At 41.6% G+C, this 62,445-nt stretch overlaps 1 protein-coding gene and 1 long non-coding RNA gene across 2 annotated transcripts; one reads left to right on the top strand and one right to left on the bottom strand.

The window, feature by feature from the left end:
• Positions 1-1,956: 1,956 nt before the first annotated feature.
• Positions 1,957-31,766, bottom strand: LOC128775298 (uncharacterized). The gene is made up of 3 exons (XR_008419923.1): positions 31,656-31,766; positions 30,891-30,950; positions 1,957-3,487 (listed from the first exon to the last, which is right to left on the bottom strand). It is a non-coding gene; the product is annotated as an uncharacterized LOC128775298 (long non-coding RNA).
• Positions 31,767-31,782: 16 nt separating this feature from the next.
• MSC (musculin) lies at positions 31,783-34,415 on the top strand. Its single transcript, XM_019453264.2, has 2 exons — positions 31,783-32,292; positions 33,210-34,415. Exons 1-2 carry the CDS (start codon positions 31,783-31,785, stop codon positions 33,294-33,296), a joined length of 597 nt encoding a protein of 198 aa, XP_019308809.1. The 3' UTR covers positions 33,297-34,415.
• Positions 34,416-62,445: the final 28,030 nt, after the last annotated feature.

Raw genomic sequence — 62,445 nt, 5'->3', positions numbered from 1 at the left:
CCATTAATGATATCTCTTATTTTCTTCTTGATATTGGTAATTTCTGTCTTCTCTTTTTCTTGATTAAGCCTGACTAGAAGCATATCAATTCTAGGATCTCTTCGAAGAATCAGCTTTAAGCTCCATTGATTTTCTTTAGCTTCTTCTGTTTCCAGTTTAATTGCCGCTCTAAGTTCTGAGGAGGAAGACCATAGGATAAAGTAAAAATTTCACTACATCTTCTCAAGGGTATATAGTGTGAACATGACTTATCATTGTTGATATTAATCTTGGTCACCTGGCTGAGGTAGTGTTTGTGATGTGTCTCCACAGAAGACTCACTCTTTTACTCTTCTCTCCCCTCTCCATACTGTATATTTGGGAAGAAAGTTTACAAAGTTTACAAAGTCCACCCTTAAGGAGTGGAAAGTCATGTACCATCTCCTTGAGAGTGGAATACCTGTATACATTATTTAGAATTCTTCTGTATGAGGATTTGTCTATTCTACCTCATTTATTTCTTCACTTATTCACTAATTCATTGATCAGTGTGACTCATGAATATTCATTTTATGTTTTGGGTTATAATCCAATACAATTTATTCTGTTGCTCAACTTGCTCTAGTTCTGGCCACTGGAAGCTCTTTTGGTTGACTTTTGTGTCTCTTTCACACATCCCATCATTGTTGGTTTTATTTATGTTTTTTAGCTTATGCCACTATAAGATGCTCCAGACTCATCTTCTATATTTCCTGCCCAATCCTAGAATCAGCCATTTCTCTAAGAAGCCCTGTTCCTTTTACTAGAAAACAATTTTACAAGCCCAGATCTGGGTAGTTATACTTGTTGCTACTAGGGTTTTCATTGTTTCAGGCCCTCAGCTAACAGAGCAAGAAAATGTGTGTGTGTATCCTAAGCTGTATGTGTGCATTTCTATACGTCACCATCTGTATCTACACTACGCTAAATGTAAGTTCATACTGATGTCCCCAACTCTAATATAAATTAGACCCCATGGATCATTTTAGTCTATTCCTCTTGCTCGTCTCTAAACTCCTTTGTCAGCAGTGAAAAACCTATCTCCCACCATTGCCATCCATTTGCTTAGTTGTTTAATCCCAGGATACATTATAGTGGTATCAGAATTATTAAACTACACTCCTATGGTCAACAACTTTATCAACTCAAGTACAGTCTTACATATTCCACTCATTTCCAAAATTACATAGTTCAGTATCTTTCCCCCCTACACACCTTTCCCCCTTCATACATTTGTAAAGCAGTTGGACTGTCTTGTCCCATTCTGTATTCCATCCTGGGTTCCCCCAACCTCCTATAAGATTTTTTTTTCTAACTTTGCGTACATTTAACTTCACTTTTTGTGCCGTAAAGTTCTGTGAATTTGACAGATGCATAATGTCTCACATCTATCACAAGATCCCCAGTGGAATGCAGAATAATTTTGATGCCCTAAAAATTCCCAGTGCTTCAACCATTCATTCCTTTCTCCTTACCCTTGAACTCCTGGAAAACACTAATCATTTTATGGTTTCTATACTTTGGACTTTTCCAGAATGTCATATAATTGTAATCATGCAATATAGAGCCTTTTCAAAGTGGCTTCTTTCACTTACCAATATCCATTTAAGACTTTTTGTGGGGCAATTATAAGCAAAGCTGCTACAAACATTCATGTGTAAGCTTTTGTGTGGACATGTTTTAAAATCAATTGGATAAATATGTAGGAGTGTGATTTTGGAATTGAAAGATAAGACTATGTTTAGCTTTGTAGGAAATTGCCAAATTGTCTTTTAAAGTAGCTGTATCATTTTTCATTTCCACAAGCGATGAGAGTTCCTGTTGTTAAACATCCTTGCCAGCAATTAGCATTGTCAGATTTTTATTTTATTTTATTTTATTATTGTTATTATTATTATTATTATTATCTCCACTCTAATAGGTGGATAGTGGTGTGAAATTTCCCAGTTACAAATGATGTTGAGTATCTTTCATGTGCTTGTTTGCAGCTGTCTATTTCTTTGGTGAGGTCTCTGTTAAGATCATTTGTCCTGTTTTAATTGGGTTGCTTGCTTTCCTATTGTTGAGGGTTCAAAATATTTTAGAATTCCCCTGAGGCTTACTTCCTTTTGGCCTCATGGATTATTTAGAAATATACATTGTTTAATTTCCAAATATTTAGAGATCTTCCAGATATCTTTCTTTTTTTGATTTCTAATATAATTCTGTAATAATCTGAGAACACACTTGGTATCATGTCTGTTCTTTTAAATGTATTTGTTTTGTGACCCAGAATATGGTCTATGTTGGTGAATGTTCTATGTGCACTTAACAAGAACGTGTATTCTGAAGTTCTTTGGTGTAGTGATGCCACTTAAGTCAAGTTGATTGATAGTGCTGTTCAGATCATTTATATCCTTACTGATTTTTTGACTATTTATTTTGTGAGCAAGTATAAAAAAAGTGCTGCAGTCCCCAGTGATAATTATGGATTTGTCTGTATGTCCTCTCAGATTCACCAGTTTTTGCCTCGTGTATTGTGAAACGCTGCTATTACATACGTTCACCTTCAGGACTGTTAGGTGCATTCGGAGAGCTTATCCTTTTATCATTACGTAATGGTCTACTTTATATCCGACAATGTTTCTTGCTCTGAAGTCTGCTTTGACTAAATTTAACACAGCTACTCCAGGTTTGTTTTTTTTTTTCTTTTTTCTTTCCTTCTTTTCTTTCTTTTTTTCTTTTTTTTTTTTGTTTTGTTTTGTGGGAGAGAGGAGTAACACTGTTAGCATGGTATATGCTTTTACTTTTAACCTGTTTACGTCTATATTTAAAGTAAGTCTCCTGTAGCAACATGTAACTGAGTCTTACTTCTATACCCAATCTAACAATCTTTGCCTTTTAACTGATTATTGTGATGGTTGGATTAAAACCTATGATCTTGCTAGCTGTTTTCTATATGCTCTATTTTTTCTTGTTTTACTTATTTATTTATTTATTTGGTTCACTTTCTGCCTTCTCTAAATTAGTGAGATTTTCATTATTCCATTTTAATAGCTATTTATGCCTCTTAGTTATTTATGCCTCTTTTTTTTAACAGTGGATAATTATTAAAATAGTTGATTTAAGCATCTGCAATAATCACTTCAATCTCTACCCCCGGCTCAATGCCGATGGAAGTAATGTGGTTATCATTCTTGGAAGGACGGCGCAAGTCAATGACCTGCATCTAGAAATGCTGCCATATCTGGATCCTTCACCACCAAATTATCTCATGGTGATTCTCAGTCTTGGTAGGCATCCCAGCCAGTCCTTTCATTTGAAGGTTCTTTCCCTTTGCACCTCTGGTCCAGTCAGTGCACGCCTCCAGGGATTTTACATCGTGGATGGTTTGGGTGATTCTAACTCCGTGAACTGCCTCCCTCCGATTCCACCAGTCTTTCCGGCATCCTTGAGAGCCATGGCTGCCCCACGGCTGCAGCATGATTTCCTGAGCAAGAAGGAAAAGTGGTGAGTCAGGAGCTGGCCTCAGTGTCTTCTCCACAGAGGACTGATACCTCTTCTTTAACATTTAACTTTTTAATGGTCTGTGAGTCTATCTGCAAATAACATTATGCCACTTCATACACAATGTAACGATACATTCCCCAATTCTCCTCTCCTTGTACCACTGTTGTCATGCACTGCTCTTTTCTCACTAGGATAAACACATTAATACAACTTTTTGTTTTAAATAGTTAGCTTGTAGAGCAATTAAATATAAGAAAAAAATATTCCGTTGACCTCCACTCTGCATTCTTTGCATAAATCCAAGTATTTTTTTAATCATATCATACCTCGTCTATCTGAAGAACTTCTTTTAACATTCTTTATAGAGCAGATCTGTGGTTATTAAATTACATTAATTTTTCTTTGTCTTTGTCTGAGAAAGACTTGTTATTTGAAAGGTTTGTTTGACATTTTATTTGTCTGAGAAAAGTGTCTGCTTCACCTTTGAAATATATTTTTAAGTCAGTTTTTTTCCTCCTTTATAGCACTTTACAGACACTATTCCATCGTCTTCTTGTCTGCAGAGTTTCTACTGAGAGGTCCACTGTAATTACTATCCTTGTTACCCTGATGTAGTATCATTTTTTCCTCCAGTTGCCTTTAAGGTTTTCTGTCTTTGGCTTTCAGAAGTCTGAATATGATGTTCACCGGGGCTGGGTTTTTGGAAAATTCTTACTCATTATTTCTTCAAATATTTTTCATGCCCTCTTCTCTCTTTGTTCTCCTGGCATTTCCATTTATGCCTGGGTTGTATCACTTGATATTGTCCCACAGCTTTGGATGCTGTGTTCTATTTTTCTACATTTTTTTTTCTCTTTGTGTTTCACTTTGGGCAATTTCTATTGATCTACATGTTCAAGCTCACTTGCTCTTTCCTCAGCTATGTCAAAGCTATGTTTTTGATTTGTTGAAGGCATTCTTCATCTCTGTTACTGAATTATTCTTTTTTAGTTTCCGGGTCTCTGCTCAACGTTATCTACCTGACCATGCATGTTGTGTACCTTTTCCACTAGAGCCTTTAACATATTAACCATAGCTATTTTAAATTCCCCATCTGATAGCTTCAACAGGTAGGTCACATCTGAGTCTGGCTCTGTTAACTTCTTCGCCATTTTAAGCTGTGGTTTGTCTTCCTTCTTTGTACGCCTCATACGTTTTTTTGTTGAAAGTTGGACTTATTATACAAGACGATATACGTGGAGATAAAGAATTGTTATGCTTGGAGATGAGCACACCTTTCCTTCCGCTGAATTGTTAGTGTAGGTGCTCATTTTAATCTAGTCAGAAGGTGGTCTGGGTTTGAAGCTTGCTTCCTTACTGGCTTTGGATCTCCCAGGGGCTTTGGCATTCTCCTTTGCGCAACAGAGACAGAATTTGGCTCTTCCAGCTCTCCTAGCTGTATTCCACTCTTAACTGTGTTGCCACTAGTCTCAACTGTGTTGAAGAAGGAGGACTGGCAGAAGAAGGCATTCTTAAGAAGCCTCAGATGTAGGCAGCCATTGTGGTCTTGCATCTGGGACATTCTCAAGTATTCTTGCTCCTTCTCCAGAGGTTATAATGGGCTGACACAGAGTCCCACCCCCCTCCCAAGGACCTCTGTCTACACTTTTGTTCCCTTTTCCCTGCATGTTAAGGATCTTGTTCCTCGGAGATGATAGCGAAGAGGAGTCTGGCTGCAAGTCGGTAGCAGCTTCTGTTCTTTCCCCTGCTTCAGCCAGTATCACGGGGGATGTTTTCTTGGGCTTCTCCCCAACTTTCCCTGTGAATTCCTAGAGGAAAATCCTTCAAGAGTGAGACTTCCTATATACACACATGTCTTCAGCCTCCAGGAACTTTACATTCCCACTCAGCCTTTAGCAATTCATTAAAAATACCTCGTTGGGTCTTCTTTTTGGCTTATTTGGACTTTGACAACATCTTTCTTTGCAAGCGCTTGTTTCTCCCCATATCTCAGGAGAGCTGTTGCCCTGCAATCTCAATTCTCTCATGGGTACAAGAAAAGTCATTAGTTTCCAGCTTCTCAACTTTTTTTTTTTTTCCTGTTGTGTGGGTAGGAGTGAGAGTTTGTTCAACACTCTTCCTCTGCAAGCTGAATTAACAAGCCTTTTTTTTTTTTGCAAAGAGGCAATTTGACCCACCTCGCATATTTCTCATAAAAGGGTAAGAATAGGGTAAAGAAACTACAAGTTTTTAAAAGGAAAACAAAAACAAAAACAAAAACTGGTTTCCAGTTCCTGCTATGAAATTAACCAGGAGTATGACTTCAAACAAGAGAAATGGACTGGGGCACCTGGTGGCTCAATAGGTTAAGCTGCAGACTCTTGATTTCGGCTTAGGTCACAATCTTCACAGTTCGTGAGTTCCAGCCCTGGGTCAGGCTCTGCACTGACAGTGTGGAGCCTGCTTGGGATTCTCTCTTCCTCTCTCTCTCTCAAAAATAAACTTAAAAAAAAGAAAAAAAGAAAAATGGACTAATTTCTTAGGCCCGCCACCCCAAAAGGTTCAAATGATATAACCATGTGAAAGTGATCTGAAAAGCCAAAAAAATTATATATATATACATTTAAAATAAGTGCAAAGTATGAGCTTATCTTTGATTCTTTAGTTCAAGATCATATATATATATATATATATATATATATATATATATGTATTCAATAGGGGTTATACAATAGGTGTTTACATCTGGCCACATAAAGGTTCATTCAGATCAGTTCAACATTATTGAGTGCCTACTATCCGCCAAACTCTGTCCTAGTCAACTATTCATCTGAGGAATGAACAGGACATAATCTGTGCCCTCAAGAGTTTTTAGTCCAGCAGAGAAGACAAATACATGTTTAATTTGATTCAATCACTTAATTATAAATATCTGAAACTAATATCAGTCTACTTCATTTTAGAGGAAAACTGAGTAGGGGCTCCTGAGTGGCTCAGTAGGTTGTGTCCGACTCTTGATTTTGGCTCAGGTCATGATCTCACTGTTGGTGATATCAAGCCCCATGTCAGCCTCTGTGCTGACAGTGCAGAGCCTGCTTGGAATATTCTCAATCTCTCTCTCTCTCTCTCTCTCTCTCTCTCTCTCTTTGCCCCTCCTCCACTCATTCTCTCTGTCTCTCCCCCTCTCTTTGTCTCTCTCTGTCTCTCTCTCTCTCTGTCTCTCTTTCTGTCTCTCTCAAAATAATAAAAAAAGAAAACTGAGTAACACAATAAATACATATCAAAATATTTTTTTACAATTAAATTATTCCACATTAGGATACTGTTTTAAATTAGAAGAAAATGACAACTACTTTTCTCTCAAAATATTGCCTTGATTACAACTTCATTAAATGCATAAAAATTCTTCTTACAATGAAAGAAATATTTTACTCTATAAACTATTTGTAACTCAGACATTGTAGTATTAAATTAAATTAAAATTAAACTCAGACATTAAAGAGTTAAAACTTGTCATCACCGGAAAATTACATTAATAATACTTTATCTTTAAACAGAAGCATTTTTATGTATTACTTAGGTAGCTCCTTAAATGATTTACTCTTTTTTTTTTTCAGTAGGTCATTTATAATTGAGGGATTCCTAAAGCTGAACAGTTAGATGCAAAAACATGTGTTCAGAGTTGAGACAGAAATGGCAAATGGCCACATTCTTAAGATCATGTAATTGAGTCAAATAGGGAATTCAATACCTCAGCAGATGACAAGTTCAAGGATGACCCTGTTTTAGCAAAAGCTAAGTTGGAACACATGAAACCATCTGATTTTGAATTTTCATGTGAATCGTTTTGGAGCACAAGGATTAATGAATGCATGAGAATGTGTCCTTGGATTAGAATGCATTCCTACAGAATGAGAATAAGAAATATGAGAAATATTAAAAAGAAAACAAATACAGCATTGTTAATTTCTTACTATGTGACTAAAAGACTTGAAGCAAAGGATTTGTGTGACTTCAGTGGTGGGTTACTTTCCCACAATGCACCTGCATCCAAAAGACAACTGTAAATAGTATATGATTCTGTTTAGAGTCAGAAATATTCACAAGCTACCACCGAACTCAACTCAGTCTTCTCTCTACACTGCTAGGTTTGTCTTCTGCAACTAACAAGATTAGAACTTCAAATCTGCTTTTTGGACCAAGAGTAGAATTACCTGAAACCATATACATGTATTTTTATATGTACACAGATATATTAAAAATGTTAACCGCACAATTTGGGAGTATTGTCAGTAGTTAAAAATGAGATTAAATTAACTATGTAATTTAAGACTCAAATGGCACATGGAAAACTCTGTCTTCAGTTCCTGTGTATGATGTCATCAAATGTAATAATAGACTATGAGCTAAATAAATAATACAAGTAACTTAGACCCTGCTTTGCCTTATAACAAGGGCAAGTGAAAGGTCTGCAAAAATTGTGAACTTTTCTACGGTTCAGGGTCAATGTGAACAAGAGTACCAGCTGTTCTATTAGATAATGTCTTGGATAAAGTCACTCTTGAATGAAATTTTTCACACTTCGTAGTAATAATGCATTGCTATTGAAATGAAAAAAAAAGATGACACATATCTGAGATGGTCTGAAAATGAATTCTTTTCCATGACTGAATTTATCTTCTAAGCCAGAAAAGAATTAGTTATCATTTTTCCAAACTCCCATGATTCTGCAGCAGTTTACAAATTGACGGTGTAGTATTCGTGCAATGAGAACATGTATCCAAAGTGTGAAAGCAGTTTACTACTGTGATCTTACCTCTCACTATAAGGAGGAATAAAAATAAATGAGCAGTTACTTTTAAGTTGCAGACCTACTTGACAATAACTTGGAAAAATTCGGGAGGTCATGCAAAACACAGACTGATACGAGAATTAATTGTTTCTCGTTCCTTCTTCCAAAAGAATTGTTTCTTGTTCCTTCTTCCAAAAGTGTTATTCTTTGATCTTCCAAACACTTATCAATTGGTACTGAGAAGAAAGGAAGGATACTCTTGCCCCTGATGAAAACACAGGTGGGAATGTTCATAAACTTATTCTGATGGCAGAGGTTTTTATGGGGGGGTAATGAGATTCTTAAAAAATATATTTTACTTGTGCAGCCAAAAGATGTTTACCAGTTGAAATGGTCAGCTATATAAATGAGAGGTTACTTTGAGATTTTCTTTTTATATGGCAGACTTTCTGTTTAGATGGCACAAAATCACAAAAGTTTGCTAAGTTTCCTTCCCCCAAGTCATAACGATCGCTGGGAACTAGGTAGCAGTGTTGAAGTTTTGCTAATAGTAAATCATGTTCTTTATTCGAACTATCGCTTTACATCGATTTGAATTATGCCAGAATTCTGGTCTAGACCATTTGAAATCAAACATGAAAATATTAATTTCTCACAACCAAGACATCTCATACCACAATATGATACGCATGGCTGCTGTACGGTCATAGCCGAGCAACATTTTTTAAGCAGAGAGCAGTTAGTGTTCTTTTCCAAGGCAGATGTTTTCCAGATTTGCTATTGTCACTCATTAAGAAAGTAAGAAGTCTGTGAGTTATGATAATGTGAGGTACGATATTGTATAGGCCATCTCATCCGTAAAGCACCACAGATTTTCTCGGCTAATTCTTTCCTTTGCTTGCTTTAATTGGTTCAGTATGACTGCTTTTCCACTAGTGGAGAGATACTTATTTTGTCTATATGATAAAATGTACTCAGACAGAGACAATAGGTAGGTCTTGGGAATGCTGCTAAAGTGAAAGGGAAGTAGATATTCTAGTTAACAGGCCTCATTATATATTCAAAAATTGTATTGTTTTAAAGTAATTATAGTGGGAAATGATTTTGTGTGTTTTATGAGACATTTAGCACATACAATTGAATTTAGGGAACAATGTGTATATTTTGAGGAATTCAAACCACTACACAAATATTACCCAATGAACACATCCATTTAAGAGAATAAAAGAGGTCTTGCTGTGTCCATAGTTTACTGGAGCAAACACAGCTCAAATGGCTTGATAGCATCAATGAAGTACTTAATGAGGAAGAACAAAACTCGGATTATTTTCCCTCCCATAAATTGAGTTTAATGCCTGAATTGTCAGAAAAATAATGTGGTAATACACCATTGGCTGACTGTAATTTTCAACCCAATATATATCCTCTTAAAATTATATCCTTAGCTAATGTGACCTTAAAATTTAAAGTAAGATAGATAAGATATATAATACCTTGTTTAAGAATCCATTGTTGGGGCACCTGGGTGGCTCAGTCAATTAAGCTTTCAACCTCAGCTCAGGTCACGATCTCACAGTCGGTGGGTTCGAGCCCCAGATGTCACGGCATGGAGCCTGCTTTGGATTCTGTGTCTCCCTCTCTCTCTGCCCCTCCCCCTCTTGTGCTCTGTTTCTCTCTCTCAAAAATAAATAAATACTAAAAAAAAAAAAAAAATCCATTGTTGACCTGGTTGACATTCCAATCAATTTAAAAAATATATAATAATTGATCATCTTTCTTTCAAATATTTGAGTTGAAATATCCTTATTAAAAAATAGAGATTTTTCAATAACCGCTATTTTAAAATATACTTAAAAAAATTATTGAATCTATAGGGGTCATTAAGTGATGAGCGAGGTTTCTATTTTCCCACAGCAGCGGAGCATATTATCTGTGTGGGGCTCCCAGCTGGCCTGCTCCTCAGAACAGAAACTGCAAACCCACGTTCCAGATTGCCTCAATGTTGCAACATGAGATGACTTAAAGAAGTGACAACACAAATATCTTGAGACAGTCAATGATAATCAAATCGCTATTTTACGAAACTTTAAAGGGGAGCCTCATTTAAAAGGCACTATTTTTCTCAACCCACTGAAAAATCATGGCAACATCCATATACTCATGACACTTCACTAATTTTATGCAAACACCGAATAAAATATTAAGCTTTATCATACAGAAGACTCCTCATTCATCAGTAACACCCTTCCACACATAACTTTCAGCAGTAGCCCTTAGGAATTTATATACCAAATGCAAACCCACAGACTCAGCTGTGGGGATGATAATAACGGCTCCCAGAGTTTAGTAATTCCAAGTACAAGCATTATGCGTGTCTCTCCTTTCTTCCCATTATACTAGAACCATAAAATTTATTTCCCTCCCAGACAGCCAGCATGTACAGCCAATTTGTTATGATTATGATGACATAAAGAGAGGAGGGGGGTGGTGGCTCGAGATGAAGGGACTTCACGAATGTAGAACACTGACGTCAATATCAAGGGAATTCTGAGGCTGACGGGGATCCCAGATGTCACAGATGAGATTTCTACACAGATGAACTGCTGAGCTCTCAACTGGCTTTTCTTTTCTTTTCTTTCTTTTTTTTTTTTATTTTTTTAAATGTTTATTCATTATCGAGAGACAGAGAAACACAGCGTGAGCAGGGGAGGGGCAGAGAGGAAGACACAGAATCCGAAGCAGGCTCCAGGCTCCGAGCTGTCAGCACAGAGCCCAACTCGGGGCTCAAACTCACAAGCTATTAGATTGTGAACTGAGCCGAAGTCAGACGCTCAACCGACTGAGCCACTCAGGGGCCCCTCAACTGACTTTTCTAATGCCCTTCAATGTCAGCACATGCTGAGCTGTACTCAGACCTGATCTGAGTCTAGCTTGTGGCCAGGGCTACAGTGAGGTGAGAAAGCCCATGCTGCAGAGGAACTGCAGTCCCGCAGAAAGATGATGAATTTGTTACCTTCTGCTGACACCATTCCTCTAGGGAAGTAAATGATCCTGGCCCCAGGCAGACTGATAGTATCTGCAACAATCTGCAACATTGTCAGCTCTGGAACCAAGAAGAGGCCCCTAGAGTTCATGAGCCCCTCCACAAAGTGGCAGAAAGAAAACATATAATCAAGGCTTTAGATCTCTCTAAAGAAATCCAAATACAACCTACTGAATGACTACTAGGTAGCAAGCACTGTCCTGGGACACTTGACACAAATTGTTTCACTTGATTCTCAACATGATGTTTTAGTATTCCCTATTTTACAGGTAATCTCCATAATCACAGCTAGGGAATGATGAAACTCTGCTTAGACAGGTTTGTCCAAGCCCAAAGCTCAAGCTCTTCTCACTGCTACCCCACCCTGTGGTAGATTAAAGATGGCAACAGACAACTTGCGACTTTTGTCACTGAAAGATGGAGTTTAATTATCTAATTCCTTTCCTCCTTGAAGCTAGTTTGGCCTGAGTAACTTGCTTGACCAACAGAATGAAGTGAAAATGACATCTTTTGACTTTTGAGTCTAGGTTACAAGAGGTCTCGCAGCTGACACCCAGGACCACTTGGGACAATCACTCATGAAGTCCTGAGCCACCGTGAAAGAACATGTGAAGAAGCCCTGAGGCTAAATGGGAAGGATCCCCAGTTGAACCCAGCTTTCCAGCCATCCTCACCAAGATGTCAGGCATAAGCCATCCTGGCCTGTCTCAGCCAGGCCAGCCATCAGTTGAACATCTCCAAGTGACCCCAGTCGATACCATGTGGAGAAGAAAAATCGCCTGGCTGATCCTTAGACAAATTCCTGACAGACGAAATCACCAAATATGATACAATGATTGTTGCTATAAGCACAAAGTTTTGGGGTGGTGGGTGATGCAGCAGTAAATAACTACAAAAAGCTTTCTGTTCTGATATAACCATGCTGTGAACCTGAAGACAGTCTTGGGTAAAGACATAGCCTAATATTGTTGAAAAATGGAACATTCTCCTGACCTTTAAAAAACAGGATTTGATTCTTTGCTTTATTATTCAGGTTGAGATATACCTGGATGAATAAAGAGGAAAAAGAAAGAAGAGGAGAAAAAAAGATGCCCTCATATAACATTCTGAGACGTACCAAAGACAAAGTGAATTAGGATTCTTTTGACTTAAAGTGACGGAAATCTTAATTAAAGTGCTTTAAACCAAAACAAAGGCATGTATGGAACGTATTGGCCCATGTAACCGAAAACTGTAGTGGGATGTTGTCCTTGGATATGTCCGATTAAGACGCTCAAAGATATAATAAAACATAGGTTTCTCCCCATCTTGCAGCTTCATTTTTCTCTGGGCTGCCTTCATTCTCAAAGCGACTCCTTCCTCATGGTGACAAGATGGTCAACAGTAACTCTTTGTTTATATTACACGACCTCAGCTGCAAACTCTCCAGCAAAGGGAATTTTCATTTGTAAGAGGTTCAGGAAAAGATTGTCATTTGCCCGGACTGGGTCACATGCCCTTCCTGGAACCAGTTCCCAAGGTAGAGAAAGGAAATGTTCTGACTGCCCAGGTCTAAGTCGGCACACGGCCCATTAGCATTGGGAGTAGGCCAGCCCCACTTTTACCAGGTGGACTGAGAATCCCACTTCCCAGAGGAATCCTGCGTACTTTTTCCATCATAAGGACTGAAGGATAAATACTACCGAGAAGAAAATGCACCTTCCAAAGGGCAGTGAGAAGGAAGTACTTATTCCTTCCTCACATAATGAAAATCATGCTAATGGCTTAACTTGGTTATCTCCATTATAGCTACAATTTAACATTTGCATAAAATTGCTTTAAACAAACTTATGACCTTCATCTCCTTCACATCCATTTCCCTCTTCCCTCTCCTGTATGAGAACACATTCCCTTGCTCCCCGGGGTACCCCGCTGCTCTCACGATGGCAACCCACATCCTCTCACCAAAGTCCTCTCACCTCCCCTGGTGAGTGCCCTGTTTTCCGGATCTAATCTTCTTCCTAAGAACTAGACAACTGCCATCAACTAGTTGAGCCGGTCACCAACCTGTTCTTGGCCCCTTCTTACTGTAAAATTAGGGGACTGTGTAAGTAGCCTCTAATGTACCTTATATAAACAATTTCCTCAGACTTTTCACTGAGGCTAACGCTATAAAAGCAAACCCTAAGCCATGTGCACATCTCATTGCCATGGTCGGATGAGAGGGAGAGACTCTCGTTCCCCGTCATAAATCCACAGAGGAGCAGACGTACGGTCTCTTCCTCACTCTGGAGAGAGGCGATGCCAACACTCCCAACCTCTTTCTCCCTTTGCTTGTTCACCCCCTCAGCGGGGAGAGGTGCTAATCTGTTTGGTGGGAGCCTGGCTTCCACTAGAGCCTGTGCTCACCTGTGGCCCGGCATCTAGTTCCCTTTGACAGATCTGTGCTAAGGCAGTGAGTTCCCTCTCCTACTCTGGTGCCAGCCATTCTGCTTCATGTCTCTGAGTACTAGCCCGTGTTGGGAGAACCTACTCCAGTCGGTAGGGATGCTTGCCGTTCTCTCTGCATTCCAGTTCCTCCTGCCCTCCAGAAGCCGTCTCTGAACTTCAAGTAAGTGGGACTGGAAGGCTGCACAGCAGACTGGGCTCTCTTTGTAAATACAGAGGTTTTTCTTTGGGTTGGGTGAGAGGAAACCCGATCTGGGCCTCAGGTTTAAGCCACATTTTCCAATCTCGACTTCCCAGGGCCGAGAATTTTATTCGCAACTTCTTTGCCTAAAATGATGATCCTTTGGACCCCCGTTTGGCTAGTGATTCCTCTCTTATGGGTGAGAACCTGACAGAGAGGAGAGGTAATTTTTGGCTCTGGTCTACCTCTGACAGCCATCTCCAAACTACTTGCACATTAGTCCTCATCATTGCATTTTCCGCCTGCCTTGTGGTACTGCCAGGCAGGGATTATTCATTTTAATTTACAGCCAAGAAAATAGAGATTTAGAAAGTTAAGAGACTCAACCACAGTCTAGTGAGTTCGTGGCAGAGGGGGACTAAACTGAAGTGATCGGACACTGGAACAGAATCTCAAAGTCAGGGGCACACTAACGTTCCACGAGAAGAATAACTCGGTCAGCAGTGACTACCTATCCCTTGTACAACTCTGGCAAGGAACTGTTATAAAACCTTAAGAGGTCGAATCCTTATGTACTACAGAGGATGTAGGCAAAAAGAAAATCGTTCAGATAACAAAGTATCATAATGTCAGGTGCATGATTTAATTTCTAAGCTACTGTGACACTGTGACCAGGCAGATCACAAAAATAACACATTGCAGATGTTTTATCCGTGCAGATCTGAGTGAACGTTATGGAACTCTACGCCCTGGTGAATACGCTAAGTGTGCTGCTTCTGTTGTTTTTAAGGACATTATTGGATAGGATATTGGATATCACTAGAGATAATGCAAGCCTGAAAGCCTGTCAAATTGAGGCAGCATATGCACCTGCATCCAGCCGTCCACCACCACAGCCGTTCTGGCAGCTGTCAGTGTTCCCACCCTCCCCCACATAACTGGGAGTATCAAGCCACATGCAAACTGTGTCTGCTTGTGGACAGAGAGGACACAAGGTGACAGCCAGTAAACAGGAAAGCCTTGGCAATCTCGCCGGTCCGAATACTAAACCAGACAAAGTAATGAGATCTCTTTGGAAATGGTACCCCGAACATATTTGGTGTAGAGGTGGAATCCTTCAAGAAGAAAATTTTCCCACAATCTCATTGTCTCAAATTAATATCGAAGTATGTCTCTGCATGTTGAGCAACACCAGCGGAAAAAAGAACTAACTGATGACCCGTTCTCTAGTATTCCTTGTCTCATACTAGGAAGTGGTATGAGGTTAATAAACTATTTTCACTTAACATCCCTTGGTTTTATAGGTAGTTTTTCTATTTCGCTTTGTGTGTGGGTACATGCACACGTGTGTGTGTGTGTGTGCACGTCTGTGCGTGAGAGGAGGAAACACAACAATCTTGAATATTTTGTGTGACATTGGATCACTTTGTGCTGTGTTTATACTAAAAGAAGGGGCAGTAAAAATACAGTCAATTCCATAGTCCATGTTTGCAACCAAGATATAGAAGAAATAGAATTCTGGAATTCTTGGAGAATGATGGCCAAATGTAATCACATGCCTAGTCCATAGTAGAAGCTTACCATGTCTTTGCCGAAAGAGTGAACTTCATTTAACTGGGTTCATCACAGAATGTATTGATTGAATACATGTTAAATGACTATTGTCATTTCCAGAGTTGGAATGACTACTGATTTCCAGAATCACCACCACTCGGGAGTAGCGACAGACTTATGCTTGTACGTGAACATAACTGGGAGATAAGAATAAAAGAAGCTAAATACTTTTTGTTTATTTTTATTCACCTAGACACTGTTTTGTAAAAGTATCAGAGAATATCAAATTGTATAAGCATAGATGCAAATAGTTAAGCCCACCTCTTCCTCTAAGTAGCTTTTCCTCTCGTATCTGAAGGGAAAGCCTTTGAGTCGCAGCTGTTCCTACACCCACTTCTCTCAAGAGAATGTTTCAGCCCCCGCCAGGGAAAGTCTCACCGCAGACAAGCTATTCAGAAGATGAAGAGGCTAAAACACAAATGCACAGGAGAGTGTTTACCTATGAGAATGTGTTAAACAAGCATTTCGAATCCCTGCAGCTAGCTGTTCCTTGGTTCCACTGGTCTGCCTGATTCTTGCATCAAGGGAAGTTAAAAACTTCAGAAAAGACTGAACACGAATTCCTCAACATATGGGGGACCTCTTAACATTCTCCTTCCTACAGGTGAACAGGAGAATTGGCACTTAATTTATTGCCCTTATGATTAGATCTAATGACATACATAATATATATCAAGATTCAGTGGGAAAGGGGATGATGTCAGCAAAAATGGCAGATTAAGGACCTCCAAAAAGTCTTTTCTCCATAAAAGCAATAAGAAAACTCACCAAAATTGTCAGAATCAATATTTTCAGAATGCTAGAAATTAACCAAAGGCTTCCAGCAACCTGGGTAGTATTTTTTTTTTTAAGAAAAACATCTGAATCTTGAAAAGGACTGTGTGATTTGTGGCATTTTAACTTACCCTATTCCCATACCTCCTCTCTGACGCCACAGTAGCCTTGAAAATGGACAGCTCAAAATCACAGTGAAACCCAGCAGCCTTGAAGCCACTGGAAGATAGAAAATGGCACTCCTATGAAAGTTCACTCCAAGAGAATTGTCATTATTTGACCTGTTAGTTCCTGGAAGACCCTACTTGTAAAGATGTCTTTATTTAACCTGACTCAGAGCTCATTCAGTGCAAAAAAAATCTATTCCCCAGGCACATTATCAGAAGCCATTATATGCAATTGTTTAACTTTGAAGCAGCCTAAAGAGGTAAATAACAGTTGGGGGAAATAATAGGCTAATCAAAAATTTAAAAGGAAAACTCTGGGGAATGAGAATTCCATAGAGGCTTTGAAAAGCTCTGAGATGCTCCTGGGGATTGAGAAAGTCACAAACGCAGGTAGGTCTGTGCACCTTCCCAGAACTGTGCATATGATTAAGAAAGACCTGAAAGGCCCTAAACTCTCACCTCTGGCTGACCTTGAGGTTCTGTGCAAGCAGGAAGTGAAGGCTAAGGCAAAATTGTAAATTATTTGGCCAAGCATTGAAGTAGTGCCCCAACACACAGAGAAAGCCCCTCAGTGAAGACTGAGAGATTTAGCAGTTCAGAAATTTAAGGAAACCTCTGTCCAATCATTAGTGGACCACTATGCTAACCAAGTAAAAACTTCGGTGGCCACACCTGACATAGAGTACGGACTTCACAGAATTGATGCAGAAAAGTCATTAAACAGAAACAACAACACACAACAGCAAACCCTGGGAAGGAGGACGAATTTGATTTCCAGAATTGCCACATTATGTTATTTTGAACATCCAGTTATCTACAAAGAAATCATGAGGCATGCAAACAAACAATAAACGTATGACCCATTCAGGAGGAGGAGAAAAGCAACCAATAGGAAACTATCCCTAAGGAAGTCCAGACACTGGATTTACTATACATGTACTTTAAATTAGCCATTTTATTTTATTTTTATTTTCTTAATGTTTATTTATTTTTGAGAGGGAGAGAGACAGAGTGCAAGTATGAGAGGGGCAGAGAGAGAGGGAGACACAGAATCTGAAGCAGGCTCCAGGATCTGAGCTGTCAGCACAGAGCCTGATGCAGGGCTCGAACTCACGAACTGCGAGATCATGACCTGAGCTGAAGTCAGATGCTTAACAAACTGAGCCACCCAGGTGCCCCTAAATTAGCTATTTTAAATATGTGCAAAGAGCTTTTAAAAGAAAACCATGTCTAAGGACTAAAAAAATTCTAAAAAGAACCCAAAAGATATTCTGGAATTGAAAAATATCCAAACTTAATGAAAAGTTCACTAAAGGGGTTTCAACAGGATATTTGAGCAGTCAGAAGAACCTAACAACAGGGCCCCAAAATACACGAAACAGAATTTCTGAGAAGTAAAGGAATAATTAGCAAATTCAACAATAATTGAAGTTGGAACTTCAATACCTCATTTGCAGTAATGGACAGAACTAGAAAGAAAGTCAACAAAGACACAGAATACTTGACCAATACTATAAACCATGTAGCCCTTACAGATATCTATAGAACTCTGCATGTAACAGCAGTGGAATACACATTCTTCTCAAGTACACATGGAACATTCCCCAGGATAGAATGTATGTTACATCGTGAAAGAAGTCTCAATAAATTTAAAAGGATTGAAATAATACAAAGTATTTGTCCAGTAATAGAAGGACATTTGGGAATTCAAAAATATGTGGAAAGTAAGCAACACTCCTTTAAAAAAAAAAGAGTCAAAGAAGAAATCACAAAGGAAATCAGAAAATACTTTGAAAAGAAAATGTTATACTTAGGTATGGTGTGATATATACAACACATTAAAAATACTTATGAAAAAAACTAAAGACACAACAAACCAAACTTAAGGAATACAACACAAACAGTGCTTGAGGGAAATTTATAGCTGTTGTATTAGTCAGGATTCTCCAGAGAAACAAAATCAACAGTATATATATATAAGAGAAGATTTATTATAGGAATTGGTTTATAAGATTAGGGAGGCTGCGAAGTCCCCACATCTGCCATCCGCAAGCTAGAGAACCAGAAAAGTTGGTTGTGTGATTCAGATTGAGTCTGAAGGCCTAAGAAATAGCCCAGCTGATGTCCAAAGGCAGAAGACAGATACCTCAACTCAAGCAGAGAGAGTGAATTTGCCTTTACTCCACCTTTTTGTTCCATTCACATCCTCAAGGAATTGGATGACACCCGTCTACGTTGGTAAAGGCAGTATTTTTTAATGCACTCTAATGATTCAAATATTAATCTTCTGGAGACACCTTCCCAGAAACATCCAGAAGAAATGTTTTCCCAGCTATCTGAGCACGCTTTAGTCTAAACTGACATATAAAATTATCCACCATGCTTATAATAAATGCCTATATTAAAAAAGAATAAAAAAAAGACTTCAAACCAATAACCTAACCTTCTACCTTAAGAAACTAGAAAAGAGAGTAATAAACCATACCAAATATAAGCAAAAGGGACAAAACAATGATTACTGTAGAAATAAAACTGAGAATAAGAAATAAAGAATAGTCAACTTAATTAAACATTTAACTAGAATGACCAAAATGAAGATATGGCACTCAAATTACTAAAATCAGCAATTAAAGGGAGAACATTACTGCTGACACAGAAATGAATCTTTGTGACCATAGATTAGACAATCATTTCCTAGACAATACCCAAAACCTAAACAATCAAAGAAAATACCAGATAATTAGACTTTGTCACAGTCAAAAACTCTTGTGCTTTAAAGGAAAGAATCACACGAAAAGACAACTCACAGAACAGGAGAAAATATTTGCATATCATGTATTTATCCAGAATAAATAAAGCATACTTATAATTCAACAACAAGAAGACAAACAATCCAATTTAAAAATGGACAAAGAACTGGAATAGACATTTCTCCGAAAATACACAAATGGTCAACAAGGACACAAAAAGATGTTGAACATCACTAGGTATTAGGAAAATGCAAACCAAAGCACAATGAAACATCATCACTTCATACTCACTAGGAGGACTATAATCAAAACAAACAAACGAAAAACAATAAAAAGTACTGGTGAGAATGGAGAGAAATTGGAAACTTTCTACATTGCTTCTGTAAATATAAAATGGTATACCTGCCTTGGAAAATATTTTTATAGACTCTCAAAAAGTTAAATATAAGCTTACTATATGACTCAGCATTTCCATTCCTAGATATATACCCAAGAAACTTGAAAACATATGTTCTACAAAACACCGTACACAAATATTCATAACATCATTATTCCCAATAGCCACAAAGTGGAAACAAACCAAACATCCATCAATTGATGAATGGATAAACAGAATTTGGTATGTAAAAACAATGGAATATTATCTAGCCATATAAAAATGAAGTGCTATTACATGAAAAGCATGGGTAAACCTTGAAAAAAAAAACCCCATCATATTTAGTGAAGTAAATCAGGCACAAAAGGTCTGTGACTTATAATATGAATGGCCTATAAATGCAATTAGATGATTCCATTTATGTAATAGTGTCCAGAATAGACAAACACACAGAAACAGAAACATTAGGGGCGCCTGGGTGGCGCAGTCGGTTAAGCGTCCGACTGCAGCCAGGTCACGATCTCACGGTCCGTGAGTTCGAGCCCCGCGTCAGGCTCTGGGCTGATGGCTCAGAGCCTGGAGCCTGTTTCCGATTCTGTGTCTCCCTCTCTCTCTGTCCCTCCCCCGTTCATGCTCTGTCTCTCTCTGTCCCAAAAATAAATAAAACGTTGAAAAAAAGAACTATAAAAAAAAAAAAAAAGAGAAACAGAAACATTAGTGGTTTCCAAGAGGCATGGACTGACTGCTAATTGGTATAGGAGTTCATTTTGGGATGACATAAATGTCTGGGAAATACATAATGATAATGGTTGTACAACCTGTTAATAGACTAAAAACCAATGAACTGCATATTTGTAAAGGGTGAATTTTGTGATTTGAAAAATGATAATTCTATTAAAAGAAAGATGGCTATATCCATCCAAGCGACATGAAGAAAAATTTCTAATTAAAATTTATATTTTTTGACAAAGTAGCATGATAATATTAAAAGAAATATGAAAAGTCAATGTTTTGATATTTTATAGTTACTTGGAACATTTTCCTCCCTGGATAGAATAATTTTTCCATGACATTGAAAATAAGGACTAAATTTCAAGAACTATGAGATTCAATATCCCTTCATAATTTTAATTTTCCCAATTTAAGCACAGAGTGCATAGCATTACATATTATCCTGCTTACTAAATTGTCTAGGATTAGCATACTTTGTCCAAGAACAGTAGATACAGGGTAGACCAGCAGGCTAGAGATGGAGGGAAGGAGTTGAGTTCAAGTCTGAAGGCAGTCTCCTGGCAGAATTTACACTTCCTCTGGGGAGGTCAGTCTTTTTCTATTAAGATAGTCAACCGATTGGATAAGGCCCACTCACATTACAGCGGATAATCTGTTTTAATCAAAGTCTACTGATTTAAATGCTAAGCTCATCTAAAAAAAAAAACACCAAAAACAAACAACAACAACAACAAAAACAACAACAACAACACACCTTCATGAAAACATCTAGAATAATGTCTGGCCAAATATCTGGATATTGTATCATAGCCAAACTGACACATAAAATTAGCCATCATGGGCATGATATGGTAACAAGAGTGCTAGACTCCTATCCCGGGACTCTGAATTCCCCTTCAACTATCTCCATGATTCTCAGCAAGGGACTTTGCCTCTGTTAACCTCAATACGTTTATTGTAAAATGTGAGGAGATACTGAAATTTAGTATGCAGAATAAGGAAATAAGGTCCATGGCGGGACAGATAATCTGATCTATTTCACCTTTTCCCTCCATTAAATTATACATCACATGCCAGTCCATACCCTATGGCTAATATTAAGAAATCAGAGGTTTAGTATTGATGTAAAATACCCACTATTTGCTGTGACCTAGGTGGCTGTGGGACGTATTGAGAGAAATCTGCTAATACTCTCAACCTAAATTTTGAAGAATAGTTTGTGTTTATATATGCATGTATGCCTGCATTTATAGATTTTTTGTCTTTTATATAGACAAAGCACAACGGAAAAAATAGAAGAAATATACCGATTCTTTCACATTGTACTCTATGTCAATGGCACCCTCAAGTCTTGTGCAACACAGTGTTACCGCCTCTCTCCAAATCCTTCCCTCTTCACTTAACCCCCAAATAAAATTATACATATATATATACATGTATATATATACGTATATAAATATATATATATATATATATATATGTAATATGTAAGTATGCCTTCGTTTTGTCTTTCTCTTGCATATCAGGGGTCTCCAACTATAGAGGCTTCATCTAAATCTCTGTGAGTGTCTCCCCTAGACATCATGTTCCTAAATTGCCTCTCTAACCTCATCAAAACCTAACTCACCCACTAATGGCTCATTCTTGCCAGTTCTTGTTACCAAGGATGTAAACAGGCAATCTTATTACCAAGATTCAGCTATTTCTAACTGAAAATCACTACGTATCAGCCACTATGCTAGATTACTTCACAGTTGTTAATGGCTGAAAATGCTATTCAGTCAACCTCATCAGAGCCCTTAACACTTCTTTCAAATAATTTTCCTTACACCTCATCAGACCTTTCTTATAGTCTCTAAAATGGTTACTTCTCACATTTCTCACGGTTTAAAATCTGGATACCTCATGCCTACTCCCCTATCTGAAGTCAGTAACCTGAATTTATACTCTATTGAGAAAACAGAGACCATCGGGAGCTTACCTCTCAAACTTCCTGTTACAAACCTCTGCTGATCTACATTGGCAACCCACGTTATTTTCATCTCATTTTAGGCAGAGAGGTATATTTCTTGTTTTTCAAAGCCAACCCCTGTCCCTATTCTTTCCACCTCCTCTGAGAAGTTAGCCCATCACTATTCCTTTCTGTTTCTCATATTTGTTAATATCTTTAATCTCTTCATCAAAATACAACCATGTTTAAGCAACTCTCATCCTTAAAAAAAAAAAAAAAGGAAAAATTAGTTTCCCACTAAGGTAGAAGTCCAAAGACTTGCACTTGTGGCCAAAATAGATAAGACTTACCTTTCCACCTGAAACAACCACAAAACAAACAAAATATAAGAAATAGAGACTCTCAAAACATGGGGCATGAGGTAGTGGTTAGTGGACTCTAAGAGAAGGGAAACAAATAATGCAAGCCCTAAAATCGCTATAGTTTCTCCAGCTATTGCCATGCCAGAACATTCCAAGCTAAGGAGCAGAAAGGGAGAACCCAGGCAGACTCCCTGAATGGAGAGAACAGAGCTGAGAGACTGCAGAGAACAAGGCAGTTAGAATTCACAGAGCAGAGTACCAGAAAGAAGGGAGCTACCCAGGGACAGAACTCAGAGACCTGCAGAGGGCCCCCTGGGGTGTTCAGCTGATCAATAACTACCAGAGGCTGAAGGAAGAACCACCAAAAGAGATCAAAGGGAGCAGTGCTAGGTACTCACACGGGGCCAGGAATAATACCCGCTCCAGCTGGGTTGGAAAATCTCAGAATTCACAGGGCATTGGGTTGAGTGCTCATAGGACTCGTACCTTGGTAGGGGAATGATTTCCCCTAAATGAGCCCTGCTCTGATTCCTTCTACCAACCTCCAAAGGAAGACCAAAAAGGATTACACCATTTCCAAGTAACTTAACTGAATCCCAGAGCAAAGATCAACAGTATTTACAGGAATACAGAGATATCCAGAACCCAACAGACAACATTTATAATGTCTGGCACCCAAACAAAAGTTGCCAGGCATGTGAAGAAGCAGAAAAATGTGACCCATAATTAAGAGACTAAAACAATTGAAAATGACCCAGTCGCAGAGCCAATACACTGGCTAGGCCTGCTTCTGTGTGTTTCCTTAGCGGCTGCAAGCACCTTGTTCCAGCATCCTAATTTAAGGAGTGACCCAGGGGAGTCTCCGTCCTCACAGGGGACAGCTAGGCTCCTCTTCTCTGCAAAGGTTCTCAATTCTGGAGTACTCCTGCCTGAAGGAGACGCTGAGGACCCACCAGGAACTTCAACCCTACTCAACATTCTGTTTCTGTTCCAGTCCTGGTGCACAGAGGTACTTTTTCTTGCTTTTGAACATGACTATGTCTTTTTAGTTTTCTATTTCTACATCTTAACTCTTATTACCATGTGTTTGGAGCACAAGGGAAGCTTCAAAATGTGATCTTACCATAGCATCTCAACTGGAAGTCCCCACCCATGATTTCCTGAAACTCCTCCCCTGTTTTCAATGACACTACTCACTTTTGGTTTTCCTCTCACCTCACAGATTCCTGTCTTTCTGAGTCCTCCTTCTCTGCTAACCCATGAAACTTTCAAGGGTCCCATTCTCTCTTCATTCTATGAGAAAAAGAGTAATCTGAGGTTTTGTAGGTCTGTGATCCTCTGCAACTTTATAAAAATTCTGATTTTTTTTTTCAATCAGGAATAAAAAGTTACAAATGGTATTTAAAGCTAGAGTTCATTTTTATAAGAAGAGATCTTGCTGCTGGGATGTTCATAATAAATGTAATCCTTCCGCTAGTAGGAATGAACCCTGGGACTGTGGCAAGTATATCATACGAAAAGTAGACGGATACATAAGCTACATTTAAAAACAGGAAATAACTCTTAAAAGTCCATTCAGTTAGTGAGAAATGTAATTGGGTCTCTGTAAGTATTGATAGTAGGGTAGAGTACATAGGAATAAACTGAGTTGGTTAAATGAAGGGCAAATTACGGGTTGAGTGTGCACCTTCCATTAATTATGGGTGAAGGCCGGATTGTGCTCATGTGTTTGTGAATGTTTTCAATCACCACATATTTCGGCAGTGCCTTCTTAAGCTGCTAGCCACTGAGGATACCCAGATGAACAAGACACAGTCTCTGCCTTCATTGAGTTTACAGTTAAGTCTTTCGTTGTTTTTTTTGTTGTTGTGTTTGTTTTTTAATTCTGCCCCTCTCTTCCCTAAAGGAAGCTGCCAGAATGTGGCAGTCTAAGAAGGGATGGGAGCAGGGCAATGTAACCAGGCGTGAGGGTTCCTTAGGTAGGATGTTTGCAACATCCTCAAGGAGCTCTGCTTGAGAATCAGACCTTAAGAGGAATGTAACAGAGTGGATTTTTCTCCCCCCGCTGCAAGTTAATTGGCTCACTTTCCTTGCTAATTGGGCAGAGCCGCACAGATAAGCCAAAGGGGGGGGGGGGGAAATCAAGAAAAAGTGGGCACATTTCCCAAAACACTTCCCTGTTTTCTGATCATCTATGAGAGCTCATTTTAGAATTGGAGGTCAGAGGGGCTTGGGGCTGGAGAAACAAAGTTTGCATGTAAATAAGCCAGGCCCCTCTTTTATAGAAGAGCTGATTAAGGGCCTGGTGGACAAAGTGCACAGAATCCCTGCTCTCTGACACCACAAAGTATCTATTACATGAGAACTTCCTTCTGGCGCCAGGAGGCATTTAGTTTTCACTTGGGTGTTCCGTAGGGGATGAGGCACTGGGTGGGGCGGGGGTCGTGGAGGATTGGACGGCTGCTAAAATGAAAGCAACTCTCAGCAGGGGAATGACTCTTTTGCTCCAGGGGGTACAAAAAGAATGGGACCCTAGGAGAGAGGATGGAGACAATAACATAAGAACTAACCTTGTGCAATGCCCTACATTGTCCAGGGGTGCCTGAACGCTGGGAAGTCTCTGGGAGGTGGGCTATCCACAGAGAAACAAGTCCATGAAGGTGAGCAAGTGTCCCAAGACCATTCAGCTGACAAATGCAGAAATCTTCTAAAGTCCACAGCAAAGGGGGCTCTTTCCGGGAGGAGCCACATGGCAGGATGTCATTCTCTCCCAGGTTAACTCCACAATTAACAAGGCTTGGGACCGCATATTGGAGACCAGAGCAGTGTGCTACATTTCAAGGGGTGTTTTGATAATGAAATATTTTCACACTTCCAAGTACTGCCGATAAACACTAAAAATCTCCTGGCACAGAAGTTTCTTAGCTTCTGCCCAAAAGTGGAAGTCTGTCTCAAGAGATTAAAAAAATTTTTTTTAATGTTTATTTTTTGAGAGAGACAGACAGACAGAGCATGAGCAGGGGAGGATCAGAGAGGGAGGGAGACACAGAATCCGAAGCAGGCTCCAGGCTCCGAGCTGTCAGCACAGAGCCCGACGCGGGGCTCAAACCCACGAACGGTGAGATCATGACCTGAGCCGAAGTCGGACGCTTCACTGACTGACCCACCCAGGCGCCCCAAGAGATTCTTTAAAAAATAAGACTGCACTCAGACTAGCTCACCCTTCAGAATGCCCCCAAATCAATGAGGTCCAGAGATTCTTCAAACAGGCCTCCTTCGGAGGCCTTCACCGCAGGGCTTTTTCTCCCTGAGAGCTGGTGTGCTTCACTCTGCTAGTGGAGCAGTCAAAGTCATTTTCAGGAGATACACAGCATGCCAGGGGCAGGAGAGTTTACGGTTTCAATCCGCAGATACTGCTTTAAAAAAAATCTTTTCCCAAAGCCACCTGCATTTTTACTTGTCAAGACAGTCAGTGAAGATTTTTTCCTTCCCTCTTGATGGCAGAGAAAATCAGGTCTCTGAAACATACTCAGACTTTTTCGCCCTCGAGCCTCCGCAGACCTGATGTGTCCAGGCACTGGCCTGTCTACGCACTGAGGCCTGTTGGGGCTCCAAGGAAGCAAAAATCTTGGCACAACTTCTGGATAAGAAGCCAGCAGTGGATGACTGGTTGTGTCGTAGATGACAGAGAACTCCTCTTGTCCTTTCCGAGTGTTCCCACAGGTGCTTGGCCGCTTCCTTGGTGGCGCCCAAATGCCAGGAGTCCCTTTCCTTCCTGGGCTGGGAGTGGGGGTGGAGGGGACATCCTGGACGACCCGGGATGGAGGCTGCAGGGGACCTAGAGCTGGGCACGTGGCTTCGTGTAGCCAAAGAAAGAAGAGACAGGGCCTGGGGTGAGGCTGGCCTAACTGTGTCTCCAACCGACCTGCTCCCCGTGTGACCAGCACACCACGTGACTAGCAGTCCATGTGGCCCGTGCACAGCGTTCCCCAGATCTTTTACCTCGCTGGCCTAGGTGTCCTGCTCCTTAAGCACTGAAAGCCTAATGAACTGGGCCATGGAGCTCTGGCTGATGTCTGCAGAGTGTCCGTTATGCCTGGGGGGGATCAAGCTCAATGCTTCTCCAGGGCTAAGGCTTCCGTTACATAGTAGGGCAGAGTGTCTCTCAGCATGTTCTAGGGTCAGGTGGATTATGTGAGGTTGAGGACGCGTGGTGAGGTGCAGGGGGGAGATGACAGGGATGAGGGACAAGATACGTGATGTCATGTGTGCTTCCCGAATGATCATGCTTTTTCCCACGAGAGTGTGTCCTGAGTAGGTGGGAGTTGGTCTCACAGTGAACCTTATACACTCCATCTATAGTAGCATAGTTAATCCCTACATTATCCAAAAGAAAATAATCTGAGCCGCATATATAAATCGAAATGTTTAGTAGCTGCATTATCAAACCAAAAAGAAACAAGTGAAAATAATTTTAATCACATTTTTTTCAACCCAATATATCCAAAATGCCATCATTGTTAGACATAATTTTGGAAACATATTCATGATGTATTTTACATGATCTTATTCATTTTGTCTTCAATATCTGGTGTGTGTTTTACTCTACTGTACATGACTAGCCACAGCTCAAGTCTTCAATAGCCTTCTGTGGCTAGTGGCTTCCATATTGGCCAATTGGAGACTCTGTTTTTGTAGATCAAAGATATGGCAATTTCTTCAGCCATCCAGATGGCTCAGAATATCAGGAGACTTTAGGAAGATACCACCAGGAAGGTCAGTAGGGAGGGCTCTTTCCATTCAAATGCATTGTCACAGCAATCATTTCTTAAGCATTTACTTACTAATGTTTTGGCCTGGTGTTCCCAGAACGTAGATGCAACCGCTCCTCTCCCAAAACCCTAAACCCACCTGACCAGCCCAAATTCAGACTTTCGCATCTAGTCTTCCAACAGAGTTAGAAGGGGCAGTGGCCATAAATGGCCTATTTTCTGTGGTCTCTAATTATTAACCTACCTTGGTCTACCTTTTTAGAAAACCTAAGTTTTAGATATTTTTAATACATTTTTAAATATTTATTTTGAGAGAGAGAGAGCTCATGCACATGTACATACGAGTGGGAGAGGGGCAGCGAGAGAGAGAGGGAGGGAGAGAGGGAGAGGGAGAATCTCAAGCAGGTTCCAAGCTCAGCAGGGAGTCTTATACAGGGCTCAATCTTAAGACCATGAGCTCGGGACCTGAACCAAAACCAAGAGGTAGATGTTTAACCAACTGAGCCACCAAAGCACCCCTAGATATTTTTAATGTTTTAAACCATTTAAAATATTTAAATATTGCATTTAAAAATATTTTAATATATTAAGTGCCTTTTCCGTGTTACATCTGAGTGTGCTTTCACATACACCACAATTTCATGTAAACCTTTCAATAACTCTGATTTAGGAATGTTATTCCAGTTTTTAAATAAGGAGAGTGAGGATTGGAGAAGTGCTGTGACTTTACGGCAAGAGAACCTGGAGAAAGAAATGTAGGCCCATCCATTTTCCCTCAGTGAGGTCTCCTACAAGATCTATGGGAAATGGGATCATGTACTTCAAACCCTAGAAGCTTGCAGTTAAAGCAAATGGCATCCTGGGGCCATCGAAAACCCAGAACAAGTCCTGGAGTACAAAACCTGGGTCAGTTCCTGACCTGATACTTATTAGCTATATGACATTGGACAAAGCAATTAATAGTGATGAAAATAACTCGCATTTATTGAACTTCTTCCATGTATCAGGCTCTGGCCCAGGCATTTGCTCATACCCTTCCTCTCCCTTATGAGACAGATAGTTCATTTTATAGATCAGGAAACTGGGCCTCAGAAAAAGGAAATTGCCAAAGGTCATACAGCCAATAAGCAGGAAAACCAGGATTAGAAAACATTATTAAATGTATTAATGTTTGTTTTATAATGTAACTTTTAGCCCACCCAGCCTCCCTTGCCTACTTAAAAAGGACATCTTAAAGAATTTCAAGACGATTAATATATACCATAAATATCTGTATATTCAGGCCACAAATCTAAAAGGTTGCAAAGCAGGGTGCCTGGGTGGCTCAGTTGGAAAAGCACTGGACTTGATTTCAGCTGAGATCATGATCTCATGGTTCATGAGTTCCAGCCCCAGGTGATGCTCTGTGCTGAGCCTGCAGCAGATTCTCCCTCTCTCCCTGCCCCTCCCCCACTTGCACTCTCTCTGTGTCTCTGAAAATAAATAAATAAACTTTAAAAAAAAATTAAAGAAAACATGTTGCAAAGCAGGGGCAGATAGGAATTATTTTCAATATGCTTTTTTTAAAATACAAAAATAAAGTCTTTACGATTCATTTGCAGTGTACAACTTGCCAAAACATTAGAATAGCTGAACCTTCAAAAGAATAATTATACTTGCACTGTTCAGCTCATGGGGCTGTTGTATTGAGAGAGAAGGGAAAGTAAAAGCATATTCAAAGTGTAAAGAGGTGACAGACGTCATATATTACAAACATGCTTAAAGCAAACTGCAGTTACACACTAATATGAAATGCATTTGAAGATACACTTCCTGATCTTTATTGGGAGTCTGCAACTTGAAAAAAAAAAGAGTAAAAGAAAAATATTACTAGAAGGAAAGGGAGGGAAAGGAATAATGAAAGAAGATGAAAATAGCTGCCTTTCTTGAAAGAGAACACAGGAAGGGAGGGAAGAAGGAACAGAGATAAAGAAGAAGGAAAAAAGAATGGAAAGACGGAAAGATAAAGAGGCACAAAGAAGAGAAGAGAAACAGAAAGGAAAGAGCTATGAAAAAAATAAGCAGAAACATTTGGGGTCAGTCAGTTCCTACAAGCAAGAGAAACTGGCCATGACCTGCTTAGCTTTGAGACTGGGTACAGATTTTTGCGACTGTTTAGAGAAAAACTAGCACTTTGCCCACCATTAATCTTTTCTAAAGAAAGACTTTGTTCTGCACCTGTATAAACAATCCAGATTTTTAAAACCTATATGCCTGCCTCTAATGTGTGAGACTATGTATTTATACTGATAGGTTCAAGTCACCAATAGGTGATGCAGAAATCTAGCTTACGATCTCCTTTTTACATCCTTCGCTCCCCCTTCTCACTTTTTCTTCCCTCCTTGGCCTGTGGCACCTAAAGTCAAGTTCAAGTTCGAGCACCCCTATGAAGAACTCTACATTCTGTGGATACTCTCTGCCTTTTCCCAGCCCAGAGAGAACGGAAAATGAGCGATATTTTCACTCAAATGATCCCCAGAGGAGCTCCTGCCCCATCCCTTAACAAAATGACAAAATGTATAGGGAGAAAACCTCTACAAATGAGGGAGACCAGGAGGGCTTGTGTGAAACATCCCCCACCAGGGAGGCCTGGCCTGGGATACGAAGGTGGATGATGCCTGAGTGATGAAGTCAGCCCAGGCCAGCCACCTGTTGTGGCACTTCAGGCACGAAGCCGGGAGCATTTGTTCTGCGGAGTTGCTGGTGGAGGGAGGCTGGCCCCATGGCTTCTGCCCACTCTGTCCTGGGCTGACTGCACATTTCTTTCCTCGCACTTGGCTCCGTTTGGGAGCCTGTGAGCTTTCAGGGAAAGGACAAGTAAACACCTAACTCCGGTTTGAAGCCTAGGTTTCCTCATTGCTAAACGGAGTTACCATACCCCAACCTCGCAGTGGTTTAATCATTTTGTTGTTTTGTTGTTTTCTTTTAATTCCTGTGGGCAGTCGTATGGCGCCCAGCCCAGTGACTGGCGCACAGCAGGCACTCAGTAGCTGGCCATAGGTGCCTCCTTCCAAAGTGAAGTACCCATTCCAAGAGCACCTACCTACTGCAAAGGTCCTTTGAGTTAGAAAATAATGAGGCCACGGTTTTGTTTTGTTTTCTTTGGGGGAGGGGAGTGGGCAGAGGGCTTATTTTTGGTTGGCAATGAACACCATAATTCTGGACGCTGTTCTGTCGGAGTGTGCTCTTCAGTACACAATCTAAAATAGGAATCGATTCCTTAGACTACAACGCAAAGAGTTGGGGCAAGAGCTTCTGCCTTATGCATTGTGGTATTACAAACAAAACGAAGCATCAAATTCTCAAGACAGTGGAAAACAGTGGATATAACGGCTTGTGATGTGTGGTGAGGGAGGCGTGTTAGCGACTGAAGACCGAGGGGCCGGGGATGCTAGACACGGATCTCCGTCCGTATTCTACTTACCAGCCCGGTGATTGGGGGTCCTTTACTTAAATCTCTATCTCTGTGGCTTAGCTTGAAGTTCTGCAAAGTGGAGATAACGTTTAAGTCACAGATGTTTGAAAATGGAACGAACCGAACCAATGTACTAAAAGTGCTTTGTAAATCATAAAGCCACGTTAGGGGAAAAGGAGGACGGAAAAGGGAGAGGTTAACTGTTGTCAGTGTTGTTTGCTTGCTTTGCTCTTAAGCTGTGGTCGGGCAAGCCCAGGATAGGCAGTCCTACATGATGCGTTATGAACCTGGGAAACAGTTCCGCTGAAAAGTCCGGGAGAGAAGCAGAGGTCGCGATCCTAGGGCTTTCTTTGAAGCGTCTGGCAATCTCCGCCATCGCTAAGACTAGTTGGGCGTGGAAGTGGGGTGGGTACGAACAAGGTCCCCTCCTTCACTTGCCCGACACACATCTCTCACTGACAATCTGAGGGTCCCACGGACCCGGGGCCCCAAATCGCGGCTCAGCGGAGACTTCCCCTTCCCTGCCCCCAACAGCAGATCCTGAGCGCAGAAAAACGGTCCCCACCCCTTCCACGCCCCCGCCCCACCTCTTGCTCCCCTTTCCAACCCCCTCGTCTTTGCCCGGGTGGTTTGTCCCGAGGAGTACAAATAAATAGTCCTGTCAAAAGGCGCAGCTAGCGCTAGTGCGCGCGGGGCCTGGGCGGGGGCGCGGACTCCTCGGCCCGCGCTCTCCCGGGTCCGCGGCACGGCTCGCTCCCCGGCGGGGCTGCCTACCCGGGTCTCCAGTTTCGCTCCGAACGCTGCCTGGCCCCCCGCCTCCGCCAGAGGGAGCGGAAGGCCGACACCGCGAGGCTGGCCTGGGGCAGGAAGGCGGGCGCGCGTGGGCGTGGGGGACGCGGTGATGTCCACCGGCTCGGTGAGCGACCCCGAGGAGATGGAGCTGCGGGGGCTGCAGCGGGGGTACCCGGTCCCCGCCTCCAAGAGGCCGCCCCTCCGCGGCGCCGAGCGCAGCTACATCTCGCCCAGTGACAACTCCTCGGCCGAGGAGGAAGACCCCGACGGCGAGGAAGAGCGGTGCGCGCTGGGCGCGGCCGGCGGCGCGGAGGGCTGCAAGAGGAAACGGCCGCGCGTGGCTGGGGGCGGCGGCGGCAAGAAGCCCCTCCCGCCCAAGGGCTCGGCGGCCGACTGCAAGCAGTCGCAGCGCAACGCCGCCAACGCCCGCGAGCGCGCCCGGATGCGCGTGCTGAGCAAAGCCTTCTCCAGGCTCAAGACCAGTCTGCCTTGGGTGCCCCCAGACACTAAGCTTTCGAAGCTCGACACGCTCCGGCTGGCTTCCAGTTACATCGCGCACCTGCGGCAGCTGCTGCAGGAGGACCGCTACGAGAACGGCTACGTGCACCCGGTGAACCTGGTAGGGGCGCCGCACGCGAGGCTCGGGGCGAGCGGCCGGGAAATGCTCAGGGAGCTCCCGCGTGCCAGGCAGGGTCAGCCCCCTGGCAAGAACCCGAAAGGGGGGGGGGTGCTGGAATGGGTGGTGAGGAGTCCAGTTTAGTTTCTCCCAGTCAAGGGAGGGGCCAGGCCGTTTTCCTGGGGAAGAACCGTGCACCCTTCAGTGCTTCTTCATTCTGATCTTTGTACCTGGTACTTTGCCCTGTGACAGCAGTTGGCTTAAATCCTACTTCCGGGGTGAATCTCGATGCCATCTGCGTCCACCAGCCGGTTGCAGATTCAATGGCAAGTCTCTGTCGCCCAAGCTTTTCCATCTAAGAGTCAGACAGGTTCCATTTAAGGAGCCCTACTTACTGAAAGGAAGGAGGGAAGGCCGAGCTCTATTTAATCAGCCTTTGGATGTTAAAAAGTTCTTGCAGAATAGCAGAGGTTTCCCCAAAAGGGATTTGTCTGGAAAGTCCCTTTCTAACCTGCCAACTTTCCAGGCTTGAGAAAGAACCTATTCCAGTTCCTACTTAGAGTGGAGGGCTGATGATGGGGTGTGTGTGTGTGTGTGTGTGTGTGTGTGTGCGCGCGCGCGCGCGTCCTGGGGGAAGGGAATTAAACACAAAATCCCAAACTTTTGCAAGTTTCACCAAATCATCTTGAGGGCAAAGTCCAGGAGGAAGCGTGGACGGAAGTCTTAACGTCTCACGCAATCAAAATCCAGTAAAATTAAAATCCCACTTTGGAGAGAAGATACCCAAATTCCCAGAACACGGATAAAATCTGAGCTACTCAAAGCCAGGGGTATTCCAGGGTTCATTTAAGAGAGCGGTTTCGCTTTGAGACGGTATTTTTTTTTTTCCTTCGATGTCTGATTCTCTTTTGACTTTACAGACATGGCCGTTCGTGGTCTCAGGACGACCTGACACCGACACCAAAGAAGTTTCCGCAGCCAACAGATTATGTGGGACCACCGCTTAGATCGAAGTCACTTGCTGGAGTTACTGTTCAAGCGCGTGTGTTTGGGGGCCACGGAGAGAAGGGAGCATGAGAACCCCCAGAGAATGGGGAAAAGTGCCATCGGACTCTGCTAAATCCTCCTCGACACCCCCCACCCACCCGAACTGTGAGCAGGACGTGAGGCGGGCGTTGGGGACAGAGCCTGAGGGCTGGCCGTGTGGCCGTCATCGCAGGGCGCCAAGGGCTGCGGCTGCTGGGGATCCTGGCGACGACAGTTTTCTTTTCCAAAGACCTTCCTTCTGTCTCTACAACGCGCAACCAGAGCCAGCCTCGGGCTTTAGCAGTGTAGAGTGACCCCCGCGCTGTCGTGCCAAACCGCCTACGAGTTAGTTTCCCGACTGAGCCAGATAGACGTATACGATGGCGGGGCCCTGCCCAGCACAAGCTTGTTACGGTGAGGCAGTGGTTAGAACGTGCTCTGGATGAGTGGCTTTACAGACAGCAGTCTTCACGCGAGACCAACATCGGGGCATGTTTTTAAGTTGCAAAGAGAGGGGAGTGGCACACCTGGGCCAGGTTTGTACCCCCACGGGACCCCAGCCTCCGGGAGGCAGGGGCACGCCCGCTCCGCCTAGGGAAAGACGGAGGCGCCCTTTCCCAGACCACCTGACCCGGGTTGGCCCGGGGCGCTCCCGGCGCTTCTGCCTCCGGGCTGCAGTCAAGCCCTTCACTCCCCCCAGGCTCCAGCTGCTTCCCAGCCAGGCTTCTGTCTCCACCCGCCTCCCGTCTAAACTAGAGCCTCCCACTCCCGCACCCCGCACCCCGCACCCCACCAGGCTCGCGTCCCCTTCAGGCCTCCGTCCAGTCCTTCCTCCCACGCCTCCTTGCAGCACCCCTCCTCCGGCCCCTGACCATCCCCAGCGGGCCTGCCGCCTCCAGGCTCTGGTCGCCTCCCCCGGCCCACCGTCCAGGCTCTGCCTCGCGGGAGGAGTGCGCTGGGTGGTCCGCTGAGGCTGTACGTACCCAGTGACCCCGCTCAGGGGAAATGCGCCGCTGTCTCGAGGCTGCACTACCACAGCAACTAGCAAATGTAAATAAATTTATTTTTTTATGAATAATAAAACGCGTTGTGAAAACCGAGTGGCCGTGGGCGCGGCAGAATGTGGTCTTTGTTGCCTTTTACCTAGTTTGGTCCGGAAGTTCATTTAAAGGTGCTTTCTTGGCTCCCTGCGCTGGGATTGGTTCTTTCTCTGCAGAACGGGTGGTGATCACATTTAAATTACTGCGCTTCCAAATGGAACTCTCATTACTTTCTATGATTTGATTCTTCTGGAGGCCGAGGTTACTGGAAGACAAGAACCAGAGGCTCGTTACACCAGAAGAGTCTTTGGGGCCAGGGCCACTTTGAAAGGTGTACAAACAGGGTAATATAGGTACACTTCTTACACTTACACACACACACACATACACACAGGATGCTTTCTCCAGCTTAAACCCCTACAGCCCACACACTGGAGTGGGGAGTAGGTCTCAGGTCTAATTGGCAGAATAAAACCATAATACAAGGCGCCAAGCTGTGTTTCAGTTAGAGCTTTTCTTTCTTCCCCTAAATAATGTTTATACAGTGCTTTTAATGTACACCACCTCATTTTCCGTGTTATTGTCTTTCATATTCACTGCAATATTCTCAAGAAGTAATAACCTGGAATACCATCATATGGTTTTTCAAACGCCAGTCTTTTTATTTTATTTTATTTTATTCTATTTTATTTATTTTTTAACGCTCGTCTGTTTTAAAGCTGCATTCTCGTTGTAGAACATTTAGAAAATTTGGAAAAGTGTGAAGGAGAAAACTACCTAAACAACTACCTGATTTGGAGTATGTTCGTTATTTAATAAAATCGAAAGGCAGTTTTCTTGACCAGAAAGAGAAAATACAGCTGGGGTTTAGGAGGTGAGAGGGAGCTGGGGAGCATGATTTCCTGTTTTGAACTAAACTAAACCAAAACTCTGGATAACCGCTTTCGGAGACGATTTTCTTGGGCTTTATTCACAGGGGGAGGGACCTGGCCCTCAGGATCTAATCTGTCACAACACCAGAGGTTGGCACAGAATTACACTACTTGGTTTCTGTGGCATTAGGGCTCTCTGGTAAAAGCAAACTCAGGTTTGCTAACTAGTGACGGGAAACCCTAGTATCGTGGTTTAAAGGCACTTAGGCCCCCTGATAAGTTCTGGGTGGCCCGCTTCTTGGGGGTGGGGTGTCTCCTGGAGGCCAGCTGTTAGTGTCTTTTCCAAAGTTTCCATCACATTCGATCCGTTTTAAGGGAAGGGGGCAGTGTGGTATGTTGTTGAGGTGACCTTGAATGTCCACAGAACCCAAGTAGAAATTGAAGCTCTGCCACCCACAGAATAGTGACCATATGCAACCCCTCTAAGCCTCCGTTTTATCACCTACAAAATGGTGATAATAACAGTGCCTACCTAGGAAGAGTGCCATCAGAAATAAATGTGAAAATATTTACACAACCCTTCTAATAAGCAGTGAGCAGCACCCTAAATGACTCCTTAAAAAAGTGGGGAGACATGCTTTGGCAAAGGGGACACTTTAAACAGGTGGGGCATTTCAGGATTCCAGTCTTTAATATTCGTGGCCCAGCTTTAAAATGCCTGGATTACAACCATAAAACAGAAGTGTCCCACAAAAGCAGAAACAGAAAAAGTTAAAAAAAAAAAAAAAGAAAAGAAAAAGAAAGAAAGAAAGGGTGTGTTTGTAGTAAATACAGAAAAGAAGAAGCATTTGAATAAACAAAATATTTGGGCAAATTTTCATAAACAAAATTTAAATATTTGTGTCTATAATTATATTCTCTCTGGGCAGTTCAGGGGTAAACTCACAGATTTCCTGCCCTTCCTCTATCACCACTCCCCACACTGAAGTGGCCTTCTTCACTGATTCATGTGTCCAGACTGTCATACCATGCAAACTCATTTCTGTTGCCACTTTACAGGGAAGAAAAAAAATCTTCAGAATTATTTTTGGGGGCTCCGTTGGTTAAGCGTCCAACTTCTGCTTGGGTCATGATCTCAAATTTGTAAGTTCCAGCCCTGCTTTGGGCTCTGTGCTGACAACTCAGAGCCTAGAGCCTGCTTCAGATTCTGTCTCCCTCTCTCTCTGCCCCTCTCACCCCACCTCAAAAATAAATAAACGTTAAAAAAAAAAATTATTTTTGCTCCACGGTTTCTTTAAAAAGTCCAATGCCAAGAATTATGTTATTTAAAAAGAAGAAGAAGGAAAGAGACCAATTTCTAGTAAGTCTCAGTGAATCTGTATCAATTGCTCAAGCTTCTTGGACAACAGTGGCTGTAGGAGAGGTCTTGAGCACCTTGGAACAGTCTTTTATTGATGGACCATGACCATTGTGCACTCTGAGTAGTAGAAAGGGAGCCCAAAGCCTTCCTTATTCTCTTTTTCCTTTATTTTCCTTTAGGAATTTGGGTTGAAGAAATAGGAGTTGAGGCTGGCTATGGAGAAGATTAAGAAAAAAAGAAGAACGTCTCTCTGAAGGATTATTTCAATTCGATTCTGCTGCTGTGTGAGAAGAGTTGAGAGAAAAAGCTGTAAGGACTATAATGCAAAAAGTACTGAATAGCAAATAAAAATGAGTAAATTGAAAAATAGTCTTCAGGGGGCTTTTTGAGAGACCAAAGCATTATTATTAGTGATACTGACTCAATCAAAGAGAACAAAAAATCCCCTTTCACAGGCTCTTCCTAAGATGAATATTTTAAAAGAAATGCTTTCGGCACTGTAATCTTGAAACACCTAGGCGTCTCTCTTGGTTGTGGATGTTGAATTGATTTTGTGAGTATTCTTTTGCTCTGGACTTCAAGTTACAACTTCACTTTAGTCTGATGGCTCCTTCAACAGATAGTGACATTGACCATCGCAATTTACAAAGGAGATTTTTTTATAGGTACAGTTTCCCCCCACGTTTGATAAATGCTTAATAAGTTTTTTTAAAAGATATTCCCCTCCATAAAAAGAACTAATACACATCCTATTTTAATAGGCAATAGGTAAATAGCTTGGCTACTGATTTTGAAAAAACAATAACTGAGAAAGTCATTTTAGTTATGTTTGGAAGAGCAAAAAATAGATAATTTAATAATTGTCTTCTCACTGCCAAAGACCTAACTTCTGGGAAAATTCACTAGAATGTATGGATTGCATCCCTTTATAACAGAGAACCTGGCTACTTTCCTTTCACTGGGCAGTTCTGCTTACCCCTTGAGGGCGGTTCCCCCCACCCCCATGCGCCCGGCCCCCCACGATGCCACTGGTTACTTGTTTGCACTCACCATTAATCTCCTTTTATATTCCATCTGCCCTCTGTATTATCTTTCTTCTCTCTCCCACAACAGTGAAAGGTGAGTCTATGACACTAAGAAGGTCTAGAAAGTCGCCAGAAACCTGAAATCCACATGTAATTGTGTAAACACAATTAGCACTACTGTAGTGGTTATCTCCAATGATCTCAGCCCTTGTTAGTTCTATTATCAGCAAGCTAGGTTATGGACCAACTTTGGGGTCCTTCATTGCTTGTGGTAAAGAGGATCATGGAGCAGTTAAAAGCAGTGACTTTCCGTTTGGTGAAAATACGGTATCTTGTATTGACTATTACTATTAGCAGTAGAAATGGGGAGGGGTGGGGAGCAAGAAGCAAGAGGCTTTTTTGTCTTTGACCATTCCTAGTTTGTTAAAAGATTTATATGCTTTTTGGATTTTTTTTTTTAATATTTTTAAAAGATTGCAAACCACCGTATTAAATGTAGCTGGTTCCAGTCTAATCCCACAATTTTGTAGCTCTGCTTGTTTGGGTGCTTTGCCACTCTTCCTGAGGCAAGAACAATATATCTTACCCCACAGAAAATGGATTAAATGAGATAATTCTATAAGGCACTTGAGAAATGCTCCATAAATGCTAATTTAAAAAAAAATTATATTCTTCATTTTCTTTCCTCTAACAGTAGTTCAGGTGTCCTTATTCCTCATCTGAAAAATTTCCCATCATCCCTTTGCCACTGTTATCACCTTGCTTGTTTTAGTCCACATGTAATTTTCCTAAACTAATGGATCTTTCTTTTTTGGCCACTAAGAAGAAATTTTTCTTTAGTTTCCTCTTGAAAAATAAAGATGCTCACACTCAGCGTCAAAAATCACCAGTGGTGTAAGAAACAGACTCAGGTAGTTGTGCAAGGTAGACCAATGGATTTGATGCAATAGAATACAAAAAGCTCATTGATACGACTTCAGATTTCACACAGCATCCCCCCTTTCAGAAACTACACTGGTGGAGTCTTGGTGTGGTGTCAAAGAATATCCACATTAACCTGAAATGACCATTAATATACGTCTTCTCTTTACAACTACGTATCTGTGTGAGGCTTCATATACTTTGACCAAGACAGTGTATCACAGCTGAATCATGTAGAAGGCAGAAATGGGAATCAGCCGTCTTCTTTTAAGTCAGATGTTAAAGACATCTGCAAAAATATAACACTATGCCACTCTTCCCGTGAAAATGTGTTGGAAGATATAGTTATTTTTCATTAAAAATGTGTTTGTTACAGAGCACCTATAACAAATTGGTGCCTATAACAAACTGGGCGGCTGTTGGTTAAGCATCCGGCTCTTGGTCTCCGCTCAGGTCTCATGTTTGTGAGTTTGAGCCTGGTGTTCAGCTCCACACTGACAGCACAGAGCCTGCTTGGGATTCTCTCTCTCCCTCCCTCTCTGCCCCTCCCCTGCTCTCTCTCTCTCTCTCTCTGTCTCTCAAAACAAATAAATAAGCTTATAAAAATATGTTTGTCATGTTTACGTGTAATTAGCTTATCATTATTTTCAAATGAATGAAAAAAATTTTCTCTCAGTTTTGATTCCAAACCCAGTAAATATCAGCAGATACAAACCACATAAACAAAAGCTTTTCAGGGTCTTTAATAATTTTTAAAAATGTGAGGAGACCAGAGACAAGAAAAAATTGGGAACCACTGACCTAGGTAATTCCTAAGGCCCTTTTCGTAGATAGGATTCCATGTTTTCTTGACAGTGAGGCAATCTTAGCAGGATAGGAACAAGTAGACCACGTCTAGGTTAGATATAGGAGCAAACACGGGATCAGAAAGATTTGTTAGAGCAGGTAAGTTGTACACTTAGATGGGGCAGACTTTCCCTGTGCAATACTGCCTTAATCTTGCCAGGCAAATCAGCAGAGCAGGGCCGATGCCTGGGCCTGTGTCATATAGGTTGCTTTCTGAAGGATTTCTGAAATGTTTCCCACTCTCTGCCCCATTCCCAGCTCTTTAGGTCCTTGTGTTTTAAGCCTTTCTAGTCACAGGGCTGGATCTGGCTTTCAGCCGAGAGGGAAAGTGATGCCCCAAACTCGTGACTGCAAAATCCCATTTCTTTTGCCCATATATTAATATTCTCTGAGGGCTATGTTAGAATCGTAGCATTGTGTTGTCCTGATGAAGAAATTTATTTAAGGAAATGTGGGAATCATTTCCACTGATCCTCAACAAAGAGGTTTTTTTTTTTTCTATCTGTAAGTTTGCCAAGTGGCAGGCAAATATATTTATTTGTGATATTGACTAGCTTATACAGGACGCATCACTGAAGTAACTAAATGCCTTGACATGCAAAACCTGAGTACAAGAGAAACAAAAACAAGCAAACACACAATAACAAAAACTCAAAGGCTTTGGAAGCAAACTTCTTCAAGTGCAAAGGATCCCATAAAATAAAAAGCTCAGCCACATGAGGTCCAAGGGATTTGGATGATCCTTAAGGAAAACTGTTCCAAGAGCCAAGGAGTAGGGAGGGACTATCTATCATTGTGCAAAAATAACAGAAACTCAGGGCACCTGGGTGGCTCAGTCGGTTAAGCCTCCGACATCAGCTCAGGTCATGATCTCACCGTTGGTGAGTTCAAACCCCACGTGGCGCTCTGTGCTGACAGCTCAGAGCCTGGATCCTACTTCAGATTCTGTGTCTCCCTCTCTTCCCTTCCCCATTCACGCTCTGTCTCTCTGTGTCTCTCAAAAATGAATAAATGTAAAAAAAATAAAAAATAAAAAAATAACAGAAACTCTTCTAGCTAAATCCAATTAAGGAACATCTAAATCACAAAGGGCAGTGCTCTAAGAGTTGGAAGCCAAGGCATCAGGGGCTTGAGGGGACAAGGTGGTTAAACCACACATGCAGAGAACAGAGAGAGCTGTACAGGGAGGAAAGATCCTAGTTATAATACATATTGATTCCCGTGCATTGCTAGACATCGGCTATATGTAATTTTCTAAAAAGAACGGTTTAGGTGTCTCTTACCTGCCCCTAGATCACTGGCTGTTTATGTGCACAAACCTCCCTGGGAATCTCCAACTTTTATGTGCTTTAATTACAAGTTTTCCCTCAAATTGTGGTGAAGGCATAGGCTGAGCTATTCTCTTTCCTGACTCAGTCATCCTCCGAGCCATCCATTTCTTTGCAGACATGGGCAGGGATGGAGTTGCCTCTACTGAAGTAGAGGGACTTAGATATCAAAGATGGCCTTTGAGGAACCAGGCTTCCATTATCCACACGCGTGTGTATTGCCCGTCCAGTGATTTGTTCCAACCAATGGTAGGTGGCAGAAGTGACTGGCAGGACTGATGGGTCCAGGTCTAAGCCTTAAGGACTAGAAGCTTCTGTTTTTACTTATTTGAGATTCTGAGCTTCCATGTAAGAAGTCCAATAACCCAGAAGATACCACATGAGAGGAAAGCCCTGAGACTACGCTCAGGGGAACTGGGATCCCAGCTGACAGTGAGGCCTGAGGCCCCAGATGGCTGGGCTGATCGCAGGGGAGCCATTACAGCCAACTGTGGAGGTGTCTTAGTGGAGAGTGAAGAAGCTACTGAGGACAGCTAGCAAGGGTGAGCCATCCTCACTAGGCCCTGTCCTAATTCCTGACCCTCAGAATCTTGAGAGATGATAACATTTTTGTTGTTTTAAGCTACTAAATTTAGCTTGCTGTTGCTGTTGTTGTTGTCGTCGTTCCTCAGCAATAAATAACAAAAACATCTTATCAGGTAAATTTTCACCTCAGCTATTTATCCAAGGAACATACTGATCATCCGCTATGAGCCAGCAGTGTTGGATAAAATGAAGTCATCTTGCCTCAAAGTGCTCTAAAGGAGGAAATGGACAAATGCAGCAATAATTGAAATACAATGTGCCAAGTGCTATGACGGAAGGTGGTGTTCTGGGCAGAGGGGCACAAAATACACCTCCTTGGAGAGGCATAGAAGGTTTCCCACGATGCTGACAGGTGAGGTGGGCACTGGTCAAGACAAGACTAGGGCTTACCAGAAAGAAAGCGTAAGTGACACCAGTCTGGCGACCGGGGCTAATGTCTAGTATGGTGGTCACGAGCGTGGACTTTCATAAATGACTTAAAATCACTGAGACTCAGCTTCCTCACTTGTAGAATGAAGATATAATAGAACCTACCTGATGGGCTGGTAAAGATTATAGGTGATGGTGGATGTCAAACGCTTAGCCCAGGGCCTGGCATAGTAATTAGCCAACAAATGCTGGTCTGTTAGTATCAGCATCCACATGGGCATCACATTGAGGTGATCTGCGTGTCCCCTTGGCATGCTTTGAGAAGGTGGGAACATAGCCCTGATGATGCAGAGTCCCTTCCTCTTCCTTAAATCTGAGCCTTTACCTACGATTCTGTTTCAGTTGTCTTCTAAAGTTGGGCAAGCTCAGAATTTTTAAATCTTCAAGGTACTGATGTAAACGACAAGCCATACATCTAGCTCCTATTGGAGTGTGAGAATAGATTGGTAAAATATGTATCCGCGTGGTCAGGACAGCTGGATGGAAGATGTGTAGATTGATGATATGGCCACAATAAGAAGTCGGGGTTAAAACTAGCACCCACAGCATGCACTGATTCAGATGCGTCCACAGGATGCATTCATGCTTTTCATTCCCCTGTGATCTGTCCCAGAACTTCTGCTCTGGAGGGAAATTTAAGACCCTGTGACCAGAACTGTCCAGGATTAGAATTCATAGACTCTGAGTTTCCCCTTGGCATGCAGCCCACCCAATCTGAAGGACACCAGCAGATAAGAATTTGGCACTATGACAGCTATTTTCTGCAGCTGCTTTCGATGCGCCCCAGCCAAGCACTGGGGAGTCTGCCTGGGGTGACAAGTAGACTGTTCTGAGGACCTGACTTGTTGGGTGGCCCTGGGCAATCACTTGCTTTTCCAGCTTCAGTTTCTCACCGAAAACGAGCCACCTGAGCTAGATGGAGCCTTAAGTCCTTTACATTGCTAAAATGTTCTCTTTCTTATGGGCCTTTTGAACAGCATCGATTCGGACGCCCGCAGTGTGTGTTACAAATACGGAGGCTTAAAGCCTGAGCAGATGGACAAAGTCAACCTGCTTCTAAGCGTCTGAGATGAGCTCAAGCCCCTCAGGTGTCCTTTGACTTATTACACAGAACTGTGCTGTTTCTATGTGATTCGAGTGTTGACCATAAACTTCACTACAGACTTACAGACCCTCCATTTCTATTATAAGTACTCATCTCACCAGTGTACAAAAAGGCTTCTTCAGTATGCTAGAGAAATCAAATAAGCACAGCAGTTGTGGTATTTAAGCTATTTCCTTCTAAAGGCAGATATTCACTAGTATTAAAAAATGATAAAACGAGATTTGTCAGAACTTTTAGTAAGCATTCTACGATCATGTTTGATTTGACCCAAATAAAGATTATAGTTGGAAAACATCACATGCAACTAAAAGAATCTTCAGAAAAAAAAAATGATGACTTTTTTTAAATGCCTAGAAGCCTGGGAAATACCAAAATGCCGTCTATTGTTTCAAGAATGTAGCAAGTTTTTCCCTCTTTTCGGTAGGATGTTTTCCCACCACTGTCCTGCGGCACTCATTACCTTTCTCCACGACTTCTCAGAAATACTGTTGGTACCTTAGACTCACACCTTTATGCCTTTTTCATACTTTGAGAAGTGATTCATCTGAGCCTAGGTTTTTAGAAGGTTTTTAGAAGCCTCACTGGCTGGTTGTGTGTGGGATGGACTGAAGGAAGTAGGAACTAGACAGGACATGCAAGACAGACAGAGATCCCAGGTTGAGAGTGGAGGTGGGGACCCAAGGGGTGCATTCTAGAGACACTTTACTGCTAGAATCAAATTGACTGGTTTATACACTGGATGTGGGTGGGGAGAGACAGGAAGAAATTAACGTTGACTACAGGGTTTCTAACTTGGGCCAGACAGTGAACAGCAAAGTCATCGTGAGTCATCGTATATCATGAAAGTTTAAAAGGGCGAGTTTAAAAGAGTACAGAATTTAGAAACCATGCCATTCATTTGGGAACACTGCCCTTTGGCCTAAGGGGGTTCTTATCAAATTTGGTCCTGTTGTAGGGATTCAGATTCGAAGGGGGGAACACCAACAACTAAAAGCTTAAAGAGAGACAAGGACGATTTGACTACAGAGACACAAAGTCAGTAAACTATGCCCTTGCCTGGGTTCTACATGAGCAGGCTTTTCTTTTTTTTTTTTTCTGTCACTGGATTGTAAATGTCTTCAGAACAGGAATCACGGGTTTTCATTTTGTATCTTTATGAAAGTATAACCCCCATCTGTCTGGTACAAAAGCGAGTACTCAGTAAATATTTAATACATTATTCGCAACAGAAAATAGTTCCTGCTACTCTTTGGCTGAACTCATTTTTCTGTTGTGAAAGGATGACGATTTGGGAAAGTCCATTCTCTGGAGCCACCTGAGATGCATAGTCATCACGGACAACCAGGACACTGGTATCATTAGTCATTACTGCTTTATGAGTTATGCTAATTCCTGCTGCTCATGAAACACACCAGCTCTGTACATGATCTGGTGGTTCTCAGGATCCCTCAGACGGGAAGGAAACTTGAATGAGTACAATAAAAGGCAAAAGCTTTAAAATCGAAAGAGACGAATTAATACCGTCAACATGCTAAATCTCGTGCTGTATACTTTACAGATAATATTCTTCTTTTTAAGTTTATTTATTTATTTTGAGGCAGGAAGGAGCAGAGAGAGAGAGAGAGAAGAGAGAGAGAGAGAGAGAGAGAGAGAGAGAGAGAGAATCCCAAGCAGGCTCCACACTGTCAGTGCAGAGCCCAAAGCCAGGCTTGAACTCTCGAACCATGACATTGTGACCTGAGCTGAAATCAAGAGCCAGATGTTTAACCAACAGAGCCACCCAGGTGCCCCCTTTAAATTTCTCGTTAGACCATCAGTAGTATGTTATTCTTTTAATTTACAGAAAGAAACACAGGCTCGCAAAGCTTTAATAACTTGCGGAGAGCCACATGGGGAATAACTGGTAGAGTCAGAGTTTAAACCTGGTTCTCTCTAGCTCAGAATCTGATCCCTTAACCAATCGTATCCTATTGCCTCCCCAAATACTTCTCCCAGATGGAAAGGAAGCTGGTGGGAAAATGGTGCTCACCAACAAGGTTACTTTAGCTTCGGGTGTTAACTTGAGACAGTAGATGAACCACAGAGTTATACCCAGTTCTGAGTGCTTAAAATAGTATGGGAGTGAAGAAAGGGGCCGGGCTCTGCGTACCTGGCCAGTAATGCTAGCCAAAAACCACCCAGAGAGAGGCACTCATCTATAAAGAGATCTTTTCTTTTTGGTCTTGTTTTCCTCTTTAGCTTCTAATGAAGATGATTTGCAGAATGTCGAATGTATGTGTGCTGAGCTGAAAAGAGGCTAGATCTACCCTCACCTGGGATTTTTAGCTCACAGGATTACACACTCTGGGAGGGCCCTGCAATGGAGGCAGGAAGTGGCCATTGTGAAGATCAGAGAAAAAAAAAGCTGAAGGGGAAAAACTGAGGTGGGGAGAACCCGAAAAGCTGTGACTGTGGCACTTTCTCACAAGTGTCCTGCCATGGTTTCCCTCCTCTGACTGGAATAGCCAATCAGTTTTAGATGTGCATAATGGATACTTGTGTGAGTGAGTTGAGAAAGACACAACTTTGCACTAGGAACAGGTAATTCACTATTTTCCATCTCCGCAAGGACAGAGCAAGAGACAGTATGAATTCAGTCATACAAGAATTAAGGTATGTTTAATGAAATTGCCTGATAGGGAGTTTTCCTCACGACCCGGGATTAGGGACTAGGACTTTGTAGAATTAAGAAGGAACCAGTGGCATAGATTTCATAGATTTAGAAAGCCACAACATGTTAGATCTAGAAGGCGTCTCATAAATAATCTACTTTGTTCTCATCAGAGTATGCTAATAATAATGAAAAAGAAAGACGAATCTAAATGCATACTGTGATTACCTGTCTATGGGCTGCTATGCGACAATTAAAATTTATAGCCTGCAAACTGCATAACTCCACTGGAAAGGTTTATGATATGAGCATGATAAAAAATTAGAATAACGAGAGTCAAAACCAAGATAATATATTCGTTATACACATAAGGAAAGCGAAGGTGGATCTTTGGAAATTGGATATGGCTTCTCATCTATCAGGGATTAGAAAAAGACTGCTTGTAAGTTTGGCTTTCATCCTTATCATTCAAGGTCATTTGCTATCTGTCATTTGCTGGCTTATCTTCCTCCTCGTCCCTTTCACCCTCCCAATGCCTTCTTTTCTGACCTGCAGAATCAATTCTACTTCATTTACGTTCTTACAGAACTTTATATATGTCTTCATTTAAAAAAAAGTGTTAAAAATAGATGCCTAGGAATGGAAAGTGATTTTCACATAAGCAAATCAATTAATGTAATACATTACAGTATAAGAATCAAGGGCAAAAATTCACATGATCATCTCAATTAACACAGAAAAAGCCATTGACAAAATCCAATACCCTTTCATGATAAAAACAAAACAAAACACAACAACATTCAGAAAACTAGAAAAGAAGGGAACTACCACAATGTCATGAAGGGCATTTATGAAGAATCCATAGCAAACCTCAAATTTAATGATGAAAGACCGAGCTTTCTGAGTTTCCCCCTGAGATCAGGAAGGGACAAAGTTGCCACTTTTACCTCTGCTATGCACCATTGTACTGAAAGTTCTAGCTAGAGGAATTAGATAAGAAAAGCACATAAAAAGCATTTAAATTAATGAAGAAGAATTAACACTATCTCTATTTGTAGATTACATGATTCTATTATACCTATGTAGATGAAAGAATCAACAAGAATCCACAAAAAGCTACAAGAGCTAATAAGTGAATTCAGCAAAGTTGCAAGGCACAAGATCAACACGCAAACATCGGTTGTGTTTCTGTACACGAGCAATGAATACTCTGAAAAGAGAATCAAGAAACCTGTTTTTCTGCTTTCCGTTTACAATATTGTCTAAAAGTGTGAAACACCTAGGAATAAATTCAACTAAGGAGAAAGACGTGTAAGCTGAAAACTATAAAACATCGCATAAAGCAATTAAAGAACAACTAAATAAATGGAAAGACATCCTGTGTCCATGGACTACAAGACTTAATACTGTTAAGCTATCAGTACAACATGAAGTAATCTACAAATTCAATGTGATCTACATAAAAATTCCAGTGAACTTTGGTGCAGAAATGGAAAGGCCAATCCTTTTTTATTTTTATTTTTTGTATTTTTTTAAGTTGTTATTTTAATTTCAGTACAGTTAACATAGAGTGTTAGTTTCAGGTGTACAATATAGTGATTCAACACTTCCATAGAACACCCAGTCCTCATTACAACAAGTGCACTCCTTAATCCCCGACACCTATTTAACCCATCCTTCCCACCTCCTTCCCCTCTGATAACCATCAGTGCATTCCCTACAATGAAGAGTCTGTTTCTTGATTTGCCTCTGTCTTTTTTTCCCCTTTGCTCCTTTGTTTTGTTTCTTAAATTCCACATATGGGTGAAATCATATGGTATTTGTCTTTCTCTGACCTATTTCACTTAGCATAATACTCTGTAGCTCCGTCCATGCTGTTGCAAATGGCAAGATTTCATTCTTTTTATGGCTGAGTCATATTCCATGTATATATACACCACCTCTTCTTATCCATTCATCAATCGATGGACAGACACTTGGGCTAAAACCACATCTTGGCTATTGTAAATAATGCTGCTATAAACCTAGGAGTGCATATATCCCTTTGCATCAGTATCTTAATATTCTTTGGGTAAATACCCAGTAGTGGAGCTGCTGAGTCATAGGGTAGTTCTATTACTAACTTTTTGAGGAACCACCACACCGTTTTCCTCAGTGACTGCACCAGTTGGCATTCCCACCAACAGTGCATGAGGGTTACTTTTTCTCCACGTCCTCTCCAACACTTGTTGTTTCTTGTGTTGATTTTAGCCATGCTGACAGGTGTGAGGTGGCATCTCGCTGTAGTTTTGATTTCTATTTGCCTGATAATGATGTTGAATATATTTTCATGTGTTTGTTGGCCATCTGTATATCTTCTTTGGAGAAATGCCTGTTTATACCTTCTGCTCATTTTTTAATTGGGTTATTTGTTTTGGGGTATTGAGTTGTATAAGTTCTTTATATATTTTAGGTACTAACCCTTAATTGGATATGACATTTGCAAATATCGGAAAGCCAATCCTTAAGTTCACATGAAATTGCAAGGGACCCTGACTGGCCAAACAATCTTCCAAAGAAGAACAAAGTGGGAGGATTTACATTTTCCAATTTCAAAACTTACCACAAAGATACAGCAATCAGTATAGTATTGGTATGAGGACAAACTTATGGACCAATGGATTAGAATTGACAATCCAGAAATAAGCCTATACTCTATAGCCGATTGATTTTGACAAGGATGCCAAGACCATTCAATGCGGAAGAATGTCCCAACGGACAACTGGATATTCACATGCAAAAAAATGAAGTTGGACCCCTACCTTCCACCATATATAAAAATTAACTCAAATATGTGAATGACTTAAATATAAGAGGGAAAACTGTTAAACTCTTAGAAGAGAACATAAGGGTAAATCTTCATGACATTGGATTTGACAGAGAATGTAACATCTAAAGCAAGGGCAAAAAAGATAAAATAGATATATTCAGCTTCATCAAAATTACGAACTTTTGTACATCAAGCGATATTATTAAGAAAGTGAAAAGATAACCTACAGAACGGGAGAAAATATTTTTAAGAATGGGCAAAGCTTTTGAATAGACATTTCTACCAAGATGATATACAAATGACCAACGAGCACATGAACGGATGCTCAACATCATTAAGTTATTAGGAAAATCCAAATCAAAACCACAATGAGGTATCACTTCGCACCCACTAGGATGGTAATAATAATAGTGATAATAATAATAGCTATACAAGTATTGGCAAGAAAGTGAAGAAATTGTAACGTCCTCACACTGCTGCTGAGAATGTGAAATGGTTCAGCTTCTGTAGAAAACAGTTTTGCGATTTCTTAAAAAATTAAACATAGAATTACCACAGGACCCACCAATTCCACTCCTAGGATTGAAGACAAATGTTTATAGCAGCACTAGTCACAATATCCCAAAGATGGGAACACCCCAAATGTCCTCAGTGAATAAACTAATTGTAGTATGTCCATCCAGCAGAATATTATTCAACCGTAAAAAGGAGTGAATGTCCCAATGTGTATGAACCACGAAAACATTACGCTAAGTGAAAGAAACCAGGCACACACACAAACACACACACTGCATGATTCAATTTATACGAAATATCCAGAAGAGATAAATCCATCAGGACGAAAAGCAGATTGGTTGGTTGCCAGGAGCTGGGGAGAGGAGAAATTAGAGAAACTTCTTAAGAGGGGTTTTCGTTTGGAATGATGGAAATGTTTCGGAAGGAGGTAGCAATGGTGGTTGCAAAACGTTGCCAATGTACTAAATGCCATTAAATTATTCATTTGAAAATGGGTCATTTTATATCATGTGAATTTCACCTCAAAAAACGATTTAAAAGAGACAGTAATATATGTTACCCACTATAAGAAAAGCAGAGTGATTTGAAACCCACCGCTAAGGGCAGTAAATACATTTGTCAATGGACGTTTCCACGCTATATTATTTGCTTACATAACCATTATTTCTGCTATTTGGGGAAGTTTCTGCGGCTCCAGTTCTTCCCACAGGATTCAATCATAAAAATAATCGATTGGAGGGAGGCCAATGGTCTCAGCTCCAGGCAACCCTTCCCAGTCCTGAAAGAACGTGACTAGCGCGCCATCTGGTGGTCAGCATACAAGTGGCAGCAAGCCCTGAGCCTGTGCATATTAACCCTTGAGGTTAATCTCTGCCTTTTCTTTAAGCTCAGGTGCTTGTGGTCACTGGTCATGAATACAAGGATCAAAGTTAACGCTTTCTTGAAGACCTCAAGTTCTAAAATAACAAATAACTCTGCCTAATTTGACGTGCCCGAGGAGAAGCAGAAAGCTTTCCGGCTAACACCCTATTAGAGGGAAATGGGTGGTGGAGGCAGAGAAGGAGCGAGAGCAAACATCAGGGGGCGCTTGCCCACGCTGGCCACAGCTTTGCGACCAGCAGGACGGCCTCAGAGAGGCGGCAGGAATTGCAGGGTTCCTACGTGGTAGTGGTGGTGGTGCCGGGCGGGGGGGAGGGGTGTCCTGGGGAGCGGCAGAGAGAATTCCCCGCCTTCCCCATCTCCTTTTCCTTAGAGCGGGGCCCCCATGAAGAGTCTTCTCTACGCGTGCGTTAGGCACCACCTGGGGGGCGACCCCAGCCCTCCTCTGCGGTCCCCGCCAGCCTGGAAAACATCGCGCCCCCGCCCCTTACGCTGTGATTCCCTCCTGGCCTCAAGGTCCAGTGCAAAAATTCACTTCCTTGGAGATGGAGCCTTTTTCTCTGCAGCCTTCAAGAAAGCAGCTGGTGCAAAGAGGTCTTTCTAGAGACATAACCTTGCGGAAAGGAATCCCAAGTTTACCTGTGCACGTATCAACGTCAGGCAACCCCCACTTCCCCGCCCACCAAGGCCGCCACTTCTTCTGTCTGTGGGCCATCTATGGATTCTCGGATCCCTTGTAGCAATTCTGCAACAACACTATCACCGCTACAGCTATTCTAGAAAGTAGCTCTGGGAAGCCACAACTGTTTTATTTATCAAATGTATAGCTAGCTCCGGTGCCTTGTCATTCACTGTCTCATATTTGCAAGCAACGTTACAATTCTTAAAAGACTTTAGGGGGGAAGTAGTTAGTTCAAGGAAGAGCCAAAGCTGATCATTTCATTGGAATCTCCAACTGGCCTGTGTGAGGTAAGTGGGAAAAATGATCATTATCTCCAGTTTTCTGTTTTCAGAGAACACACATTCTACAGCAGTTCTGAGTTCTGTCCGCTTTTTTCAGCTTGGCTCTTCCCTCAGGCCAGATAATAATATTATAGATGAAAAAAGAAGCACAGAGAAAATTGTTAACGTACAGTATTACACTTTGAACTGTTCCATGGGACTAGGTGAAATTGTGGTCTCCGAAAATGAACACCCTTTCAAATCTGAGTCTATACTTCCCCCTGGTGGTCAATGGGAGTTATCACAGGAATGCGGGTGAGCCGGAGGCAAAGAAATGCAATTTGTTTGGGGAATCTGCTTGTGCTCTGGTTGTGGACTACAGTGGCACAGCATTTAATTCTTTCGTTGTGGCTTCTGGTCTCTACACTTTCAGATTCCACTCCCATAAAACGGAATGTGAGGGTTTCCCTGAGAGAGTTGCCTTGAGCGGATGAAGCAGGAAAAGTGCTCCGTGCCTGGCTGGAGGTAAGCACAAAGGAGTCAATGCCCTCATCTGCCAGCCCGTAGTAGCCTCAACTAAAACACTAAACGTCAAAGCTTGTAACTGAATTAGTCCAAACCGTATTCTAATTTACCTGATGCTATGCGAAAACGCACACATCCTGTGGATTTTAAAGCCCTTTGAAGCCAGAAGTAACACATCTAAACATTGTGTTTTCTTATTGCTGATTTCTTAGGAAAAAGAATTCTTCAATAATAATATTGAGGTTTCTGTCTTTGAATTAAAAAAAAATAATTTTATTTTTCCTTCTATTGTAATCTGGAGTCCCGGATCACAGATTTTTGGACTTCCCAGATTTTGGACTTCACAGATGTTGTTTTTTAAATTCACAAATGGGATTGCCAATTTTAATTTCACCTGATCAGACATTTTAAAAAGCCAGTTTCGAACTGTCGTCATGACTGCAAAACAGCAAGGGCAAAAACAAACACATCAATAAATAAACATTTAAAAAATAAATAAATAAAAATAGCAAGAGCATTTTAACGCTCAGGAAACATGTATCAAGGATATTAATTCAAAGGGAAGGGCAGTGCTGCCAGTTGGGAAAACTTACTGCCCTGTTTGTATTTTCCTCTCACTTTGATGGCCATCAGGAACTTTCCCCTCAGGTGGTCCGCAGCCGTGGGTGACCATTTAGAAACCACTGAGTGAAGGCAGAGACCAGGTGAATTGGGTTATTTTCCACGCTTGCCAAAATTAAGAGCACATGGATATGTGGCAGCATCCAGAGTGTAAATGTGGGAGTATTCAAAGGTTTCTCCCTCTTTATGCCTCAGTTTGCACCGTCGTGGTGATGAGCAGACCGCAGGGCGCTGTGGGTATCTTTCCCACAACATCGCCAGGCCATAGTTCTCCTTGGACTTCTAAGACACAACGTGCTCCTGGCATTTCTCCCTCCCCCTTGGCCACTTCCTGTTCATCTGTTTTGCAGGCTCACCGTCTCCTACCTTTTTCTCCCTGCTGCTACCAGGAGCCCAATTTAATTCCTATAATGAGCACTGGAAGGCATGAAGAGTTCATCACGTTCATTCTAAAGGTTTTCGCTAAGCTAAGAATCATTAAGCCTTTCATTTGCCCTTTATTTGTCATCACACCCACAGTCTGGAGTCATAGTTTTCCTCCCTTGGGTGGGTTCAAGTTCGCATATGTTGCTGTCAGCGTGCAGTGGGTTCCAGGAATGGTATCAGGCAGGGTAGACCCAAGCCCGCTGTCTTGTCTGCTCTGTTCATTAAGGCAGCCCAGGATTGTTTCTGCAGACGAGCGCATGGCTTTCCATTGTTACTGATTTAGCTTCATTGTTTTTCACATGTTCTACTGATAACCTGTTTAATCTCTACCTGTACAGTTGTATCTTCTTATCCTTAATTCATAACTCTGCATGTGTATCCCTTTAACATTAAACTAGCGAAATTAAAATTAGCTTGTAAGTTATTCAGTTGTGGGCTCTAAATAGATTGGTGTTGGAGTATCCAGTCGTTGGGTATGAGATTTTATTAATTTCTTGAATTTGTTTCCCTATTTGGGAGACTGAAAGACAATGTTCCCATGAAAGACTCAGATAGCTCAGCCGGTCCAAAGATTAACAGAGAACAGAGGAGGCCAAGTATACAATACTTTAAATATTTGAAATGGCCTACTTAAAAAAAAAAAAAAAAAAAAAGCTAGGCAATGAGAATGTAGTTGGCTTAAAAAATTTTTTTTTGTTTATTTTGAGAGAGAGAACATACAAGCAAGCAGAGGAGGGGCAGAGAGAGAGGGAGAGAGAGAATCCCAAGCAGGCTTTGCACTGTCGGTGCAGAGCCCGATATGGTTCTCAAAATCACAAACTGAGATCGTGACCTAAGCTGAAACCAAGAGTTGGATGCTTAATAGCCTTAGCCACCCAGGTACCCCTAGATGGCTTTTTGATAGAATAAGGGTATTTGAGTTTCCCAGGGCTATTACAGATGACAAACTTAGTGGCCTCAAAAAACAAAAATCGATTCATCTGTCACAGCTCTACCGGCTAGAATTCAAACTCAAGGTGTCAGTGGGGCCGTGCTTCCCCCGAAGGCCTCATAAGTGAATACTTCCTTGTCTCTTCAAGTTTCCAGTGGCTCCAGGCAATCCTTGGCTTGCGGCCATATCTTCCTGTCTCTGCCTCCATTAACACATACATGATTTCTTCTCTTCTATGGCTTCTCTTTTGTCTCTTCTGGGGTACTTATAATTGGATTTAGGGCCCACCTGGATAATCCAGGAGGCTCTCATCTCGAGATCTTTAGTTACATCTGCAAAGACCCTTCTCTCAAATAAGGTCACATTTGCAGGTTCCAGGGAGTAGAATATGGACATATCTTTGGGGGTGGCACCACTGAACCCGTGACACTGGGCCATCCTCTGCCCTCAAGTTCTATGATACCAAGAACTCTCGTTGTTACTTCAGTTGGCTTTTTAATCTTACCTTTAAGCTTCCTTTATAAGGTCATCAGTCACCAGAAGTTACCCCACAGTTTTTCTTTTCTTCGTATCATCCAGCTTGCCTAATCTGGCTGTGGTTGGAGACGTCAGATTTCTTCGCACAGACAACACATTTTCTGGGTGGTCTCCAAACAAACTATCTGAACTCGATCTCAGTGTCTGATCTGTTCACGTTACTGAGCAACTATATAGTGACAGGAAGGCTGTGCAGATCCAGTGCTGATGACATCATCATCTGGAGCATCATAGGCTGCAGCCTGGAAAGTGAGTGCTGTGGATTCAAGTCGTAATCTGACATAAATTGTGAGTCTAGTTTCTAGATGATGATTCTTTCTTAGTTTTGAGTTTTACAAATGTCTCATCCCCATCTGAAGATTGCTCTTTCTGCTTTTAGGATTCGTACCTTTTGATGATTAGAAGTTTTGAATTTTAATATAAGCAAACTTATAAATCATACAGTAATTCCTATAAGGCAGAAATGCTGAATTGAACTGATTTTATTCTTGTTGTTGTTGTTTTTGTCAATACCTTCCCTCCTTACCTCAGATTATGACCGAGAAGCCAATGCCAACTCTTATAACAGGATAGTTGGATAGTTCTCAAGTGCAGTCAGGTGCTTGCCGGATGACGAGTGTGTGAACTGCAGTGTTTCCACATCAGGGAGGGTGGGAATCTGAAGTGTGACGCTACCTCTAGAAATTCTACACGGGCGCCTTTACTCTTCAGATGTAGCTTAAATTGCTCATTGAGCAAATCGTACTCAGCTTTAACCTGGTTAAATGGCTTGAACCCGGGAATAATGAGGCGGATTTTCCCATTGGTTATAACCAAACTGGAACACACCCTAAGGTGAAAAATATGGCATGACCTGACACGTCGGTACAGCTTTCATGGTTTCCTAGAGTGGCAAAATGACTTTGGAAATGGATGGACCAGAAATGGACTTTCTCTGATCTATAGAATGTCCAAATGGACATTCTGTTTAGCATTTTAAATAGATATATTATCATAGGGCCTTGACAGTATACCACAAATATAATTTTGGTTGTTTACGAATATTTTGTCAAGCATATACACACACATATAATGATTAAAATAATAATGGTTAGCAAATACTGCATGCTAGCTTTGTGCTAGGGATGTTTCATAAGTATTTTCATTGAATCCTTGCAATAATTTTCTCAAGTGGAATTAGTTATCCTCATTATTACAGTGAAAAGATCCAAGATTCAGAAAAGTTAAATAAAATGTCCAAGGTCACATAACTACTGAGTGACACAGTTGGGATTTAAACCCGGGACTACCTTACTTTCAAACCCATGCTTTGACTACCACATTCTATTGATTTCTTCAAAGATTTTCTCCCTAAGGAAGCTTTGTTTTTGTGCATAGCCTTTAGTTCAAAGGAACATTAGGGAAGAGAAAATGTCACATTTACTTGTCAAAGAAGTTGTAGGGAAATCTATGGCCAAAGGGGTAAAGGAAGTCCGTGGCTTACTAGAAAAAGAAGCAAGTCAGCGGGGCAACGTATCTTCCCACTTGTCTCTCTATGGATCCCTGCTGCTTATTGGAGCCTGCTTCCTCTTGCCTCTCCCCTTGCTCCCTCTTTGCACCACTGAAGAAATCATCAATTTTGGGACTCAACACTTGTTAAGTGTCCCTGCTTTGCAATTAATAATTTTATGAACGTTAGTCACTGGAGACCTGCCATGCTTTAGTTCAAAGACTACATCCCAAGTGTTTATGAGCAATTTCCAAAGAAATAGGAAATGGCTTGTTTTCTCTGAATGGTTGCCCTTCAATCAATCTCCTTGCCCCAAATCACAGAGTATGTAGTTGTTACGTGATTTAATGGATGGAGGACTACCATCCCCATCCAATGTGTTTTCACAGGAAGACTCACAGACAATGGCTGCAGCCATGTATGTAGCTTAGGCATTATGTTTTGTTTTTGTTTTTTGTAAGATCACTGAAAGTTGGGTTTGAAATCTGGAGAGAGGTTGGAAGCCATTCCTCCCTTCTCATTTTGCTTGATAACTCATCTACAAAAGTTACATTTTCTTTATATTTTCTGTTTTGTTAATAGTATTCGCTAACATTCCTTGAGAGTTATGTTGTACCAAATCCTGAGCTTTGGAGGCATGAGTTCTCAGGAGATGGGCGCACTTGAAAAGATGGCTGTGTAGAGACTTTCCCAAAGTGATGAAGCAAGTAAGTGGCAGCACCATGGAATGAACTCAAGTGGTCTGACTCCAGAGCCCTCTGGGCTGACCATTCCACACTGCTGCCCCTCATGGGTTGGCACTCTACAGCATTTCTTATTTGTAATTACCCCTTGTCTGATTAGCCCAGGGAAGTATTGTCAAGTAGTTTGGATTTCACAAGCTGCATGGATGAAAAAGAGAAAGGGCTTGGCAAGTAAGGAGAGAGACGAGTGAGAATGTTTGCTGCCTCCTGGGCAGCTGCACTCGTGATTTTGTGAATGGCCATTAAACATCCCTATTAGACCACAGTACAGGGGACAGAGAAAATCAGGGAAGTAAATGGGAGGGGAGGTTATGGGGCTGGACCAAGAGTGATCATGTTGACTCCTTCTGAGGACCTCCTCTCTCAATCTTTGAAAATGGAGTTCTTACTATTTGATCTTTATTTCAAGAAAGTTTTGCATTGAGTCATTGATTTCTTCATTCATCATGCATTTTGACATAATAGTTAGATGTAGGGTACCATGCTTGACATTAGGAATACCAAAAGAAACTGACCATGTGCATGGCATAAAGGAACTCATCATCTAGTGGGCATGGTGGATGGAATGGCAGTGTAAGGTGGCAACAGATAGAATGGGAATGCCTGAAAAGAAATGGATTTATATAGGAGCTCCAAACACACAAGCTGTGTCATGATGGGCAAACCATTTCATTCCCCTAACCCTCACTTCCCACATCTATGCAATTTCGTGGCTAATAGGAGTAGAAATAATGCACAAAAATATACAACAGAACTCCTACCATGTTATAGGTACTCAAAACATGTCAGCTATTATTATTATATAAAGAAATGGTTGCCTTTCATTATAAGAAGTGCTCTAACAGAGGTAAGTTTTAGGAAAGTGAATTCTGTTGTGATCATGAAGACATTCCTGTGTCAGAAGGTTTGTTCTAAAACATAAATGATTGCAAGTTTGACAGGCAGGCAAGATGCCATTGGAGATGTATTCTGGACAGGACCAACGGCTTCTACAAAGGCATGGAGATTGAAGGGAATAATTAAAGTGTGTTTAGGTATCAGTGAATTGGTTGGTTGGAAGGAGGAGAAAGTGAGGAAAAGTTGTGTCTGGAAAGGGGGCCTGAGGCTGGATCCTCAAAAGTTTTATGGGGCCTTGCTAAGAAGTTTCATTCTTGTCTGATTAGCCCGGGGAAGTGTCGTCAAGGAGTTTCGGATCCCAGAGTGATCCCAGAGTGAATGAAGTTACAAAAGTGTCTGCTACATGTCGGAACACTGATGGGAATAGTTTTGGGTTAACAGAGAAGATTTCTAAAACCACAAAGATTATTATTTTCCGAAAGGAAAGCGCTCTCTGGCAACAAGTTTTGACTACTTGTCAAAGGATGACATATTTTCCATAGTAAAGGAAGGAGGACGTGGAAGTCCAGACACTCATTGTTCTAAATGGGGTAGATTCATCGTATTCTTCTCTGTATGAATTTGTTCTCTTTCCCTATTTGATTTCTCACCCCTAAGAAATACAAGAAAAATTTATACGTCAAGCAAGCCAAGTAGGAACGATGTTGATGTGTCATCTTGTTTTCCTGAATTGTTCCTTGGAAAGGGATATTGCGGCCAGCCTGGTGAGAGTTGATGTTCCGGCCCAATCCCTCATATTTTTTTTTTATTTTGTTAAACTATTATTATTATTATTATCATCACTAAACCCACAAAGATTTTAGCACTGGCACTGTTTCTACTGTAGTTACTACCTTATACCAGAGAGTGCCCTGGATCCTAAATAGCTTGCAAATGAAATCGCAATTTTGCAGGCTAAAAAGTACTCCTGTGAGCGCAGCATAATATTAGTTGCCCATACAAAGTGACCTCCCACCAAGGACCACGAGCCACTGATTCTCCTGGGGTGTTGGCATCAGCAAGGACAGACTCATTATTCATCTTGTTTGTCAGCCCTGGAATCTGTTCTGGCTTTGAGATGTGAGATGAAATCATTGAAAAATAAGAGTAAAACTTTTGTTAATGGGATGGCTTTGAGGACAGGGTTTTCTTGTTAAATTTCCGGCTTAAACTAAGGCTCTGCGTTAAATATAAATTGTTTTAGCCCTCATTGAAAATCTTCCTGAAATGTGCAGGGCCAGCCTTGTGAAATCCATGTTAGGAGGTATAGACGAATTGCACAGTGCTTGAGAGTCATGTGATCACACCCGGATGCTCATTTTACCGAGTTGCAGACCTACGTGGTGAAAGGGAAGGCAATCGGCTGTCTGTGCAATTCAAGATGTGCCGGGAGATGGTTCTTCTCCCTGTTATGGAGTGAACTTGTGTCCCCCCAGAGTTCAGATGTTAAAACCCTAACCCTCAATGTGACTACACTTGGAGATAAGGACTTTCTGGGGGTAATTAGAGTTACACGAGGTCACAGAGTGGGACCTAATCCAATAGGGCTGGTGTCTTTACAAGAAGAACAGACACACCAGAGTGTTCTCTCTTCATGTACACATGGAGGAAAGTCCGTGTGAGGACATAGCCAAGAAGAGAGGCCTTTCCAAAAACCAAACCTACTGGCACCTTGTTCTTGGACTTCCAGACTCCAGAAATGTGAGAAAATAAAGTCCTGTTGTGTAAGCTGCCCAGTCTGTGATATTCTGTGGTGACAACGCTACCAGATTAATATACTCTTCTTGATATGGTTGTGATGAAGAAAAAGCGAATGAGGAAAACTATTTGCGGAACAATTACTACGTGCCAGGTTTTGGTGCTTTGCAGGTGTCATTTAATTGGGATCTGAGTCCTGTGGTGGGTGCTTGTCTCGCCGGTTGGTTCTTTCTTCTGACAGGAGAGTAAGAGCGATGCTCTGGCTAATGGCTCTGACCTCTCGTTACATAAGATTTGGTCATTCAAGCTATCATTATAAAACCAAAACGGTCATTTTTGAGGCTCACATGAAAATCATCTTACTGACTTAACTCACCTGCCTGAATCTCCAGATTCTGCTTTTCAGATTCAAGGCAATAAGCTTATCACATAATGAGCATAAATGTTGCCCCTCACAGTCCCCTTTTGTGTAGCACATCTGATGCAAGAATTGTGCTGTTGAATCAGACGGGAGGCTGTAAAAGCTTATTTTTTCCAGCAGAGGGCAGCCTACGCCTGTAAAAGGAATAAGATTCTTACTAAGACTCCGATGCCCCCCCTTCGGAGATCTCAAAAATACTCTGATCTTTTTCCGTCTTCTTTCTGATACATCTTTTCCGAAAATTCATTACCAAAGTGTCAAATTGTGGTGTTAGATGAGTCTTGATAGACAATCTTCTTGAAAACAAGTAATTTTGGTAAAATGAAGTCTTCCAGGGAGCTCTGGACATGGCCCTTCCCCGGAGAATCATTCTCTCTTTTTACAGAATAACAAATCCTGTTTTGTTTCATTTTTTTTCTTGATGTAGGCCTTTTTAAAAATTATAGCAAATTTCAAACATAGAGAAAAGCACGGGAGACATTGGAAGAGATAAAGAAAAGTACCCACCACTTGGCTGTATGGAGCAAATTCTATTAGATTTTAATTTGCATTTTCTAAGCACTTGCTAACTTGTCCTATTTATTAGCAAAATCTGAATGAACATGGCGAATGAAGGCGACCTGGAAAAGATGTCAGAAGTTTGGAGTTGTCATCTCAAACCCATCTCTAACTTACTGAAAGATCATGAAAACCTTTACTTAACTGCATAATAAAGAACACGGTTGGGTCATAGTAATGTGGGTTGTATGCCTGATTCTGCATCCAAGCCTTGGATTCCTTGCCTATGAAATGTGGACCTAATAACTGTGCCCACTTCATAGGGTGCTAGGGATTCAAGGTGAATTGCATATAAAGTATCTAGCGCAGCATCTGGCACATAAAAAATGTACAAGGACATTATTAACCTCCTTGGACTTCGTTCAACTTCCTCATATTTGAAATGGGAGATTTAGAAGAGATCACTAAGTCTGCTATCAATTGAAAAGGCCAATTTGTATGTGTGTCTAACTTTTTGTTGCTAATCTCCTGATTTGGCCGGGGGTATTTGGGTGGAGAGATTCCTATAGAATTAGTGCCAGGCACATAAGAGACAGTGATTGCACATGGCATAAATCGACATTATCTGGCTGGTAGTAAAATATCTCTGAGGCAAAAAAGCTGATGATTCTCTTTATCATGTTCTTTGATGTATTTTTCTCCCTGGTTTTTTCAATAGTAAGGACGATAGTGTATTTTTGTCTTCAACTCAATTCCATGCAAGTCATTTATAGGGTGCCTAAAATGTAGAAGGCATGTGTTAGCTACTGTGCGGGAAAGATAAATGAGACACAAATTCTCCCCATCATGAGACTGTTACCTGGTAGTGGAAGATAAGATATGCTTATAAATATCCAAAATATAAGAAAGAATGTGATGAGTGCTAGAAGTAAAATTTACCCTGAAGGTACGGAGAAAAATACCAATGGAGGCTCTGTATAGATGAGCCTTCAAAGTGGGTAGAATTTGATTAAGATGAGATGTAGGAGCATGGCATACAAGCAGGAACATCTTGGAGAGAAGGATTCAGAAATTGGCAAGACCCATGTGTGGTCTGGACTGGTTAGAATGGGGATTTCAGGATGGGGTACAGCATGAGGTAGAACTGAAAAGAAATTGGAGCTAGAGTGTGGAGGGCTTTGAACACCAGGTTAAGGACTTTAGACTTTGCGAGGAGTTATGAGATCAGAACTTGCTTGAGGGAACACTTCAGGAAACGGAGGTAGGGAGAAAATAGGAATGGGAGCCTGTGTGAGCAAGTGACTTCCATGGTTTATTCAGAGGCGTTACCTCTGAACATACCTGAGTTATAACCTTCGTGGCAGAAAGAGAATATGGATGTCAGAGAAATTATAGGATGAATCATTTACTCATTCATTCATTCCAGTTTTATTAAACACCTGCTCTGACTAGGTACCTGCCGCATATGGGGAACTCAAAGAGAAATCAGAGAATCCCTGATTGGAGGTGAGGGGGAAGATAATTTAGTCATCACTTAGATTTTCAAGGATGTTTGTCATAGTGGTGAGAAAGGTGTGGGAAGTGAGGAAACAAGAGGAGGAGAGCATAATAATGCCATTACCAGAAAGAGTCAACATTGGAGAAGAGGCTAGTGTAAAGAAGGAGGATGAGATCGTCTTGGGGTGGAACTCAGCACATAAATCTCGGGTAACAAGTGAAAGAATACTTGCCTAAGAACGAAAGAATGCAGTGCATGAAGGAATGGATGGAGGAACTTTGCCACCCTCCATGAGTCAGATACCTCCATCTTCTATCTGTAGTGGTGCTTTATGATTAAATCTCTCTGAGCGACTTGGTTTCTCTATATTCTGGAACATTTTTGTAATGAAGGGCAAACGACGAAGAAAAGCCAGATTAGGAGCTCAGGTTTAACTGTATAGACCTATATGGCAAAGTTCAGAATGATAGCATTGGCTGCCAAGATGTCAAAATTTGCGAGCAGAAATACTCACTTTGTGTTTTTATAACATCTTCCAATATTTTTCCAATGTTCAAATCACAATTCAGCTGCTCTGGGCTTACTTGTTCTTTTTCCAGTATATGGCCTTTTTTCAAAAGTCTGATGTTCTGATATGATGCAATTCTCTGTGCATTTGTGTGTGAGTGTGTGTTTGTGTGTGAGAGAGAGACTTCATGTGGAGTGCTTCATTTAACTGCTTGATTCATTATCAGAGCAAGTTTCTCCATGTAAAATATTTGTTAAATCACATTTGTCTTATTATGTCAGCCTCTAATTTGCATAATTATCACTGTGGGTTTTCATTCAAGAGCCAGAGAAGTGAAAAAATGAAGCTTCCAACCATGTCCTGCCACCCTGACCTCTACTGAGTCAAATCTAAGGATCTGAAGATTGAAAGGATTGAACTGAACAACGACCACAGACACAGGATGTTGCTGGCTTTGGGGAGGTCAAGATCCCAGAATAGTACAGGTTGCTCAACTATACCCTCAAGAAGACCTCTCAGTTGAAGAACAACTCAGTTGTTCTGAGGAGGCTCAGTTGAGCCCTCTACCATCAGTCATTGAGCATCACATCTTGCCCTCCCTGTGGATCTTGAGGCCCTTTCCCACAGAACAGCTCAGGCCTTGAAGTTGCTGGGTGGCATCAGTGGAACCAAGGCCAATGCACCAACCAACCTGATGGAAGGTCACACTGGGAGGTTTGGGAGTATCTGAGAACTTAAAACTAATGTCCAAATGGCTTTGTCCAAAGATTATGGTGTTTTCCACCATAATTTAGTTTTAAATAGAGGATCTGTAGAGTTATATCATCTAAGCTTCTATCCCAGAGAGAAGCTGAAAATGAGGTTTCTGAGTTGGATGATGGGTGACTTTGAGAAGTGATCTTGTCATGACTTGTTCCCTGAGAACAGGATGCTCAGGTCACCTCCGTGGTAAATAAAGGTGGCTGTCCCAGGAGAAAAGGACACAGGACGAGAGGTGACTGTGGATTCTTGCTCTTATGGTTGTACAATTGGAGAATTATTTCCCTGTCTCC

The sequence above is a fragment of the Panthera pardus genome, unplaced genomic scaffold (assembly GCF_024362965.1).
Source record: "Panthera pardus isolate Hobbes unplaced genomic scaffold, ASM2436296v1 HiC_scaffold_7, whole genome shotgun sequence".
Classification (NCBI taxonomy): domain Eukaryota; kingdom Metazoa; phylum Chordata; class Mammalia; order Carnivora; family Felidae; genus Panthera; species Panthera pardus.
This window is presented reverse-complemented; position numbering and strand designations above follow the sequence as displayed.

Coding starts and splice junctions, on each gene's coding strand:
- MSC (XM_019453264.2), top strand. CDS start 31,783: ATGTCCACCGGCTCGGTGAGCGACCCCGAGGAGATGGAGCTGCGGGGG. Junction 32,293..33,209: donor ACGTGCACCCGGTGAACCTG/GTAGGGGCGCCG, acceptor TTGACTTTACAG/ACATGGCCGTTCGTGGTCTC.